The 72,089-nt window shown below is 44.1% G+C and overlaps 1 protein-coding gene across 1 annotated transcript; it reads right to left on the reverse strand.

The window, feature by feature from the left end:
- Positions 1 to 2,619: 2,619 nt before the first annotated feature.
- LOC139365181 (C-Jun-amino-terminal kinase-interacting protein 4-like) lies at positions 2,620 to 56,885 on the reverse strand. The gene is made up of 32 exons (XM_071102635.1): positions 56,429 to 56,885; positions 38,417 to 38,537; positions 33,906 to 33,976; positions 32,646 to 32,740; positions 28,156 to 28,306; positions 25,318 to 25,404; positions 23,546 to 23,684; positions 23,290 to 23,383; positions 23,073 to 23,206; positions 22,243 to 22,254; positions 19,420 to 19,477; positions 17,934 to 18,086; positions 17,626 to 17,677; positions 17,275 to 17,405; positions 15,863 to 15,919; positions 14,312 to 14,488; positions 13,657 to 13,786; positions 13,460 to 13,552; positions 12,963 to 13,085; positions 12,185 to 12,377; positions 11,737 to 11,946; positions 11,253 to 11,442; positions 10,984 to 11,100; positions 10,670 to 10,750; positions 7,128 to 7,195; positions 6,605 to 6,753; positions 5,923 to 6,094; positions 5,103 to 5,216; positions 4,478 to 4,522; positions 3,253 to 3,429; positions 2,954 to 3,097; positions 2,620 to 2,791 (listed from the first exon to the last, which is right to left on the reverse strand). The coding sequence occupies exons 1-32, from the start codon at positions 56,726 to 56,728 to the stop codon at positions 2,673 to 2,675; spliced, it is 3,957 nt and encodes a 1,318-aa protein (XP_070958736.1). The 5' UTR covers positions 56,729 to 56,885; the 3' UTR covers positions 2,620 to 2,672.
- Between the last annotated feature and the right edge of the window lie 15,204 nt (positions 56,886 to 72,089).

The following is a 72,089-nucleotide window of genomic DNA, read 5'->3' on the forward strand; positions in this document are numbered from 1 at the left end:
ACAACACAAAGCAGACTTAGTTCTGTGTGGACAATGCAAAGCAGACTTAGTTCTGTGTGGACAATGCAAAGCAGACTTAGTTCTGTGTGGACAATGCAAAGCAGACTTAGTTCTGTGTGGACAACGCAAAGCAGACTTAGTTCTGTGTGGACAATGCAAAGCAGACTTAGTTCTGTGTGGACAATGCAAAGCAGACTTAGTTCTGTGTGGACAATGCAAAGCAGACTTAGTTCTGTGTGGACAACACAAAGCAGACTTAGTTCTGTGTGGACAACACAAAGCAGACTTAGTTCTGTGTGGACAATGCTTTTTAAGGTGCAACGTAAACACTTACGCTCATTAATAAATTCCCTGTGAAATATACCATTTATCAGAGATGAAACCTTCAAAAAAATATATTCATCATCAAATCATTGCTATTATGACTTTACTTAAAACCCCCAGAGAAGATGCAAATGGATAATGTTAGATACGAATGACATGTAATATTCTTTTCATACTTCATTTTTTTTGTCCTTTGGTAACTGGGTACACCTTGACAGAAATAAATAGTCCGTCACACCCTTTTCCCCTAAAATAGTTAGCACATTGTTAGTATAAGTGAACATTACCACGGACGGGTGTTCTACTTCAAGAGGCCTACATTATGTTTAAAAGTGCCAGGGAGATCTAGCATGAGGGAAGACCCTAAATTGCAGCAGGAGCACATTTCCCCAAAATGGCGGAACAGAGAGTTTGGCCCAAAATGGCAGAGCAAGCAGACCTTTGGACGGAGATACAGTACAAGACTTCCCCATGCAGGCTGATACTAACTTCGACACCGTTACAATACTTCAAAATGGATCTTTTCTCCCCGATTACTTCAAGAAAGTGAGGAAATAAGAAAGGCTTTTTAAACTTTTGGAACAGGGCCCTACATTACATCTCACAGTCCATTCTACACACAGAGGTGCCCAAACATTGCTCACATTACCAACACCACAAAGGTAGCAAAAATAAATCTGTTTTGTTCAAAGGTTACGATCTAAAATGCTCGACACGGTAAAGGCGACAGTGAACCCACACACATACAGTCCCATATCAGAACTTTACAACATAAGATAGCAATTCAGTGCAAAACCCCTTAACCATTCACTTTTGTCTTCTGTTTCTAAACATACAATACTGATGTTCCCTTATTCAATGTCATCTTAAATCAATATAATGCAGTTCCTCATCTTTGTTGACTGTACTGTTATTTGAATTATAAAAATTTTAAAAATTAAAGTATGTAAAAAATAAATAAAAGCTGCTTTTCTATGGAATGGTGTGGACTTACCCCAACAACAGAATGGTGTGGACTTACCCCAACAACAGAATGGTGTGGACTTAACCCAACAACAGAATGGTGTGGACTTACCCCAACAACAGAATGGTGTGGACTTACCCCAACAACAGAATGGTGTGGACTTACCCCAACAACAGAATGGTGTGGACTTACCCCAACAACAGAATGGTGTGGACTTAACCCAACAACAGAATGGTGTGGACTTAACCCAACAACAGAATGGTGTGGACTTACCCCAACAACAGAATGGTGTGGACTTACCCCAACAACAGAATGGTGTGGACTTACCCCAACAACAGAATGGTGTGGACTTAACCCAACAACAGAATGGTGTGGACTTAACCCAACAACAGAATGGTGTGGACTTACCCCAACAACAGAATGGTGTGGACTTACCCCAACAACAGAATGGTGTGGACTTACTCCAACAACAGAATGGTGTGGACTTAACCCAACAACAGAATGGTGTGGACTTACCCCAACAACAGAATGGTGTAGACTTAACCCAACAACAGAATGGTGTGGACTTACCCCAACAACATAATGGTGTGGACTTACCCCAACAACAGAATGGTGTGGACTTACCCCAACAACAGAATGGTGTGGACTTACCCCAACAACAGAATGGTGTGGACTTACCCCAACAACAGAATGATGTGGACTTAACCCAACAACAGAATGGTGTGGACTTACCCCAACAACAGAATGGTGTAGACTTAACCCAACAACAGAATGGTGTGGACTTACCCCAACAACAGAATGGTGTGGACTTAACCCAACAACAGAATGGTGTGGGCATATACCGGTCATTAAAACTATTTATGTGAGTAGACCGCTGATTGGCCAGCTCATCCTCCTCAGGAGGATGACATCATCCTCAATACAAGTTTGAGGTGGAGGATTTGAAGTGTCAACAATATTATTTGAGTATGAGTTAACAGAATACAAACTTCTAAAAGTGAGATTTTCATTGGACAGTTACTTTAAAACACTGAGCTGCCTTTATACCGCAGTCGACTTCTAGAATGTGCTGCAGATATCTGGAGCAAGTGAAAACAACGGTTTGAAAAGGGCCCGGTGAAGTGCACTGCACTTAGATAAGTGCACTCATTTTATCCCATGTGCACTTATCAGGAGTTGACTTCACTGCTTCACTTTAACCTTGCCTGGCAAACATTAGGCCCCAAATTCATGGATACATTTAAAACAGACACTAAAAGAATCCTTAACAATGTAGTCATCCACAGTAGTAATACTAATATCAATAATAACAACTTAAAACCTAAGGGAGGGGCATGCGGGGGGGTTGTGCGACCGAGTAGTGATGTGGCAGTCTGTGATTGGCTCACTCCTGGCAGGAAGTGACTTGCCAGACGATGATGTGGCTGCGTTCTGGTTTGGCGGGGGTGGCCTGCTTCATGGTGGGCTCCGATAGGCTGCCATCCACCTCTCCTACATCATCACCTGTTGAGGAGAGATATGTCATATAATGTCATACCCACACACACACACACACACACACACACACACACACACACACACACACACACACACACACACACACACACACACACACACACACACACACACACACACACACACACACACACACACACACACACACACCCATTCTGAAGTCGATGTAGCCTTCTCCTCCACTCATGACCAGGAAGGTTTTGGCAGGTTCAGAGGTCGCCATGTCAGACGATTCAGAGGCGAGGTCATCCGACCCAGAATCCCCTCCGGGTCCGGGGGACGGGATCACCTGACCTGGAACAGGAAGTTAAGTATTGAGTACTTCCTCGGTCAAGTTCAGGAAGAAAACTGAATGAAACAGGTAGGAAGGGACTGCCTGCGCAGAATAATTTTTATTTTCTGTTGCAAAATGTAGCACACCCTAATGATCACTACCCCTTGCTACTTACCTGGGACGGCTGCAAAGAACTTGACTGCATCTCTGTGTCCGTGGAAACACAGCTGTGCCTGTGCCATGGAACAGTAGGGCACGAAGCTGCCTGGCAAAGTGCTCTCCGTGCCCTCCTCACTGAACACCCGCATTGCACCGCCAGGGCGATTTGGCACTGCACCCGCTGTTTTGTTGGCTACAACGTCACAACAACAACAAGACAACTATAGAGTTAAAAACAAAACCTATAGAGTAATGATGTCAGGAAAAACTCCTGGCCTTAAATTAAGAATTTCTTAACTGTAATGTTTTGCGAAGTGAATCCATTTAGCTTGTTATCCATCCATAGCAAGCGGCACACGCAAAGCCTCCATTATAAACGGGATGTTCGATCCCTGAATGCTGATGGACTGACAGCCATGGTATATCAGATCGTATACCACGAGTATGACAAAAATGTTTATTTGTACTGCTCTAATTACGTTGGTAACCAGTTTATAATAGCAAAAAGGCACCTTGGGTGTTTGTGGTATAGGTCCAATATACCACGGCTAAGGGCTGTGCCTAAGAACAGCAAGGCCATCCTGAAAACACATACAGTAGACCCAAAGGTCACACTGTAAACATGCTACACATGGAAAGGAAGGAGTCATTATGAAATGAATGAATGGAGTGAAACATTTAGAAACAACACAGACAAGTTAAAACTAAAAGACGTCAACAGAGCGACAATGACTGTGACTGCCCTGCACAGACAATGAAGCAGTCAGTTGGGTCTCTTTGTTTGTCTAGCCGCATAGAGAGAAGCAGAAAACTAACTTAAGGAGAGACCAGAGACCCACTACTAGGATCAGAAACAACAGGCAGGGAGAGACCAGAGACCCACTACTAGGATCAGAAACAACAGGCAGGGAGAGACCAGAGACCCACTACTAGGATCAGAAACAACAGGCAGGGAGAGACCAGAGACCCACTACTAGGATCAGAAACAACAGGGAGGGAGAGACCAGAACTGACCAAAGAGCACAAACCAGGCCCAAATACACGAAGAGGAGGATAGAGAGAGAGAGAAGGGTAGAGAGAAAAGAGGAGAAGATGCAGCTATATGGAACTGACTAGGAATAGAAGCACTAGAGATAGAAAGGGCAAGACAGCAGGACAGAGGAGGAGGGACAGAGGGAGAGAAACAGAATAGTAAAGAAAGGGAGAAGTCTGGTTAAGCTTGCTGTGTGATGGAGACTCACCCCTGAGGCCCCTCAGTAAGACTCCATGCTGAGGAGGACCTATAGCTTCAGTGAAAGAGGGAGGAGAGGAGGAGGGATATATGGAGCAGCGGAGGAGTAGAGAGTCTATGAATACCCACTCTCTCCTTTACAGATAGCTAATTGGAGCTGTTTCATTCACTGTATGAGTGTTAATTCAGCAGGTTGGTATTTATTGGGATGACTCATGTACTGAGGCAGCTCAGCAGGATAGCCACTAGCTGGCACAGCCACAGACATTAAACCCTAACTGTAACCACACTGCTAACCTTATGCCTAACCTTCGATTAAGACCAAAAAGCTCATTTCTGATAATGACTTTGTACAATATAGCCAAATTTGACTTTGCAGCTGGCCCATCAAGTGGAAATCGCTCAATAAACGTCAACCTGCGTGAATGAATGGGCCAAGTTAAAGTAGATAAACCTTTTCACCATCCAACAACTTTATACAGTGGCTTGAAAAATATTTGTTGATCGTTACGTTGTTATAAAACATGGTCTTATGAGGGACGTGAACATTTTCAAGGGGCAATGAACAATGATTGAGGGAAGGTGAGGAGAGGAGGCCATCTTAGATGACTGAGATGTAGCTGGTATGGACTTACCTTCTGACAGCGGGATGGAGATGATGACACCATTTCCTGTTCCGACCCACAGACGGCTACAGGATATCATGAGGGCTGTGATCCTGACGAAGGAGAAGCCCAGTTTACCCGTACCTAGAGAAGGGGAGAGAAGAGAGGACAGGGTCATAACACTGCTTAAACTCATGCTAAATTGACAGTGTTACAGGGTAACAATGTACACTGAGTGTACAAAACACTTCCCATGACAGACTGACCGGGTGAATCCAGGTGAAATCTAGGATCCATTATTCATGTTAAATCCACTTCAATCAGCGTAGACGAAGTGGAAGAGACAGTTTAAAGAAGGATTTTTAAGGCTTGAGACAATTGAGACATGGATTGTGTTTGTGTGCCATTCAGAGGGTGAATGGGCAAGACAAAATATATAAGCATGGTACTGTTTTGATGATGTGTTTGATGTGTTTTTCGATTTCATTTGCATTGATGTCAGAGTGGTTAGAGGGACAATAGAGCTCTGAGTACCGGACCATTAGCGACCTGACGGTCGTTAGCGAGTTGGGTGCTACTGTACCAACGCATGTCCAGAGTGCATAAGAGAAGATTACTGTGAATCAACGGTCATGTGGAATTTGACCGAGGTCATGACTCATGACGCCGGTGTGGTGGTAATACAGTAACCGCAACAGTCCTGAGCACAATCATTCACATATTCCCCATGCATTCTATTGAAACAAAGTCCTTTTTCATCTACCATCCTAAAACTCCTCTGCTTTGTCAATGTCAATACTTCATGCCAATAAAGTTGTATTGATTTAAACAGTGAGTCAATGTACAGTACCCAGCATCTTGGAGACGTAGGGCTCTATGTCGACGTCCTGGAGGTGCTGGTAGGTGTGGGCGTGGAACAGTCTGAGGGTGGAGTCCAGGCGGATGGATACCCAGATCCCATCTCCCACCCAGGCCAGCTGACGCACCTGACTCTCCTTCCGGGGGTGGGCGTCAAACAACTTCTACACAGGAGGAAATAGAGAAGGTAGCATTATAACCATGTTAAACCACACTATATCACTATCAGATATTGCACAGACATCATGGGCCGATATACAGTGTATATTCTATTTGATTGGGGTTGTACTGTTGAGAGAATACACAAATGTTAGATCACAAGAAACATAAGACAATGAGATCTCAAAGGACAAAGTGGGCTGGAGTTATTCTAACCTATGTGGAATAAGTCACCAAAGGGCCTTCATCAATTTCATGGATGAAAGTCTTAAAAGTAGAACTACGACAATTAGAGCAACAAAACATCTTCAAACCAAAAGGGAGATTATACAATAACTTTAGTGTCATTTTGTGAAACTTCCTTTTGGGTGTTTTGGAAAAGACTTCTAACAGCTGTGGGGAAAGTCATAAGGATTCCCATTTATCTAGCACTTTTCTGAAACACAAATCGCTTTACACTGTCCCCCCTTCTACCATCAGAAGGTTTCCAGTATAAACCACGTCAGATGATGTACCTCTATCCTCATGGCCTTGGGTTGGATGACGTAGATCTTGTTCCTGTAGCCACACCACACCTTGTCATGCACCACTGTCATACAGCGGATAGAGTGGTGCGGCCGGCCCAGGTCTAGTAGGTGGTAGTTGGTCAGATCCCACTGTCCCTCTGCATAGGGAGAAACACACACAAACTATATGCTTGTGACACAAAATGGCTGCCAAGCCGTTTTACTCCAGGGAGCATCACAATACAGGTTAACGTTTATTAGAGTCTGGTCCTGGAGGCAGAACTGAGTGATTTCCTCTAGATAGGCCAGCTGTAAAGTCACAATTGTCTATATTGTAAAAATTCATATAAACACACATTTGCGTTTGGGTCTTAATTTAAGGTTGGGGTTAGGCATTAGGGTTAGCAGTGTGGTTACGGTTATGGTTAGGTTTAAATTAATTTTGTATTACTTTGTGGCTGGGCCAGCTAGAAGATTTATTACAAAAACACTAACCTGCATCACAATATGGCTTGAATCAATGCATCCTTACCCAGGCCTCTGTGGAATATAGCCAACGTGCCATCAGCCAAGGCAACCAGGACTCTTCCTCTCACATGCCTGCAGACAGAGAGCACACATAGACATGTCTGGTGAGATATACATGGCCTGAACACTCAGTACAAGACATGTCTGGTGAGATATACATGGCCTGAATACTCACTACAAGACATGTCTGGTGAGATATACATGGCCTGAATACTCACTACAAGACATGTCTGGTGAGATATACATGGCCTGAATACTCACTACAAGACATGTCTGGTGAGATATACATGGCCTGAATACTCACTACAAGACATGTCTGGTGAGATATACATGGCCTGAATACTCACTACAAGACATGTCTGGTGAGATATACATGGCCTGAATACTCACTACAAGACATGTCTGGTGAGATATACATGGCCTGAATACTCACTACAAGACATGTCTGGTGAGATATACATGGCCTGAATACTCACTACAAGACATGTCTGGTGAGATATACATGGCCTGAATACTCACTACAAGACATGTCTGGTGAGATATACATGGCCTGAATACTCACTACAAGTAGTGTCTGGTGAGATATACATGGCCTGAATACTCACTACAAGACATGTCTGGTGAGATACACATGGCTTGAATACTCACTACAAGACATATCTGGTGAGATATACATGGCCTGAATACTCACTACAAGACATATCTGGTGAGATATACATGGCCTGAATACTCACTACAAGTACTGTCTGGTGAGATATACATGGCCTGAATACTCACTACAAGACATGTCTGGTGAGATACACATGGCCTGAATACTCACTACAAGACATGTCTGGTGAGATATACATGGCCTGAATACTCACTACAAGACATGTCTGGTGAGATATACATGGCCTGAATACTCACTACAAGTAGTGTCTGGTGAGATATACATGGCCTGAATACTCACTACAAGACATGTCTGGTGAGATACACATGGCTTGAATACTCACTACAAGACATATCTGGTGAGATATACATGGCCTGAATACTCACTACAAGACATATCTGGTGAGATATACATGGCCTGAATACTCACTACAAGTACTGTCTGGTGAGATATACATGGCCTGAATACTCACTACAAGACATGTCTGGTGAGATATACATGGCCTGAATACTCACTACAAGACATGTCTGGTGAGATATACATGGCCTGAATACTCACTACAAGACTTGTCTGGTGAGATATACATGGCCTGAATACTCACTACAAGTAGTGTCTGGTGAGATATACATGGCCTGAATACTCACTACAAGACATGTCTGGTGAGATATACATGGCCTGAATACTCACTACAAGACATGTCTGGTGAGATATACATGGCCTGAATACTCACTACAAGACATGTCTGGTGAGATATACATGGCCTGAATACTCACTACAAGTAGTGTCTGGTGAGATATACATGGCCTGAATACTCACTACAAGACATGTCTGGTGAGATACACATGGCTTGAATACTCACTACAAGACATATCTGGTGAGATATACATGGCCTGAATACTCACTACAAGACATATCTGGTGAGATATACATGGCCTGAATACTCACTACAAGTACTGTCTGGTGAGATATACATGGCCTGAATACTCACTACAAGTAGTGTCTGGTGAGATATACATGGCCTGAATACTCACTACAAGACATGTCTGGTGAGATACACATGGCTTGAATACTCACTACAAGACATATCTGGTGAGATATACATGGCCTGAATACTCACTACAAGACATATCTGGTGAGATATACATGGCCTGAATACTCACTACAAGTACTGTCTGGTGAGATATACATGGCCTGAATACTCACTACAAGACATGTCTGGTGAGATACACATGGCCTGAATACTCACTACAAGACATGTCTGGTGAGATATACATGGCCTGAATACTCACTACAAGACATGTCTGGTGAGATATACATGGCCTGAATACTCACTACAAGTAGTGTCTGGTGAGATATACATGGCCTGAATACTCACTACAAGACATGTCTGGTGAGATACACATGGCTTGAATACTCACTACAAGACATATCTGGTGAGATATACATGGCCTGAATACTCACTACAAGACATATCTGGTGAGATATACATGGCCTGAATACTCACTACAAGTACTGTCTGGTGAGATATACATGGCCTGAATACTCACTACAAGACATGTCTGGTGAGATATACATGGCCTGAATACTCACTACAAGACATGTCTGGTGAGATATACATGGCCTGAATACTCACTACAAGACATGTCTGGTGAGATATACATGGCCTGAATACTCACTACAAGTAGTGTCTGGTGAGATATACATGGCCTGAATACTCACTACAAGACATGTCTGGTGAGATATACATGGCCTGAATACTCACTACAAGACATGTCTGGTGAGATATACATGGCCTGAATACTCACTACAAGACATGTCTGGTGAGATATACATGGCCTGAATACTCACTACAAGTAGTGTCTGGTGAGATATACATGGCCTGAATACTCACTACAAGACATGTCTGGTGAGATACACATGGCTTGAATACTCACTACAAGACATATCTGGTGAGATATACATGGCCTGAATACTCACTACAAGACATATCTGGTGAGATATACATGGCCTGAATACTCACTACAAGTACTGTCTGGTGAGATATACATGGCCTGAATACTCACTACAAGACATGTCTGGTGAGATACACATGGCCTGAATACTCACTACAAGACATGTCTGGTGAGATATACATGGCCTGAATACTCACTACAAGACATGTCTGGTGAGATATACATGGCCTGAATACTCACTACAAGTAGTGTCTGGTGAGATATACATGGCCTGAATACTCACTACAAGACATGTCTGGTGAGATACACATGGCTTGAATACTCACTACAAGACATATCTGGTGAGATATACATGGCCTGAATACTCACTACAAGACATATCTGGTGAGATATACATGGCCTGAATACTCACTACAAGTACTGTCTGGTGAGATATACATGGCCTGAATACTCACTACAAGACATGTCTGGTGAGATACACATGGCCTGAATACTCACTACAAGACATGTCTGGTGAGATATACATGGCCTGAATACTCACTACAAGACATGTCTGGTGAGATATACATGGCCTGAATACTCACTACAAGACATGTCTGGTGAGATATACATGGCCTGAATACTCACTACAAGACATGTCTGGTGAGATATACATGGCCTGAATACTCACTACAAGACATGTCTGGTGAGATACACATGGCCTGAATACTCACTACAAGACATGTCTGGTGAGATATACATGGCCTGAATACTCACTACAAGACATGTCTGGTGAGATATACATGGCCTGAATACTCACTACAAGACATGTCTGGTGAGATATACATGGCCTGAATACTCACTACAAGTACTGGAGTACAAGTACAAGGAAAAGCAGCCAAAAAGTGCTCAGCATTTGTGGGAACTCCTTCAAGACTGTTGGAAAAGAGTCCTCAGAGTACTCACACTATGTTGAGGATGGAGTCCTTTAGCTTGATGGCGTGGAGACACTTCCTCCACCGAGCCACAGACGAGTGCACATACAAACTAGAGAGGGAGGAGACAAGAGAGGAGACAAAGATTAAGAAACACAATCCCCAAATAAATGGGGCTGATTTTCTAAAGATAATTATATGGATCAGGGTGCATAAAAAAAAATTTACAGAGAAATTACAAAAAATGTATAATGCGTTTTTCTTTTCTTTACCAAAGAGATTCTACTGTATATTCCATACTCATTTATTTCTGTGTGGCCCTAGTGACCACTCCCTTGTCCTCACCATCCGTTCTGGGCCCCCAGCCACATGGTGGGCAGGGCGCTGCTCATCCTCTGGACGTCCTCCCCAGCAGGGAGCATGTCGTCGGGAAGAGACGCCTCACCCACCCCATCCTGGTCCCTGGGAGACAGAGAGAAAGAACAGGGCTGGTGAGCTTTAGTGTATCAAACACACATTAATCACTCATGTATAAAACCCAGTGCCTTAAACAAGGGACCAGAGTTCTCCCTGGTCAGGTCACTACTAACTAGTACTAGGTCAGACAGTCTCACCTCTGTGTGTCTGCAGTGGAGGACTCATGGTGACCGGCTCCCAGAGGGTCTGTGAACACGTGTTCTGTGTAGATGCCTGGCTGACTGACGACCAGCCCCTGGTTCTCCTCCCCCTCCTCTGTAGCCTCTGTGGCCTCTTCCGCCGTGGGGACCCCATCCTCTGCAGGACTGGGCTCTCTGGACAGATCCACTGTTGGGTGGAGGTAGGGGGAATTTGTAGAGAGAAAATATTACAGTAAGTATGCATTAGATACAAAAGGATGATTCAGGGTGGAACCCAGGGCATACCCCAGTTTTAATGTGTGTGAAAGTGTGAAAATGCCAACATTAAAAACCCCTCATTCAACTACTCCTGGTTGAATGAAATGGTATAGTTCTGGGCAGGAACAAATGCCTTCAAACCCTGTATCTCTCCAGGACTAGTGATGGAGGTGACCACTGCTATAATGTCCTGAACCGCGGCCAGTTCCTGTGTCTGTGTTACCTGAGCTGTGCTGGGCCGGGAGGTCATTGAGCCCTGCCCCGGCCATCTGGAGGACGGCGGTGGTCCCTTCCGTTGCCAAGGCGCCGTCGCTGCCCGCGGAGCCCAGACTGGCCACGCTGCCTGTCAATGACACGCCATCAACTGGCCCGGACTCCAGGTCCTGGGGTACAGGTAGCTCCTCCCCTGCAGGGTAGTCTGTCTCCAACACACCTGAGAAACAGACATGTGAAAACACACAGAAGTGAGCACACACACACAGTACCGTTTTATTCATTCCATTCAGACGTTACAATGACCCCTTCATCTGATTGAGGGTAACACCAGCCAACACTGACATACACAGACCCATCTTGAGACATTATGAGGAATTTTAATACTATAAATTCCTCATAAACTGTACACAAACATACACACACAAACTACACACAAACATCACACACACACACACCTGGTATGCTGGCGATGCAGAGGACGTGTGAGTTGCAGGCGTAGAAGCTGTCCAGCAGGTCAGAGGGCTGGTTGGCCTCCAGCACCATGACTTTAGTAGAGGAGTGGGTACTGGTACAGATCCACACCCTGCAGGACATCTCATCCTGCAGGCGCAGCTCCTTCTCCTTCTCCTGGTCACCTTTCTCCTGCTCCTGAAGCAAGGACAGGACAGACTGATCATAAGCAAGGACAGGAAAGACTGATCATGAGCAAGGACAGGACAGACTGATCATGAGCAAGGACAGGACAGACTGATCATGAGCAAGGACAGGACAGACTGATCATGAGCAAGGACAGGACAGACTGATCATGAGCAAGGACATGACAGACTGATCATGAGCCAGGACAGGACAGACTGATGATGAGCTCCATTATACCAGGACTAGTATGTATAAGGGCTAACAATGTTGACTTGACTGAGGCCTGTCATGATGGCTTGAGGCCAGTACTCGTAAATATGAGAGCTTTAACTTGTGTCTGTATGTATTACCATCCAGTCTTCTTTCTGCAGTCATTTACAGTACAAGCTCTCAAAAACAGCATTAAACTGTTTTAAACACACTTATATTGTATAAAGTTCCAGCATACAGTACTTTTGTTGACTGATATACAAGCTCTCTAAAACAGTCAGAAGTTTCCATATACTGTCCTGTGATCCTGATGAGACACCCTCCTTACGTCAAGGTGCTTAAGGTACACCCCCCTTGGCCAACATGCTCAAAACCCCTCCCCCTTACCTTGTTCTCTGTCTCTAAATGGTCCAGGCTGCTCACAGAGCCCTTCCTGCTCTGCCCTTCCAACATGGACCCTCCCTCTCTGATCTTCCCTCCTGACAGGTTCACACCCGCAGCACACCACAGCTGCAGACATATCAATCAATCAATCAAACAACGTACAATTTATAGAAATTGCATTTAAAAAAGCTCAATACACCACAGGAGGTTAGTGGCACCTTAATTAGGGAGGACGGGAACGTGGTAATGGCTGGAGCGGAATGAGTGGAAAGGTATCAACAACATCAAACACAAAGTTTCCATGTGTTTGATGCCATTCCATTTGCTCCATTCCAGCCATTATTATGAGCCGTCCTCCCCTCAGCAGCCTCCATTGCAAAACATGTATTATACTAGTGTATCACAACTTGGTATTAAAATGTTGCATTGTGCACAATAGTAATGTATGTTTTCACAGATCAAAATGAAGTTAACTTAATCACAGTGTGTGCCGTGCTCACCTTCATAGAAGCATCTTTCTGGTCCAGGGGCCTCAGGTAGACTGGCACAGGTAGATTCTTCTCTTTGTTCTCTGTTGGGCCCCCGTTCACTACCTGAAAGGACACACAAGATGTCATATAAAAAATAAAAACTTGGATATGGTTATTATTGCGAACTCTCTCCCTCTCTCTCTCCCTCCCATCCCCTCCTCTCCTACCTTAGATTTGCTGGGTAGACTCCATCCGTGGGCCTGTACCTGTCCATCCTCTTTCTGCATGTGGGCTTTGACCTGTCTGTACTGGGCCCTCTTTTGCTCCCTACGGGACGGAGAGGCGCACGGGTCCATTCTGACAGGGAGACAGGACAAAAAGGGAATTTCATTACAAAAAATTACATTATGGGCCGATTTGCTGAATCCTGGACTAGAAAGCACTGTCAAATGAGATTCTCCAATGAAAAAGCTTTGAGGTCCAGAAATATGCCCAATATGGGAAACAAGCCCTAGGAGTATATGAACGTTTGTGTAGCATGGTTATGAAGAGTTCTAAAATAGAACAGGTTATGAAGAGTTCTAAAATATAACAGGTTATGAAGAGTTCTAAAATAGAACAGGTTATGAAGAGTTCTAAAATAGAACAGGTTATGAAGAGTTCTAAAATAGAACAGGTTATGAAGAATTCTAAAATAGAACAGGTTATGAAGAGTTCTAACCATCATAAGTAGTTGACCCACATATCCATGATTCTATTATAAGTGCTGTGTAATACATGGAGTGAATGACCATAGCTCATCATGGCAGAGGTCAAGAGAGGAATAAGAAGAGCTACAACAGTACTAACACATGACAGAATGAGTGCTGTGTCACTACTCACTCCTCATTGAGGAAGTCGAAGGCCTTGGACTTCTCGGTGGGGAACTGGGAGAAGGTGCTGCTCCTCTTCTTCATTCCCCCTCCTGCAGGGGGCATGTACTTCACCTCTCTCCCCTGGGACTCCGCCTTCTTCATCACTGCCGTGCTGGAGGAGGAGGGGCTAAAGAGGCGGCTGAAACTGCGGGGGGGAGAGAGAAACCATAGGGATGCGAAGGGGGAGGGGGGGTTGGTATAGGGAGGAGCAAGGCCGGGGGTCAACCACCAACCAACAGTAAACAGTCACCCACCACCACCACCACCACCTCAAGTATAGTGAAGTGAAGCATGCTGGGGATTTGGGTACGTTGATTAACAAAGCCAAGGCCCACCCATCACAATACCACTCGTGATGACTCGTAACTGAACGGGAGTCATACATATTAATATATAGTATTTTAAGCCTACATACAGTACACTAGTACTGTATATTAGGACACCTACACCTGTGTATTTCTGTGTTTGTAAATACGTTTTGGCATATGTTATCTGAATGTTGATAGCAGATAGTAATCTGATAGTGTGGGACAGATGGTAATCAAGCAGATAGATTTCAATAGACTGCATAACATGTGATTACAATGAGCTCCACAGGCCAGTAAGAGGAAAGAGCCCCATGTTAAGACAGTTAATCACAGTAAAACTCACAGGGATGAAGGAGGACACCTCTGTCAGTTGATCAAAAGAAGCATGCAATTATATTTGTCATTATTTTCTTCATATGTCTACACATCATACTGTAATGGACAGTAGATCTTACAAGAGTGTGCATTAATAAAGAGTTGGACATATTTAAATCTTCGCACTAAAACAGGTTATAGGCCTATTGCAGAACGAAGCACTTGTCCATACATTTTCCTGTAAACAAATACAACTTCTGAGAGGACATGAAGGAGGTACAATCAGCTGACATAGACCTCTCCCTCTCAGCAGTCTTTAAGCAGACTAGCAGGACAACATAAGGCAACAGGGGCAGGCGGGGGGGGGGGGGGGCAAGAGAATCACATTGGACTGATTTGTTTGTGGATTGGATGGAAAACATGAAGAGTAGTACACATCCAGGACATGTCTATTGTTCAGGGGACTGTAGCAGACCTGGGTTCAAGCACTATTCAAAATCCTTCAAAGACTTTGAACGTTTGCTTTAGGCTGCATGGACTGCCAGGTGGGTGAGATATACGCAGTTGGGAATTGTCTATTGGTTCCGGTGCAATAGGCAAGCTCAATCAAGCAAAGCTAAAGTATTTGAAAGGATTTGAAATAGTATTTAAACCCATGGCTAGACTGTAGTTACTGTACCAAGGGGAAAGAGAGGGATGGCTATGATGTTTAAAACATTTACCTAAGACTGAACATTTAATAAATAACACATCCAAAAAGAAAGAAAACAGGGATGGAATTTCCAGAATGTTAGCATATGATATCATGTTGATAGTGTTGAATACATCATATCAGAAATGTATAGAATTCCTATCAGTTATTTCGTACAGGTAGTCATTGAAGGAGAACTGCTTACAATTGCCAGATGCTGGATTTCTTCTTCTCAGTAAGGGAAGGGTTTTCTCTGGAGGCTCTGGTAAGACAACACAGCATGGCATCATGTTAAAGGGACTGTTCAGCACAATTACTTACGACATTGGTTAGTTTAACCAAACCAAAGTGTTGATTGCAGTCACTCCTTGTCCATAAAAAGCCTTCTAAGTAAAGAGATATTTAGATAACTATGTCACTTCTCTGAACTATCCCTTCAACTCATTCATTTAAATTGGTAGAGCAAGGATAGAGCAGACGGATGATTTCAGAGTGGAGTCTCAGAGTGGAGCTTAAAGAGTGTATATGAAAGGGGTTGTGGAGAAGGAAACCCTTCACTAGGCAACATAGTATTATGTTTCATTCTATTTATTAACATTTGATCTCCAAAAATGTTTATTTACTTTTGAACATTATGGAAGTTTGGTGTTCTGAAACAATGAACTTTGACGTCACTCTGGGAACTAGTTATAAAGCAACTGCAGCATATTACTATAGCAGAGGCCATGGAAACAACTGGGGAAAGCATTCATATGTTGTATCCATAGTCCTTTGCCTATTCCTTCATGTAGGTATCTGATTCTAGAAAGATATATATATATTGAGCCTCTCTCTCTCGTTAGCTAGCTGGCTATGGCTATCCAACATCGGAACTCTTCCTTGTCAAGGTAAGCTTTTGGTTTAATAAATGTATTGCCACGGGGCTCACCAGTATAACTGCTAAACTACTTACTGACTGTACACCGTAATGCATGATTGTAGCAGGTTTACTAACACATTAGTTCTGGTAGGTATGTGGACTATGACATTAGCTAACATGGTGACAACAATGTAGGCTTGGTGTAGTGGTTAGCGATCATTTGCGCCTGGGCACAGACAGCTGTTGTGTTGTGCAATGAAGTCCACAAGCGAAGGGAAAAGGTGAGACGAGGAGAGAACGTGGATGTGAGAAGGAATCATACAACAAGCAAAGTGATTATGCTGTTTGTATGTGGCTTCTATGAAAGCAAACTGTGTTTGCGGGTGATCAGGGGTGTATTCATTCTGCCTATTCTGTTGAAAAACAAATCTTAAACGGAAGCAAGCGGGAAAAAATGGGGAATGTGAATGACATTTATCCAATATGCTGTAATAGAAATAAGGCCATGCTCATTAAAAATTGTCCTCCCTGATCTTAAATGGCACCGACCGCCACTGACTCAAGTGTATGGCAGTGGCCTAGTTTCAAGTCTAGCATTCAGATTAAGAGGAAAGTCCTCTTAAAATGTGGAGATATAATTGACCAAATTGTTTAATTGGCCATATTGTTTAAAAATACATGGTTAGCTGAGGGATTGCATTGTATACTGGCTCTATTCGATTCCCTTCAATCCTACTCTTTCCTCTCCTCCTCCTCACCTGATCATCTCTGTCCACCTAACAGCCTCCTGTAATTCCATCAGTCTCTCCTTGTACTGGTTCCTCTCCATGAGGACTCTAGCCATCTCTACCCTGGTGAACCTCTTCCTCTGGGCTGTAGGAACGTCACTCTGGAACACCAGAGAGAGAGGGTGTTTTTAATTGGTCGGACATACAACGCACCAATCACAGTAACAAGCTGAATTTTAAGGAAGGTACATTTTGCAGCAATATCATAAAAATATACATTTAACAGTGATTACAATATAGAAAAGGGCACCACTATAGGACATGAAGAGGTACAGTCACATTATACAGGACAATGTTATACATATGGTAAGAGGCACTCACATCCTCTTCCTCGTTTGGCTTCCCTTTCACCTCCTCCATCTCCACACGCACTCTGGAAAAACAGAAGAATTGGTTCAATCAGGTTCATCAACAATATGCTATGCCATGTGTTCATGTTGACAGTTTACTCTTGGTGATTTCCCTAAAAACAGTCTTATAATTGGGGTGGCCATATTAATATGGTGTGTTGCTGTTGTCAAATCAAATCCAATCTGATTTGTCACATGCCCTGAATACAACAGGTGTAGAACTTACATGATCAGTTGTGTGTAGTGTGTTATCGTGTGTTGTTGTTGTTATTCACCCACTTCTTGAGCTCCTCCTCCAGCTCTCTGTTCTTCTCCTCCAGGTTTTTCCTGGTCTGTGTCACAGCGTCTAGTTCCCCCTGCAACACTTCCTTCTCACACGACAGCTCATCCACCCGCGCTATCAGGTCATTCTTCACCACATTCAGAGCGTTCCTACAGGAAACAAGGGGGGAAAGGAATGAATGTGACACCTTACAACACTGCATGCAAGATGTTTGTGTTATGTTGTGCTTCCAGTATATAGTCCGGTATAGTGGGATCTACAAAGCTAAATACATCTAAATATGGAATAGACTTTAGACCAGTTTAAAAGACTAATAACATTTTAATAACTTTGGGGGGTATACATTGAACAAAAATATAAATGCAACATGTAAAGTGTTAGTCCCATGTTTCATGAGCTGAAATAAAAGATCCCAGAAACAAAAATCTTCTTTCTCTAAATTGTTTGTGCTGAAATTTGTTTACATCCCTGTTAGTGAGCATTTCTCCTTTGCCAAGATTGTCCATCCACCTGACAGGTGTGGCATTTCAATAAGCTGATTTCACAGAATGATCATTACACAGGTGCACCTTGTGGTGGGGACAATAAAAGGCCACTCTAAAATGTAATTTCTTGTCACACAACACAATGCCACAGATGTCTCAAATTGAGGGAGTGTGCAATTGCCACGCTGACTGCAGGAATGTCCACCAGAGCTGTTGCCAGAGAATTTCATGTTAATTTCTCTACCATAAGCCACCTCCAAAGTTGTTTTAGAGAATTTTGCAGTACAGCCAACTGGCCTCACAGCCGCAGACCATGTGTATGGCATCGCGTGGGCGAGCGGTTTGCTGATGTCGACGTTGTGAACAGAGTGTTCCACGGTGGCGGTGGGGTTATGGTATGGGCAGATAACATGATGAGATATTGAGGCCCAATGTCGTGCCATTCATCTGCCGCCATCACCTCACGTTCCAGCATGATAATGCACAGCCCCATGTCGCAAGGCTCTGTACACAATTCCTGGAAGCTGAAAACGTCCCAGTTCTTCTATGGCCTGCATACTCACCAGACATGTCACCCCTTGAGCATGTTTGGGATGCTCTGGATCGATGTGTAGGACAGCGTGTTCCAGTTCCCGCCAATATCCAGAAACTTCGCACAGCCACTGAAGAGGAGTGGGACAACATTCCACAGGCCACAATCAACAGCCTGATCAACTTTATGTGAAGGAGATGTGTCACGCTGCATGAGGCAAATGGTGGTCACACCAGATACTGACTGGTATACTGATCCACGCCCCTACATTTTCTTTAAGGTATCTGTGACCAACGGATGCATTTCTGTATTCCCAGTCGTGTGAAATCCATAGATTAGGACCTAATGAATTTATGGAACTGTAAATCAAATCCTTGAAATTGTTGCATGTTGCGTTTATATTTTTGTTGAGTATAATTGTCAAATAAATCTAAAAGTACACCGATCTCAGTGTGTTTTTCTTACTTTGTCTCCATTAGTTGTGTGTTCTCCGTGATCAGGTTCTCAACCTCACGACCCATACCTGTAAACAAGGAACAACACCAGCCAGGGGAGAAATTACCTCGTTTTCTGCTTTGTGTTCATACAACTGGAGTTTACAGAACAGCATGTGTAGAAGGCCTGGATAGATTCTATTATGTATCAAATAGTTCTTAATCAACTATGTTTTTAAAATCTTCATCCAAAATAAATCAATATTTATGGAGGTGCATTTACTTCAATGGATGAACACATCGTCACATTGACTGACTTTAATATTCATATAGATATAATAAAGAATCAGTCCATTCAGGGTGTTAAATATCTCATAGTGAGATATTTCTAAGAAGAACAAAACAGGGACAACCCCAACAGCCACCACACAGAACATGTTACATGTTGCAACAGAGTAGGATGGAGCGAGCGGGTGAGGTCTTACCGAGCAAGCTAAGGTCTGAGAAAACCATGCAATCCAAGTCAGGCAAGAGAACGAGAGAGAGGTGGAGAGACTGAGACATGAGGTGTGTATGAGAAACACAACGGAGGAATGAGAGCTAGGGTACTCCTAACATGCTAGTGGAGAAAGGAATGAGAACTAGGGTACTCCTAACAGGCTAGTGGGGAAAGGAATGAGAGCTAGGGTACTCCTAACAGGCTAGTGGGAAAGGAATGAGAGCTAGGGTACTCCTAACAGGCTAGTGGGGAAAGGAATGAGAGCTAGGGTACTCCTAACAGGCTAGTGGGAAAGGAATGAGAGCTAGGGTACTCCTAACAGGCTAGTGGGGAAAGGAATGAGAACTAGGGTACTCCTAACAGGCTAGTGGGGAAAGGAATGAGTTACAGTTCTAGGGTAGAGAGACAGTGGGGAAAGGAATGAGAACTAGGGTACTCCTAACATGCTAGTGGGGAAAGGAATGAGAACTAGGGTACTCCTAACAGGCTAGTGGGGAAAGGAATGAGAACTAGGGTACTCCTAACAGGCTAGTGGGGAAAGGAATGAGTTACAGTTCTAGGGTAGAGAGACAGTTGGGAAAGGAATGAGAGCTAGGGTACTCCTAACATGCTAGTGGGGAAAGGAATGAGAACTAGGGTACTCCTAACAGGCTAGTGGGGAAAGGAATGAGAACTAGGGTACTCCTAACAGGCTAGTGGGGAAAGGAATGAGAACTAGGGTACTCCTAACAAGCTAGTGGGGAAAGGAATGAGAACTAGGGTACTCCTAACAGGCTAGTGGGGAAAGGAATGAGAACTAGGGTACTCCTAACAGGCTAGTGGGAAAGGAATGAGAGCTAGGGTACTCCTAACAGGCTAGTGGGGAAAGGAATGAGAGCTAGGGTACTCCTAACATGCTAGTGGGGAAAGGAATGAGTTACAGTTCTAGGGTAGAGAGACAGTGGGGAAAGGAATGAGAACTATGGTACTCCTAACAGGCTAGTGGGGAAAGGAATGAGAACTAGGGTACTCCTAACAGGCTAGTGGGGAAAGGAATGAGAGCTAGGGTACTCCTAACAGGCTAGTGGGAAAGGAATGAGAACTAGGGTACTCCTAACAGGCTAGTGGGGAAAGGAATGAGAACTAGGGTACTCCTAACAGGCTAGTGGGAAAGGAATGAGAGCTAGGATACTCCTAACAGGCTAGTGGGGAAAGGAATGAGAGCTAGGGTACTCCTAACAGGCTAGTGGGGAAAGGAATGAGAACTAGGGTACTCCTAACAGGCTAGTGTGGAAAGGAATGAGAACTAGGGTACTCCTAACATGCTAGTGGGGAAAGGAATGAGAACTAGGGTACTCCTAACAGGCTAGTGGGAAAGGAATGAGAGCTAGGGTACTCCTAACAGGCTAGTGGGGAAAGGAATGAGAACTAGGGTACTCCTAACAGGCTAGTGTGGAAAGGAATGAGAACTAGGGTACTCCTAACAGGCTAGTGGGGAAAGGAATGAGAGCTAGGGTACTCCTAACAGGCTAGTGGGAAAGGAATGAGAGCTAGGGTACTCCTAACAGGCTAGTGGGGAAAGGAATGAGAACTAGGGTACTCCTAACAGGCTAGTGGGGAAAGGAATGAGAGCTAGGGTACTCCTAACATGCTAGTGGGGAAAGGAATGAGAACTAGGGTACTCCTAACATGCTAGTGGGGAAAGGAATGAGTTACAGTTCTAGGGTAGAGAGACAGTTGGGAAAGCTAGAGAAGCTATAAAAACAAACACACAGACTAAAACTATTTCAGATGTATAGTAAAAAATGTGTTATTAAAGCTGTACGATGAGTTATTCTTCATGCTTATGGTGCATGTTAGACAGAAATCAGTATAACCAAAGCAGTTATATGAAGAACAAACATTTTCCAAATGCATTTAGCCCGTCTAACAGTTTTCATATGTCTGGTTTCATCTTGTGATCAACCTTTGTTTCCACTGTAATGCTAGCGAGGAGCGGGGGTCAAATGCAGGTCAAGGCAGTAGTAGTAGAGCAATGAGCTGAAGATATGAGGTGGTGAGAGGCCAAATGTAGAGCAGGCCAAATGTAGAGCAGGGATGGGCAACTGGTCCTGAAGGGCCACAGTGTATACAGGCAGGCTTTTGTTCCAGCCCAGCATTGAAACACACCAGATTCACAAAGCCTGATAAACTAGCCATGGTTTTCCAATATAGACCATGTTTGCTTTAATTAAGTCAGGTGTGTTAGGGTGGAGCAAAATCCTGCACCCACAACTGCAGATACCCATCCCTGGAATAGAGTTTTTCTCTGAGGGCATAGAGAGAGGTATCGGAGGAGAAATAACAAAGGAGAGGTTTTGAGGTCATAATACACACCAGAGTACTCCACTGGGGTTAGGGACAAGAGCCAGAGGAGAGGACATGACGAGGACAGAGAGAGGCGGGTTAGACACTGATGGAGCTAACAGCAGAGAATGACTTTCAACTTATACAAGCAGAATTTCTAAATCCAGTTTAGCTTTGTTTTAACCTAACAGCAACGGTTATTTCACTTCAGTGCAACAGCCAGTGTGTATTAGTGAGCTGAATGTAGTACAATAGTGTCCGTTTATTGTCTAACTCAGTGGCCTGCTACTATAGTAATTCATGAGTTAGCATGCATTGAACACAGAAGCAGGAACCACGTAGGGAGGTCACCTGGGTAAACAACACACTCAGACACTCACAAGGGGTTAACACAAGTCATCCCAAAACTAGTTCAACTCCATCTGTCAAAAGACATTCCAAAACTAGTTTAACTTCATCTGTCAAGAGACATATTCTAAAGATACACTTTTAAATGAATCCAATTGTTGAACTTTGTAGTTGACAGTGTCACACAGTTTGTTCGTCCATTTTTTAAAATAGATAAATCTTCCCAAAAGTTGCTGTAATGTTGGGGGAAAATGAATACTGTTTCTTGAAGGTGTCAGGCTTAATTTAGTTCTTACAGAATAGCTTATTTAGAAACGGATCCTTGTGTTGTAATTCATTATCACAACGTTACTACAATGTTACTACAACATTACTAAAATAGCCACAGATTGTTAAAGGTGTTATATTTCATTAGAGTCACTAGTGTTATAACAATGTTACTACAATCCTAAACACTACACATCCTTGGAGGGGTTTTGCTGCTATAGGAAAGAGGTCCTTCCCTCGCTTACCCAGCAGGTCGGCCCCCTCGTCCACGTCTCCGATGACGTCCCCTATGCCTGCAGACGACAGCTCCGCAAACAGAGAGTCTGTGTTGCGGTCAAACGCCATGTTCTCAATGCCAATGCCTCCTTTGGTCGGGGTGCTGCATAGTGAAGGGATTAGCAGTTAGCATTTAGCACATTGTACAGGAGTAATACCCAATGGTGATGGTTTTGTAGAGGTTACCTGGATGTTTTGTATCCACTGAGGTCCATGTCCAGTTCAGGGGTGGACTCAATGATGTCATGCACCTCTGAGCTATCCTCGTTCTCTGGCAAACCTACAGGACACATATCATACGGAATAGAATCAAATCAAAGAGACCTTCATTATGTGCTATTAGATCATCAAGAATGGATACAAAGATAAATCTCTCTGTCATCTACCATTATAATACTTGTCGTGAGAACTTAGTTGCAGTATCGTGAGTAACATTTCATACCCACTGATATTGACCTGTTCCCCAGTGCCGCCAGCAACTCCATGCTCTTACTGTTTGGCCCCTCCCCCTCCATGGCGACGTCTGATGCCGTGGTGGACATGGGAGTGACCGACTTTGAGCCAAGGTCCGACAGCTCGTCCTGCAACCACAACCGATAGGGTCATCATAGAGGTCATAGAGAGGTCAAGAGTCAAAGGTTAACCCTAACCTTGACCTTGACCCATTTTCCTGAACTAGGGCCCAGAGTTTTTCATGGTACGGTCATGTGCGGAGGAAAAACTCCTGCCTCTAGTGCTAGGTACAGTAGAGACAGAACAGGAACTAAGGAACACAGGGACGTCACCATGGTAACAGGTCCGACAGGGGAGACACCACAACACCACAGCTCAGCCTGGCTTAAAGCAATCACACTGGAGCTGGGGACAAAACTAAACAAGCACTAGTTACAGACATTGAGGATACAAGTAGTACAGACAGAAACCCATCGCCTGTGATCCATCAACTTCCATTAAAAATGTATTCTATTATGAGTCAGTTAAGAACAAATTCTTATTTACAATGACGGCCTACACCAGCCAAACCTGGACAATGCTGGGCCAATTGTGTGCCGCCCATTGGGACTCCCAATCACAGCTGGATGTAATTCATTGTAGTGACGCCTCTTGCACTGAGATGCAGTGCCTTAGACCACTGCGCCACTCGGGAGTAAAGATGTTTCATTTTAATATATAACATTTCTTAAAGGTATTTATTTGAAGTGATGGCTTTTTCATTGGGAGAAGCTCTAAAAAACTGAAATTGGTATCCATTATTCTGTACAATAATCAAATATGAATTTGATGGTAGATGATCTATTTTGTGTAGTTTGAGCTCAGGACCAGGAACATGTTGACTGGGACAAGGAAGGGTAGAACACAGTCAACAGCTAATACACACTAATTCACACTTCACATCAGATCACAGGGTTCACATGGACTTCACAAGAGGTCAGAGGTCAACACAGAACATAAACCAATCATGGGCCCAGTGGGGAGTGCCATTCCTCCACTGAGAGACAACAACACAGAACACACACACAACTCAAAGGTCAGCTCATAACAGAAACAAACACAAGGTTCACTATGAATGACAACACAATAATAAGTGAACTAATCTCCAATGTTAAGTCTACATAGAGTACAATAAGATAGAAAACTACAGAGTGGAGTTCTACTGTGTAAAACTACAAAGAGTGTTATAACTACGAAGACTGTTATTTAACTACGGAGAGTGGTATGCATGCTAAAACTGTGAGATAACAACATACTGTGAGACAATTTGCTTCCAAGTTCACGTGAAAACAATGAAACGGAGCTAGGAAAGCAACAGCGTGTGTAAGAAGTACAGCTAGTACCATGCAGTTTGGCAAAATGAAACATAGAAGCTGAATGGAACCACGCCTTCCCCACTCTACAGACCACTGACTGATCAAAACAGCTCATTTTAGGGGGGAAACTAAATGGAGGTGATCATTGACTGTTCCTTTAGCTCACTGAGGAGGATCTATCTAGGATTTGAAGGGAAACCTGACATGGTTGCATTGGGCTCAGGTGGTCTGTGAAGTGAGGGACTTTGAATAATGCGCAAAGAGATGCTGCTTGCTCTGAAAAAATGAAACAGCACACTGAAGACAACTACTAAAGCCCACACACACACACAACATGGGGTCTCCATGGCATGTACAAGCGGGTTGCAGTGACACTTTTCTTCTCCACCACCACAGAGACAACTACCTTGCAGTCGTCTGGGAGAGAATTCCCCCAAGAGATCTGCAGCGTACTGTAACCATCCCTTTTCTCTGGGGGGTCGTCTGTATCCAACTGCTTGGGAAGAGAGATACAATGAAGAGGCGCATTTCTGCAGAAGCACTGAGGCAACACACACTGCCAAGCGTGCGTGTGTGTGTGAGTGTGAGTGTCGGTCTACATTGCTCACAGCTGGTGATGGCTGGCTGAAAGTCAAGGTTATTAGATTCAACATGTGGGAGGTTTTGAGGCGACCCACTAGCCCAGTGACTACCATCTCACCACAGCTGACTGAAGCCTATGAAGTCCAGTCACTGAACCATACAGAAGAACCCTACTTACATAGTCAGAGTATTATTGTGTCAATGAAGTTTAGGGTTTGAGTTACTCACATACTGACTCTTTGGGTTGAACGCTTATGAGGTCGCCCTTATTTATGGGAGAACCCAAAAACCCTGAACACACTCGAATTACAAACGAAATCTGAAAATCCATATGTTCACATCCTTCATTGGTGGCTACTCTCTTTTCTATGTTCTTCTGTATGGGTAAGAGACGGGTTATTGCAATGAATGATTCCGATGCCATTGTAAAAGTCCAGGCATCAGAAGCAGTGGTAATCTGGTTGAAATGGCACACAGCATTTGGTTCATGGCTGCGAGACATATGTTTGCAGTTTGAATTGACAGCTGGACGAGAGCAGTGCTTAATCAATGGTAGTGAGTGACCTCAGAGCAGTGCTTAATCAATGGTAGTGAGTGACCTCAGAGCAGTGCTTAATCAATGGTAGTGAGTGACCTCAGAGCAGTGCTTAATCAATGGTAGTGAGTGACCTCAGAGCAGTGCTTAATCAATGGTAGTGAGTGACCTCAGAGCAGTGCTTAATCAATGGTAGTGAGTGACCTCAGAGCAGTGCTTAATCAATGGTAGTGAGTGACCTCAGAGCAGTGCTTAATCAATGGTAGTGAGTGACCTCAGAGCAGTGCTTAATCAATGGTAGTGAGTGACCTCAGAGCAGTGCTTAATCAATGGTAGTGAGTGACCTCAGAGCAGTGCTTAATCAATGGTAGTGAGTGACCTCAGAGCAGTGCTTAATCAATGGTAGTGAGTGAACTCAGAGCAGTGCTTAATCAATGGTAGTGAGTGACCTCAGAGCAGTGCTTAATCAATGGTAGTGAGTGACCTCAGAGCAGTGCTTAATCAATGGTAGTGACTGACCTCAGAGCAGTGCTTAATCAATGGTAGTGAGTGAACTCAGAGCAGTGCTTAATCAATGGTAGTGAGTGACCTCAGAGCAGTGCTTAATCAATGGTAGTGAGTGACCTCAGAGCAGTGCTTAATCAATGGTAGTGAGTGACCTCAGAGCAGTGCTTAATCAATGGTAGTGAGTGACCTCAGAGCAGTGCTTAATCAATGGTAGTGAGTGAACTCAGAGCAGTGCTTAATCAATGGTAGTGAGTGACCTCAGAGCAGTGCTTAATCAATGGTAGTGAGTGAACTCAGAGCAGTGCTTAATCAATGGTAGTGAGTGACCGATGGCATTTGTTAATGAACTCAGAGCAGTTCATCTGAGGAGAATACATGTCAGAAAACTATGGTCATGTCAACATGGGGTTTGCACATAACCCCCAACTTGTTCTTATGACATCATTTCAACCAGCTTTGAACGCTGGGACTGAGTATTTCTAGCCTATTTAAAGAAAACCAATACAGTCTAAGAGATACCACCGTCACTACACTTACAGATCAACAATAGACGATTCCAAAAAGAAAAATCGATTTCTAGGTAGGCCACGCCATAAAATGTTATGTAGTAGAACATTTTGACAATCAATACAACTCCTCATTTACAAAGAGTCAAAACATCCAATCACGTGCCGGCCTGCGCTCTCTCTCCCCCAGTGATTGGGTGCCTGCCAGCAGCCTCTATCCCAGAATGTACCACGGCACAGACCATCTACCCCTCGTCACGAAGACCATGCCCCACTTCTGAACGAAGCGGAGCAGCAGCCGAAATAACACAGGCACCTTTAGGGTATCATCATCACTGAAGAGAAAAACAGATATGTATACAGACTCCATGCAGTAATATTCAAAGTGGTGATGCTTATTCCTACCGCTTATGTAAAGGAACTGCAAAGCCCCGTTCAGGACGGTACAATAACACACTGTAAGTCTTTGTGACTGTGGGTCTGTGGGGGAGAGTGACGGCATTTGGTATACTACTGAGAATCTCATCCAACGCCAGAGAGCGATGATGTCATTATGTTACCATCTGACAGACATCTAACAGCATGAGGACAAATGACTAAATAAGGAGCATTCTATCCTGCTAAGTTATGCATATTCATGAAGTTGGCCCTCTCTGAAACATGCAGGGGGGGAGGGCGGTTGTATGAATACACAGAAGCCCCTGTCAGATCCTTCTAGAAGACATCACAGAGGGGTGCCGACTCTCTCCCCTCTCAGAGCCCTTTCCAAAGGCCTCTGCATTAGGCATGCTAAGCGTGCCTAGTCCAAAGCCCTGTACTCTAAGCACATGAGGGGGAGGAAACAATAGGAGGCAGCCACTTTAGACTATTGAGGTGCACCCTTGCTCTCTCACACTGTGCATGATTAGTCCAAAGCCCCCTTTCTTGCAGAAAGAGGCATTTCAAATGTATTTCAACAGGGCCCTATAGCCTCACCCAGGCAGAAATAAACAGACTCATGTTTATTCAAATGTATCGGATCATTAAAATAGACAGTTTCATTTGCCCACTTTTTTTCTAGGCTGTGTCAATCACATCTCTGTGTATCTGTTATCGAGCCGTCCCCATTTCCCACCTTGAGGCTGGCATTGGAGCGCGGATGTTCCAGGTCGTTGAACCTCCAGGCCTCTGCGCCCGGCGTCTCAGACTTGGCCTGGAGGTCAGGGGTCAGAACTGCCCCCCCCCCTGACATGGGGAAGACACCCAGAGACATGGGACGCTCTTTCCTAGAGAGACAGAAGAGGAAGAGGGTCAGTCAGATTATACAGAGGAACATGTTGAGCATGACTGGCTACACTAACTACACTATAAATATATCTGGCCATTCGTGTTGACAACGTTTAAAAAACATTCTGATGAGCTAGTTAAAAAGATAAGACTCAAAGTGGGCTTCTTTTTTAGAAACAGATCTTGCCTCTCCCTAAACAGTAGGAAGCAGGTTGTACAGTCAACTTTACTGCCAGTTATTGACTATGGTGACACCATTTACCAGAATGCAGCAGCCACTACTCTTAAACCTTTGGATGCCGTCTACCACAGCGCTGTTCGCTTTATCACAGGTGACAGTTTTAATACTCCTCACTGCATCCTGTATCAAAAGGTTGGCTGGTCCTCATTAAAGTCCCATAGATCACTTCCCTATTCCCTTTTTGTTTACAAAGCTCTACTAAACAAATTAGGTGAATCCGCCTTCAGTTTCAATGCCCACGATTTTTGGAATAACCTGCAGAACTCCCAGTGTCCTGATTCCCTGGTTCCGCTAGGGCAGTTTAGGAGTCTAATGTTGAATTTGTTAAATAGGAATTGCATTTGTCTTGATTAAATGTCAACATTTACTCAGATGTTGAAGTTGTAGTTTTTTAAATTGTAATCTGTAGTTTTTATAAATGTTTTATTGGACTGTTAATGTTTGGTCTCAATGAGCTCCCCTGGTTAAATAAAACATTTAAAAATAAATACTTTTAGAATGTTCCAAGTCATTAAATTCCACCTGCTATAAATAACAGTTGTTACAATCATCTACAGGTAACTGCCAAAATAAAGGAAACACCAACATAAAGTGTCTTAATAGGGTGTTGGGCCACCATGAGAACAGCTTCACTGTGCCGTGACATAGATTCTACAAGTGTTTGGAACTCTATTGGAAGGATGTGACACCATTCTACCACAAGAAATTCCATAATTTGTTGTCTTGTTGATGGTGGAGGAAATACAGTCTCAGGCTCCGCTTCAGAATCTCCCATAAGCCGTGGTGAAAAAAGTACTCAATTCTCATACTTGAGGAAAAGTACAGATACTTTAATAGAAAACCACTCAAGTGAAACTCACCCAGTAAAATATTACTTGAGATATAATATACTTAGTATCAAAAGTAAATGTAGTTGCTAAAATATACTTAAGTGTCAAAAGTAAATGTACAAATCATTTAAAAATCCTTATATTAAGCAAATCAAACAGCACAGTTTTCTTGTTTTTTTTATTCACAGATAGCCAGGGTCATACTCAAACACTCTGACATCATTACAAACAAAGCATGTGTGTTTAGTGAGTCCGCCAGATCAGAGGCAGTAAGGATGACCAGGGATGTTCTCTTGATAAGTGTGCGAATTGGACCAGTTTCTGTCCTACTAAGCATTCAAAATGTAAGGAGTACTTTTGAGTGTCAGGGAAAATGTTTGGAGTAAAAAGAACATCATATTCTTTAGGAATGTAGTGAAGTAAAAGTACATCACCGGGGACAAGCTTCCTGCCATCCAGGACCTCTATACCAGGCAGTGTCAGAGGAAGGCCCTAAAAATTGTCAAAGACTCAAGTCACCCTAGTCATAGACCATTCTCTCTGCTACCACACAAGCGGTACCGGACCGCCAAGTCTAGGTCCAAGAGGCTTCTAAACAGCTTCTACCCCCAAGCCATAAGACTCCTGAACAACTAATCAAATGGCTACCCAGACTATTTGCATTGCCCCCCCCCCCCCTTCTACTCTGCTGCTACTCTGTTATTATATATGCATAGTCACTTTAATAACTCTACCTACATGTACATATTACCTCAATTACCTCGACACTGGTGCCCCCGCACATTGACTCTGTACCGGTACCCCCTGTATATAGCCTCCACATTGACTCTGTACCGGTACCCCTGTATATAGCCTCCACATTGACTCTGTACTGGTACCCCCTGTATATAGCCTCCACATTGACTCTGTACCGGTACCCCCTGTATATAGCCTCCACATTGACTCTGTACTGGTACCCCCTGTATATAGCCTCCACATTGACTCTGTACCGGTACCCCCTGTATATAGCCTCCACATTGACTCTGTACCGGTACCCCCTGTATATAGCCTCCACATTGACTCTGTACTGGTACTGTATATAGCCCTGCTATTGTTATTTACTGCTGCTCTTAGCTCTTACTTTTGGGGGGGGGGGGTATTTTCTTAAAACTTCATTGTTGATTAAGGGCTTGTAAGAAAGCATTTCACTGTAAGGTCTACTACACCTGTTGTATTCAGCATTTCACTGTAAGGTCTACTACACCTGTTGTATTCAGCATTTCACTGTAAGGTTTACTACACCTGTTGTATTCAGTATTTCACTGTAAGGTCTACTACACCTGTTGTATTCAGCATTTCACTGTAAGGTCTACTACACCTGTTGTATTCAGCATTTCACTGTAAGGTCTACTACACCTGTTGTATTCAGCATTTCACTGTAAGGTCTACTACACCTGTTGTATTCAGCATTTCACTGTAAGGTCTACTACACCTGTTGTATTCAGTATTTCACTGTAAGGTCTACTACACCTGTTGTATTCAGCATTTCACTGTAAGGTCTACTACACCTGATGTATTCAGCATTTCACTGTAAGGTCTACCACACCTGTTGTATTCAGCATTTCACTGTAAGGTCTACTACACCTGTTGTATTCAGCATTTCACTGTAAGGTCTACTACACCTGTTGTATTCTGCATTTCACTGTAAGGTCTACTACACCTGTTGTATTCAGCATTTCACTGTAAGGTTTACTACACCTGTTGTATTCAGTATTTCACTGTAAGGTCTACTACACCTGTTGTATTCAGCATTTCACTGTAAGGTCTACTACACCTGTTGTATTCAGCATTTCACTGTAAGGTCTACTACACCTGTTGTATTCAGCATTTCACTGTAAGGTCTACTACACCTGTTGTATTCAGCATTTCACTGTAAGGTCTACTACACCTGTTGTATTCAGCATTTCACTGTAAGGTCTACTACACCTGTTGTATTCTGCATTTCACTGTAAGGTCTACTACACCTGTTGTATTCAGTATTTCACTGTAAGGTCTACTACACCTGTTGTATTCAGCATTTCACTGTAAGGTCTACTACACCTGTTGTATTCAGTATTTCACTGTAAGGTCTACTACACCTGTTGTATTCAGCATTTCACTGTAAGGTCTACTACACCTGTTGTATTCAGCATTTCACTGTAAGGTCTACTACACCTGTTGTATTCAGCATTTCACTGTAAGGTCTACTACACCTGTTGTATTCAGCATTTCACTGTAAGGTCTACTACACCTGTTGTATTCAGCATTTCACTGTAAGGTCTACTACACCTGTTGTATTCAGCATTTCACTGTAAGGTCTACTACACCTGTTGTATTCTGCATTTCACTGTAAGGTCTACTACACCTGTTGTATTCAGTATTTCACTGTAAGGTCTACTACACCTATTGTATTCAGCATTTCACTGTAAGGTCTACTACACCTGTTGTATTCAGCATTTCACTGTAAGGTCTACTACACCTGTTGTATTCTGCATTTCACTGTAAGGTCTACTACACCTGTTGTATTCAGTATTTCACTGTAAGGTCTACTACACCTGTTGTATTCAGCATTTCACTGTAAGGTCTACTACACCTGTTGTATTCTGCATTTCACTGTAAGGTCTACTACACCTGTTGTATTCTGCGCATGTGACTAATACAATTTTATTTTATTTGAAAAGTTGTCAAAAATATTAATAGTAAAGCACAGATACCAAAAAATGACTTTAAGTAGCACTTTATTGTTTTTACTTAAGTACTTTATCATGCTCATCAACTCTGTCTCTCGAGTTGCGCAGCAGTCTAAGGAACTGCATCTCAGTGTAATAGGTATCACTACAGTCCCTGGTTTGAATCCAGGCTGTATCACATCAGGCCGTGATTGGGTGTCCCATACGGCAGTTCACAATTGGCCCAGTGTTGCCCGGGGTAGGCCGTCATTATAAATAAATAACAATTTGATCTTAACTGACTTGCCTAGTTAAATAAAGGTTACATTTTTTTTAAAGTCAAATAATCAAACCACTCATCCCCTGTGGATGGGGACATTGTCATCCTATGGTGGCATAGCCATGGTAGCCAAAATAAAGGCCTGCCCAGAATATTTATGCATGGGATGGGATGTTAATTCCTTAATTATCTCAGGAAACAGACCAGTGTGGAAGTACCTGTTTTCAATAGACTTTGTACCCTCATTTAATCAAGTGTTTCAATTATTTTGGCAGTTACCTGTATAACACCAAGCCTTACCTGACTCTGCCCACAGTTCCAGAGTCTGAAGTCTCTACTACACTCATATGGTGGAGCTTGATCCTCTCTACATGCTCCATGTAGTTATGTATCATCTGTAATGGACAGAACAGACAGGTTAGTTCTACATGCTCCATGTAGTTATGTATCATCTGTAATGGACAGAACAGACAGGTTAGTTCTACATGCTCCATGTAGTTATGTATCATCTGTAATGGACAGAACAGACAGGTTAGTTCTACATGCTCCATGTAGTTATGTATCATCTGTAATGGACAGAACAGACAGGTTAGTTCTACATGCTCCATGTAGTTATGGATAATCTGTAATGGACAGAACAGAGAGATTAGTTCTACATGCTCTGTGTTGTTATGGACAATCTGTAATGGACAGAACAGACAGGTTAGTTCTACATGCTCCATGTAGTTATGGACAATCTGTAATGGACAGAACAGACAGGTTAGTTCTACATGCTCCATGTAGTTATGGATCATCTGTAATGGACAGAACAGACAGGTTAGTTCTACATGCTCCATGTAGTTATGTATCATCTGTAATGGACAGAACAGACAGGTTAGTTCTACATGCTCCATGTAGTTATGGATCATCTGTAATGGACAGAACAGAGAGGTTAGTTCTACATGCTCTGTGTTGTTATGGATCATCTGTAATGGACAGAACAGATAGGTTAGTTCTACATGCTCTGTGTTGTTATGGATCATCTGTAATGGACAGAACAGATAGGTTAGTTCTACATGCTCCATGTAGTTATGGATCATCTGTAATGGACAGAACAGAGAGGTTAGTTCTACATGCTCCATGTAGTTATGGATCATCTGTAATGGACAGAACAGACAGGTTAGTTCTACATGCTCTGTGTTGTTATGGATCATCTGTAATGGACAGAACAGATAGGTTAGTTCTACATGCTCCATGTAGTTATGGATCATCTGTAATGGACAGAACAGAGAGGTTAGTTCTACATGCTCCATGTAGTTATGGATAATCTGTAATGGACAGAACAGAGAGGTTAGTTCTACATGCTCCATGTAGTTATGGATCATCTGTAATGGACAGAACAGACAGGTTAGTTCTACATGCTCTGTGTTGTTATGGATCATCTGTAATGGACAGAACAGAGAGGTTCGTTTTACTTTTGGTACTTGAAATCTTATTCTTAGGAAAACAATACAGATAGGAAGAGTTCCCTATTTTCGCCCTTTTCTCTCTCTCTCTCTCTCTCTCTCACTCTCTCTTTACCTCTGTGTGTCTTTGATGGAGTGAGTTGAACTCCTTCTTCAGCTCAGACTCTCGCTCTTCCATCCTGCCGACTGAAGGAGAAGAGAAGAACGAACATCAGTCAGACAGTCAGTCAGTCAGATTATCAGTTTGTCAGACAGTCAGTCAGATTATCAATTTGTCAGACAGTCAGTCAGTCAGATTATTAATTTGTCAGACACAGTCAGTCAGATTATCAGTTTGTCAGACAGACAAGACAGTCAGTCAGTCAGATTATCAGTTTGTCAGACAGTCAGTCAGTCGATTAGTTTGTCAGACAGTCAGTCAGTCAGATTATCAGTTTGTCAGACAGACAAAACAGTCAGTCAGTCAGATTATCAGTTTGTCAGACAGTCAGTCAGTCAGATGATCAATTTGTCAGACAGACAGTCAGTCAGATGATCCGTTTTTCAGACAGACAGTCAATCAGATTATCCGTTTGTCAGACAGACAAGACAGTCAGTCAGTTAGTCTTTTCCAACGCCAGTCTAGTCAGCTGTTAAATGAGTAGCTGTTCTTATAAGGAAACACACAGACACAGAGGCTAACCAATGAGTCATTAGTAACACCATATTGTGCCAAATGACCACACAAATAGAACTGCTTTGAACTGAGATAAAATACTTTCATATTCTTGTGTTTCCAGAGAGACGACTGTGTCTGTTATCAACGCTGTTATAGCCACTACAGCCAGCCCACATTATCAACATCGATTGAAAGCAGCCCAACAAGGAAAGATGTGGGACAAGCTATACTCTACTCCCTGTAATGACAATGATCTGCCACTAGGTGTCGTCGGTTCAACGGTAATAAGCCATCAGACACTAGACTGATGTGTGACGCCAATGGGGCGGGGAACTCACAGCACAGAGGAAGTAATCTCTCTCAAATGATTTTAAATAGGCCCGATTTAAGAGGTGACAAAAAACCCTAATCCTCCCATTAGTCTGTCTGGTTTAGCCTAAACCTGGCGTGGAGCAGCACAACAGCCGGAGAACAGCACAGGGATACTATCAATTACACTGACATTAACACTCTTCAAACGCTGCTGGGACACTGGGATAATGTTTGAATTGAAAATACTGCTGTGAGGTTATGGTAAAGTTTGAATTGAAAATGCCATGACTATTCTAGAGGGAATCTGTGTCTGTTTCTGATGTGAAAGGAAAATAAGGGCGGGGTAACTTCATGTGATGAATTGATACGTGCTGTTGATGTATACTGATCAAACAGAGCATCTCCACTCTGTGTCTAGATGAAACAGAGCATCTCCACTCTGTGTCTAGATGAAACAGAGCATCTCCACTCTGTGTCTAGATGAAACAGAGCATCTCCACTCTGTGTCTAGATGAAACAGAGCATCTCCACTCTGTGTCTAGATGAAACAGAGCATCTCCACTCTGTGTCTAGATGAAACAGAGCATCTCCACTCTGTGTCTAGATGAAACAGAGCATCTCCACTCTGTGTCTAGATGAAACAGAGCATCTCCACTCTGTGTCTAGATGAAACAGAGCATCTCCACTCTGTGTCTAGATGAAACAGAGCATCTCCACTCTGTGTCTAGATGAAACAGAGTATCTCAACTATGTGTCTAGATGAAACAGAGCATCTCCACTCTGTGTCTAGATGAAACAGAGTTGAAGAGGCTAGAGGTTTTCATGGTGATGTTCTGGTACAGGGATAACCCTAGAATAATCTGGAAAGTCAGATAATTGCGTACTGGGAGAATGATATAACATGGGAACATGGCACCACTACAAGGTCAACGGTACCATTTCCATGATGTAGCCGACTGGCACTAGGAACGCATGTCACACAAGGCTGTGGTGGTGGGCCATTTATGATGATGTCATCGGACTGGCAGTGCAGTCCAGTAGTGGGTGCAGCGTGTCGTTATTCATGGGTCTTCATTACAGTATGATCAGTTCCTCTTTGGTGGATGAATTCCCGTTGATCAGCATAGCAGGGACCAATGAATTCATTCTATCTGACTGTAGATTACAGGATAAGGGCCCCATCCCCATCTCCATAATTAACATCATCTCACTGTGGTGTTACTGATATTGTATCAAGCCATTACACATCTCCTGAATGAGGGACCACTACTCCACATCACATAGAGGAGGACAGATTGTTCTGACTCCAGATTAGTTAGTTAGGTAGGTAGGTAGGTCTCCCTGTCTCAGGGCTAATTAGCCAGAGCCATATACTGCATGTGCTATACAACTGCACCCATATACCATGTATACTGTACATGTCTAGCCTGGTGTCTAACTGTTCCCACATATGGATGGATTGATTCATCACGGTTTTTAAGCATCAGTGCAGTGTATTACATTAACATGCACATTGTGGTGGAAATACTTCCCAGCCATTCATACGAACCACAGTGACTGTGGCCAGCTATGGTAGGGGCCTTTCTCTCTGCCTGCCCAACAGGCATCCATCCGCAGGACAGCTATGTGGTCCTTCTCTTGAGGAGTGGCGAGAGTGGGTAGGATGTAGACCGAGTTAGTGTGTTTAGAACGTTGGCTCACTCTGTTGGGTGGACTGGGTGAGAGGAAGAACTGCATCTACGCAATATTCTGTTTCTTTTTGACAAAAGACAATGAACGCCATTGTCAAAGAAACCAAGAGTTGTGTCTACAGATCAGGGTTGGGGTCAATTCCATTTTAATTCCAGGCAATTCAGAAAGTAAACCAAATTCCAATTTTCCTAACTGAAAAGCATTGAAGATAATTGGAATTTCAGTGTACTTCCAGAATTGACTGGAATTGAAATGGAATTGACCACAACCCTGCAGCAGATACACACCATGTCTAAACAGCATTCTAGTGTATCACTGTCCTGCAAAGTAACCACGGATCTGGAAGTCCACTCATCTTCTCCTCCATACAAGCTTCCCAATTGAAGTAAGAGGGCAAGTAAGAGATGATGCCTGCAGTCTAAGACTATCCACACAGACAGAGTAGCTTGTGGGCAACTCTACACATAGAGTAGCTGTGGACTCTGCCCTGGTTGGAGAACGCATGAATTGACCCATGAATTATTCACCACAGACTGGGAGTGGCAGCAGCCAGGACAGAGTGCTCTACAGATGGTTAACTATATGAATAGGAGTCGTAACTGTTTATACACACAGGGCGTGTGCCGTTACGATCTGCATTTCCCAGGCCTGGGTTGCCAGTCTGTTTCTGCTTTAGCAATTGTTTAGCATGACAACAATAAAGCAAATGGCTGAAGCAGGAACTGGCAGTCAGATTGTCATTTTCCTAAGACTGAAGAACAACAGCAGTATGTCAGTTTATGAAGCTATGGTTCTCTCCTCCTCAATAAGTCATTGCTAACAGAGGTTTGAGCTAACACATCACACTGTGGATGCATGTGTTCCCTAAAGGCACCGCATCAGACTCCCCTCCTAAATCCACCAATGGGATGTGGTGCCTGGCTGCCACTTAAAGAGGATGGGAGTAACAGTAATCCTGTAATCCCATTACTGTCACCCAAAAAGAGTGTGAATGAATGCGTGTGTGTGTGCGTGCGTGTGTGCGTGCGTCTAATTAATTGTCCGAGGGATTAATGGGAGACGAGAAAGGCAGAGGCAGAGAATATCATGGAAATACATTTGCACTGGGCTCCATGGAGATGCTATATATGGACTGCTGTGTGCAAAATGGTAGGCATACCAATGATGTGAAATGCATGTATGTGGCTGTGTGGGTGGGTGGGTAATGTATGTGTGGATTCAGTGTGAGAGGGAGAGAGGAGAAACAGGAGTGAGATGGTGAATCTAAAACCACCTCCTCGCCCCTACCAAATCACTCTGTTGTCACGTGTTGCTCACGAAACTCTGAGGGTGACTTCCAGAGAGCGGCGAGGGGATCAATAAGCCCATCAACGTCAGGACACACTCCTGACTTGAATGATGCAGTTCATGTTACCCTTTTAAATAATAAAACAAGCATAAAATTCAAATGAACAAATCCACCCTGTCGTTTTACAAAATCTAAACCTCAGCAACAGTTAAACATTTAATTTGAGAGGTATTTCTTCTTTTACATGTATCAAGTCTCGATATTAGACAAACAAATGCATTAGGCACGTCTCTCCATTCTTTTGTGGGAAATTGCGAGAACTCTAAAATAACGCAGTGCTTTATGGGATTGCACATTGCTATGGAGCAGGCAATGTTGCAGGCTCAGTGGAAGTGCCTACCGGAGGGGCTAATAAGCCCCTACACACCCTCAATAGCTTTCACTCACTCAGCTTTGGGACACTAGTGCAAATGGCGGATGGTGCATGTGAACGCGAAATGGAGGGTAAGGGGTCGATTTGGGGTTCAGCCTGTGTGTGTGTGTGTGTGTGTGTGTGTGTGTGTGTGTGTGTGTGTGTGTGTGTGTGTGTGTGTGTGTGTGTGTGTGTGTGTGTGTGTGTGTGTGTGTGTGTGTGTGTGAGTGAGTGAGTGAGTGAGTGAGTGATGTGTAAACTTACTTTGGTCTGCATAGTTCTTGATCTTGAGCTCAAGCTGGCGGGAGTGGGACTCCATTCTGCCCACATGGTTCTGAAGGTCCTTCTTCTCCTGCTCCTGACTGTCCTCAAACTCCATGAACTTCTGCTCAGAGACACACAGAGAGGACTCTCAGTAACTCTTTCTCATCAGTAACATATACAGTCGTGGCCAAAAGTTTTGAGAATGACACAAATACATAGTCTGCTGCCTCAGTTTGTATGATGGCAATTTGCATATACTCCAGAATGTTATGAAGAGTGATCAGATTAATTGCAATTGATTGCAAAGTCCCTCTTTGCCATGCAAATGAACTGAATCCCAAAAAAAATGTCCACTGCATTTCAGCCCTACCACAAAATTACCAGCTGACATCATGTCAGTGATTCTCTCATTAATACAGGTGTGAGTGTTGACGAGGACAAGGCTGGAGATCACTCTGTCATGCTGATTGAGTTCGAATAACAGACTTGAAGCTTCAAAAGGAGGGTGGTGCTTGGAATCATTGTTCTTCCTCTGTCAACCATGGTTACCTGCAAGGAAACACGTGGCGTCATCATTGCTTTGCACAAAAAAGGCTTCACAGGCAAGGGTATTGCTGCCAGTAAGATTGCAACTAAATCAACCATTTATCGGCTCATCAAGAACTTCAAGGAGAGCGGTTCAATTGTTGTGAAGAAGGCTTCAGGGCGCCCAAGAAAGTCCAGCAAGCGCCAGGACCGTCTCCTAAAGTTGATTCAGCTGTGGGATCGGGGCACCACTGTCAGGACTCCGACCGAAGGTGGCTCCCCTTCCCGTTCGGGTGGCGCTCGGCGGTCGTCGTCGCCGGCCTACTAGCTGCCACTGATGATTTCCTCCCCCTCCTTATGTGTTCATTGAGTGCACCTGTTTTGAATTATGTATAATTAGTGAGGCTTTATTTAGTCAGCCGGCCCGCCTGGTTCCTTGTGCGGGATTAATTATTGTGACCTTCTGTGTTGTGTAAACTTGTGTGCACGTCTGTGAGTTACGTGCTTTCCCATTTCGTGGGTCTTTTCTGGACAGTTTAAGTCCCCCTGTTTGGGGCGTTTGTTTTGTATTATGCCCTGTGTTTTCGTGGGGTTGGCTTATGTTCGCCGTTGTTGTGCATTAAAATAGCACTCCCCTGAACTCTCTGCTTCCTGCGCCTGACTTCTCACCCACTACACTCAGAGCGTTACAACCACCAGTACAGAACTTGCTCAGGAATGGCAGCAGGCAGGTGTGAGTGCATCTGCACGCAGGCAAAGACTTTTAAAGGATGGCCTGGTGTCAAGAAGGGCAGCAGAGAAGCAACTTCTCTACAGGAAAAACATCGGGGAAAGACAGATATTCTGCAAAAGGTACAGGGATTGGACTACTGAGGACTGGGGTAAAGTCATTTTCTCTGATGAACCCACTTTCCGATTGTTTGGGGCATCCGAAAAAAAGCTTGTCCGGAGAAGACAAGGTGAGCGCTACCATCAGTCCTGTGTCATGCCAACACTAAAGTATCCTGAGACCATTCATGTGTGGGGTTGCTTCTCAGCCAAGGGAGTGGGCTCACTCACAATTCTGCCTAAGAACACAGACATGAATAAAGAATGGTACCAACACATCCTCCGAGAGCAACTTCTCCCAACCATCCAGGAACAGTTTGGTGACGAACAATGCCTTTTCCAGCATGATGGAGCACATTGCCATAAGGCAAAAGTGATAACTAAGTGGCTCGGGGAACAAAACATCAATATTTTGGATCCATGGCCAGGAAACTCCCCAGACCTTAATCCCATTGACAACTTGTGGTCAATCCTCAAGAGGCGGGTGGACAAACAAAAAATAAAAAATCTCACAAACTCCAAGCATTGATTACGCAAGAATGGGCTGCCATCAGTCAGAATGTGGCCCAGAAGTTAATTGACAGCATGCCAGGGCGGATTGCAGAGGTCTTTAAAAAGAAGGGTCAACACTGCAAATATTGACTCCTTGAATCAACTTCATGTAATTGTCAATAAAAGCCTCCGACACTTGCTTGTAATTATACTTCAGTATTCGATAGTAACATCTGACAAAAATATCTAGACACTGAAGCAGCAAATTAATGGAAATTAATATTTGTGTCATTCTAAAAAAAATTGGCCACGACTGTACACACACACACCACTCTCTCACACCACACACACACACACACACACATTACATAATACAGTTTAAAAGAGACACTGCGAATATAGAGAGCAGAATTATTATTTGACCAAATACAGGACCACCCTGTACGTTATACAGAGGGGTACATGTGTAGCTACTGCCACAACATAGTCTAGACTACACTCTAAGAAGCAGGGATGTCTGCTACTATGTTACATAGACAGACCAGGATCTGGAAGTCTTCTGTTCACCCGGAAATGCAGGTCCCCTCCACTCCCACATCCTCCTGGTGTGTCAGAGAAGTGTGTCCTGGACAGAAATCCAGTGTGTGTGTGTGTGTGTGCTTTCACATCCTGCCAGCTGTAATACTTTACTCTAGCCTGCTCTTCAGTCCTCTCCTTTCTTCTTTTCTGTTTTCACATTTATAGATGCATTGAAATTAGAGCTGCCTTCAGTACATCAGATAATGATATTTTTTCATCATTAAACAAAGCCATAACATTCTATAGAATACATTTCTACCTGTAACGTTCAACACAGCTAGAAAGGCTGCAGCTAATCATCTGGCCACCATACTGTATTACCCAGGCCTTCTGTGCTCCTCTCCCCTAGAAGAACAAACCAGGGAGCACAGCGCCGCTGGAAAACGTGTGGCAAGACGGCATTTGCCCCAGTACTTCAATCTGGTGTGAATGCAGCGGCACTGAACACGTTTATCAGACAAATTTAATAGTTCACGTCATAGAAAAACATTTTGCAACAGAAAAGAAAGCAGGCATTTCTTATTGGGCAAGTTGACATAGTACCTTCCCCAATTTCAGCCCGTTTGCATGTTTAGTGAATAAAACCCTGTCCCTGGGATTTCATGTGGTAACCCCCACGCTCGCTGTGACAGGTGGATTCACTTGTCAGTCACAGTGGTCTTCTAGCTACAGCCTACAGAGCCTAATTAACTACACCTCTCAACAACTATGTTTGGTTGCACCAGCACATTGTTTTTTGACTCTGCACTTGGTTTATTTCTTCGCTCACACTCCTCTCCAGTGTGGAATCCTGGAGCAATCTGACTTTGTGGTCTAGTGGAAACTAGAGCTCGACCGATTAATCGGAATGGCCGATTAATTGGGGCCAATTTCAAGTTTTCATAACAATCGGTAATCCGCATTTTTGGACACCGATCATGGCCGATTACATTGCACGAGGAGACTGCGTGGCAGGCTGACTACCTGTTATGCGAGTGCAGCAAGGAGACAAAGTAAGGTGCTAGTTAGCATTAAACGTATCTTATAAAAAACAATCACTAGTTAACTACACATGGTTGATAATATTACTAGTTTATCTAGCTTGTCCTGCATTGCATATAATCAATGCGGTGCCTGTTAATTTCTCATTGAATCGCAGCCTACTTCGCCAAACGGGTGGTGATTTAACAAGCGCATTTGCGAAAAAAAGCACTGTCGTTGCACCAATGTGTACCTAACCATAAACATCAACACCTTTCTTAAAATCAATACACAAGTATATATTTTTAAACCTGCAAATGAACACACATTTTCATGGAAAACAAGGCATGTGTGAATAAAAGCAGTTAATAAAAGCAGTTTAGTCATCTAAAACTATCTAGAATGATCCAATCTATAGCTAGCTAGCTAACAAAACTACTAATGTTAGCTTTAGAGTAGCCTTGCTAGATAGCTAGCTAGCTAACATTAGCTAGCTAGGTTGATGCAATCATGTAGCCAGCAGCTAACATTGGCACAGGATAAAGAAGATGAAACAATCTGCTGCTGCTACCCAAGGACAATGGATACGGAAGATCCTGGAAAGTTTGTTAGTCCAGTAATGTTCATTGGTATATTATTTTATTTGCACTGCTGGTGATTATTCACAAAGGTTTGTGTTGCAAATTTCACTGTCTTAAAAGTAAAAAACCTACAAATTCCACCACAGAGCAGTCTACAGACAATATGAACACAACCATAAAGAGTGAATTTATGGATTCTAGCACCACCAAATACAGAGACAGGCAGCCATCTTTGTCGACGAGCTAGTGCATAGTGACACCTAGTGATATGAACTGGTAATGCAGGTTTGGTTAGAATAGAGTGCAACAGAATGAGTAACATTCAATAAAATCTACTTCATGAAAATTATTATTTTCATGAAATATACATTATTTTCAATTAAAATGTTGAAATAAGTTGATTCAATAATTGAATATATGGATTTGACTGGCAATCAGTTCCTACCGTGAGTACTAGGGAACCAAAATATGCTGCGAAGGATGGACACAATAAAGAGGAAAGGAGAGAGGAGAGGATACATATGAGGAATCACAGCATTGAACATTCCATACCCCCATGATTCCTAACACCCCTCATCGGGACTCTGGTTAATGCGGTTCAACAGTTAGGTTGGGCCCTTAGGGCTCTGGTCAAAACTTGTGTACTATATATGGAATAGGGTGCCATTTGGGACACGGACTGCCCTGTCATCATCTCCACTCTCCACTGCAGCACTTTAGTTATCTAATGTTGTTCTTCTGAACGAGGCCCCTTGGCCTACCCAGAGATACTTCTTGAACCAATGGTTAAAATTGCAAAATATGTTTTGGAGTACTACCAGTGTCAGTTTGTGTCATCTGAAACGTTGGTGTTTCATCGACCGTCTCATGTCCCAACAATGTGTTGTTGGAAGCAGTGCAGTGAGTCTAAGCAAGCAGAGTCTTTAAGGGTGAAATATGTTTTCACTGTCCATGGTCAAGAACATCTCAAAAGAAACATCTTCTCACTGTCAACTGTGTTTATTTTCAACAAACTTAACATGTGTAAATATTTGTATGAACATAACAAGACTCAACAACTGAGACATGAACTGAACAAGTTCCACAGACATGTGACTAACAGAAATTGAATAACATGCCCCTGAACAAAGGGGGGGTCAAAATCAAAAGTAACAGTCAGTATCTGGTGTGACCACCAGATGCATTAAGTACTGCAGTGCATCTCCTCCTCATGGACTGCACCAGATTTGCCAGTTCTTGCTGTGATATGTTACCCCACTCTTCCACCAAGGCACCTGCAAGTTCCCGGACATTTCTGGGGAGAATGGCCCTAGCCCTCACCCTCCGATCCAACAGGTCCCAGACGTGCTCAATGGGATTGAGATCTGGGCTCTTCACTGGCCATGGCAGAACACTGACATTCCTGTCTTGCAGGAAATCACGCACAGTGGACGAGCAGTATGGCTGGTGGCATTGTCATGCTGAAGGGTCATGTCAGGATGAGCCTGCAGGAAGGGTACCACATGAGGGAGGAGGATGTCTTTCCTGTAACGCACAGCGTACAGATTGCCTGCAATGACAACAAGCTCAGTCCGATGATGCTGTGACACACCGCCCCAGACCATGACGGACCCTCCGCCTCCAAATCGATCCCGCTCCAGAGTACAGGCCTCGGTGTAACGCTCATTCCTTCAACGATAAATGCGAATCCAACCATCACCCCTGGTGAGACAAAACCGTGACTCGTCAGTGAAGAGCACTTTTTGCCAATCCTGTCTGGTCCAGCGATGGTGGGTTTGTGCCCATAGTCGACACTGTTGCCGGTGATGTCTGGTGAGGACCTGCGTTACAACAGGACTACAAGACCTGTCCAGCCTCTCTCAGCCTATTGCGGACAATCTGAGCACTGGTGGAGGGATTGTGCGTTCCTGGTGTAACTCGGGCAGTTGTTGTTGCCATCCTGTACCTGTACTGCAGGTGTGATGTTCGGATGTACCGATCCTGTGCAGGTGTTGTTACACGTGGTCTGCCACTGCGAGGACGGTCAGCTGTCCGTCCTGTCTCAGGCGTCTCACAGTACGGACATTGCAATTTATTGCCCTGGCCACATCTGCAGTCCTCATGCCTCCTTGCAGCATGCCTAAGGCACGTTCACTCAGATGAGCAGGGACCCTGGGCATCTTTCTTTTGGTGTTTTTCAGAGTCAGTAGAAAGGCTTCTGTAGTGTCCTAAGTTTTCATAACTGTGACCTTAATTGCCTACCGTCCGTAATCTGTTAGTGTCTTAAAGACCGTTCCACAGGTGCATGTTCATTGAACAAGTATGGGAAACAGTGTTAAACCCTTAAAAATTAAGATCTATGAAGTTATTTAGATTTGTATGAATTACCTTTGAAAGACAGGGTCCTGAAAAAGGGAAGATTTTTTTTTTTGCTGGGTTTATATGTGATGCATTGTGGGTAAATGGTGACTGACTAATTTACAAATAATAATGAGTAGGCCTAGTTACATACACTGCTCAAAAAAATTAAGGGAACACTTAAACAACACAATGTAACTCCAAGTCAATCACACTTCTGTGAAATCAAACTGTCCAATTAGGAAGCAACACTGATTGACAATACATTTCACATGCTGTTGTGCAAATGGAATAGACAACAGGTGGAAATTATAGGCATTTAGCAAGACACCCCCAATAAAGGAGTGGTTCTGTAGGTGGAGACCACAGACCACTTCTCAGTTCCTATGCTACCGAGATGAGATCCTCAGACCCCTTGTGAGACCATATGCTGGTGCGGTTGGCCCTGGGTTCCTCCTAATGCAAGACAATGCTAGACCTCGTGTGGCTGGAGTGTGTCAGCAAGAGGAAGGCATTGATGCTATGGACTGGCCCGCCCGTTCCCCAGACCTGAATCCAACTGAGCACATCTGGGACATCATGTCTCGCTCCATCCACCAACGCCACGTTGCACCACAGACTGTCCAGGAGTTGGCGGATGCTTTAGTCTAGGTCTGGGAGGAGATCCCTCAGGAGACCATCCGCCACCTCATCAGGAGCATGCCCAGGCGTTGTAGGGAGGTCATACAGGCACGTGGAGGCCACACACACTACTGAGCCCCATTTTGAGTTGTTTTAAGGACATTACATCAAAGTTGGATCAGCCTGTAGTGTGGTTTTCCACTTTAATTTTGAGTGTGACTCCAAATCCAGACCTCCATGGGTTGATAAATTTGATTTCCATTGATAATTTTTGTGTGATTTTGTTGTCAGCACATTCAACTATGTAAAGAAAAAAGTATTTAATAAGAATATTTCATTCATTCAGATCTAGGATGTGTTATTTTAGTGTTCCCTTTATTTTCTTGAGCGGTGTATGTTGATTTGTAGATGAGTCAGCCTTGGCTGTGTCTTTGCTTCACTAGGCTGGCCAACCATGATAATAACAACATTGTCAGACAACAACAGAAGGTTAGTGGTTTTATAACTTACACATAAAAAACTGTTACAAAGTATAATGTGTATAATGTTAAATGTAACCCTGCCTTACATAAAGCTTACAGAATTAATAGCAGAAGAGCATCATTAATCAGATGACATAAAATGTATACTTTCTACATTGAAACCTTTCTGTATTTATTTTTCAAAGTCCACTGCTTAACATTGTGTGTGTATGTGTGTGTGTAGAGTGTAATTCATATTTAAAGTCCTTGTAACCATTCTTTGCATAACGCTCAGCCCTGCTATAGTAGTTCACTAAACTACAGAGTATATTGTCCATTGAAGTTGTTGTCTCTGGCTCTTTTGATATTCTATTCACAATGAATAACAACAAGGTTTGTGATAGTGTGAGTCACCTCAGGTCAAGATGGTTTTCAATTCACATGAGCAGACAATTAAAAGCACAGGCCTATAGACATAACACAGAGGAAAAGGGAAGCTATGTATAATAAGGCCTATAGTCATAACACAGATGAAAAGGGAAGCTATGTATAATAAGAATATTTTGTCATAGCCTACGAATAGGACCCAGAGTTTTACCTGACCAGGTCATGATCAGGAAAAACTCCATGCCCCAGAAAAGACACAGACACATTTTGCCACACCACTTTTGAAGCAATGGTGCCACCTCTGAGGGAGCGGCCATTGTTTGCATGCATGTAGATTCATTGTGATTCAAAACATTGGTTAAGGATGAAGTGTTATGAGGAGTGAATGAGGACCCAAAAGCGAACTAACTTAAACAGAGCTTCTTTAATAACCAAACATAGGTAGGCTCAGATAAACCGGCAGATTCCGACAGGACAGGACAAGGTTACAGCAAACATGACGATAGTCTGGCTCAGGCATGAAACACAACAAACAAGAATCCGACAAGGACAGGAACAGAAACAGAGAGAGATATAGGGACCTAATCAGAGGGAAAAAGGGAACAGGTGGGAAACGGGGTGAATGGGTAGTTAGAGGAGACAAGGAACAGCTGGGGGAAAGCGGGGGAGAAAAGGTAACCTAATAACGACCAGCAGAGGGAGACAGGGTGAAGGGAAAGGACAGAGACAAGACACAACATGACAGTACATGACAGTACCCCCCCACTCACCGAGCGCCTCCTGGCGCACTCGAGGAGGAAACCTGGCGGCAACGGAGGAAATCCTCGATCAGCGCACGGTCCAGCACGTCCCGAGAGGGAACCCAACTCCTCTCCTCAGGACCGTACCCCTCCCAATCTACGAGGTACTGGTGACCACGGCCCCGAGGACGCATGTCCAAAATTCTACGGACCCTGTAGATGGGTGCGCCCTCGACAAGGATGGGGGGGGGGGGGGGGGGAAGACGAGCGGGGGCGCGAAGGACGGGCTTGATGCAGGAGACATGGAAGACCGGGTGGACGCGACGAAGGTATCGCGGAAGAAGAAGTCGAACTGCGACAGGATTAATGACCCGAGAAATACGGAACGGACCAATGAACCGCGGGGTCAACTTGCGAGAAGCCGTCTTAAGGGGAAGGTTCTGAGTGGAGAGCCAAACTCTCTGACCGCGACAATATCTAGGACTCTTAGTTCTACGCTTATTAGCAGCCCTCACAGTCTGCGTCCTATAACGGCAAAGTGCAGACCTGACCCTCTTCCAGGTGCGCTCGCAACGTTGGACAAAAGCCTGAGCGGAGGGGACGCTGGACTCGGCGAACTGAGATGAGAACAGCGGAGGCTGGTACCCGAGGCTACTCTGAAAAGGAGATAGCCCGGTCGCAGACGAAGGAAGCGAGTTGTGGGCGTATTCTGCCCAGGGGAGCTGTTCTGACCAAGACGCAGGGTTGCGAAAAGAAAGACTGCGTAAGATGCGACCAATAGTCTGATTGGCCCGTTCTGCTTGACCGTTAGACTGGGGGTGAAAGCCGGAAGAGAGACTGACGGAAGCCCCAATCAAACGGCAAAACTCCCTCCAAAATTGAGACGTGAATTGCGGACCTCTGTCCGAAACGACGTCTGACGGAAGGCCATGAATTCTGAAAACATTCTCGATGATGATTTGTGCCGTCTCTTTAGCAGAAGGAAGCTTAGCAAGGGGAATGAAATGAGCCGCCTTAGAGAACCTATCGACAACCGTAAGAATAACAGTCTTCCCCGCTGACGAAGGCAGTCCGGTGACAAAATCTAAGGCGATGTGAGACCACGGTCGAGAGGGAATAGGAAGCGGCCTGAGACGGCCGGCAGGAGGAGAGTTACCGGACTTAGTCTGCGCGCAGACCGAACAAGCAGCCACGAAACGACGCGTGTCATGCTCCCGGGTGGGCCACCAAAAACGCTGGCGAATGGAAGCAAGCGTACCCCGAACGCCAGGGTGGCCGGCTAACTTGGCAGAGTGAGCCCACTGAAGAACGGCCAGACGAGTAGGAACGGGAACGAAAAGAAGGTTCCTAGGACAAGCGCGCGGCGACGGAGTGTGAGTGAGCGCTTGTTTTACCTGCCTCTCAATTCCCCAGACAGTCAACCCGACAACACGCCCCTCAGGGAGAATCCCCTCGGGGTCAGTGGAGGCTACTGAAGAACTGAAGAGACGAGACAAAGCATCAGGCGTGGTGTTCTTAGAGCCCGGACGATAAGAAATCACGAACTCGAAACGAGCGAAAAACAGCGCCCAACGCGCCTGACGCGCATTAAGTCGTTTGGCAGAACGGATGTACTCAAGGTTCCTATGGTCAGTCCAAACGACAAAAGGAACGGTCGCCCCCTCCAACCACTGTCGCCATTCGCCTAGGGCTAACCGGATGGCGAGCAGTTCGCGGTTTCCCACATCATAGTTACGTTCCGACGGCGACAGGCGATGAGAAAAATACGCGCATGGGTGGACCTTGTCGTCAGAGAGGGAGCGCTGAGAAAGGATGGCTCCCACGCCCACCTCTGACGCGTCAACCTCGACAACGAACTGTCTAGAGACGTCAGGTGTAACAAGGATAGGAGCGGATGTAAAACGATTCTTGAGGAGATCAAAAGCTCCCTGGGCGGAAACGGACCACTTAAAGCACGTCTTGACAGAAGTAAGGGCTGTGAGAGGAGCTGCCACCTGACCGAAATTACGGATGAAACGACGATAGAAGTTCGCGAAGCCGAGAAAGCGCTGCAGCTCGACGCGTGACTTAGGGACGGGCCAATCAATGACAGCTTGGACCTTAGCGGGATCCATCTTAATGCCTTCAGCGGAAATAACAGAACCGAGAAATGTGACGGAGGAGGCATGAAAAGTGCACTTCTCAGCCTTCACAAAAAGACAATTCTCTAAAAGGCGCTGGAGGACACGTCGAACGTGCTGAACATGAATCTGGAGTGACGGTGAAAAAATCAGGATATCGTCAAGGTAAACGAAAACAAAGATGTTCAGCATGTCTCTCAGGACATCATTGACTAATGCCTGAAAGACAGCTGGAGCGTTAGCGAGGCCGAAAGGAAGAACCCGGTATTCAAAGTGCCCTAACGGAGTGTTAAACGCCGTCTTCCACTCGTCCCCCTCCCTGATGCGCACGAGATGGTAAGCGTTACGAAGGTCCAACTTAGTGAAAAACCTGGCTCCCTGCAGGATCTCGAAGGCTGAAGACATAAGAGGAAGCGGATAACGATTCTTCACTGTTATGTCATTCAGCCCTCGATAATCTATGCAGGGGCGCAGAGACCCGTCCTTCTTCTTGACAAAAAAAAACCCCGCTCCGGCGGGAGAGGAGGAGGGGACTATGGTACCGGCGTCAAGAGCTACAGACAAATAATCTTCGAGAGCCTTACGTTCGGGAGCCGACAGAGAGTATAGTCTACCCCGGGGGGGGGTGGTTCCCGGAAGGAGATCAATACTACAATCATACGACCGGTGTGGAGGAAGAGAGGTGGCCCTGGACCGACTGAACACCGTGCGCAGATCGTGATATTCCTCCGGCACCCCTGTCAAATCACCAGGCTCCTCCTGTGAAGAAGAGACAGAGGAAACAGGAGGGATAGCAGACATTAAACATTTCACATGACAAGAGACGTTCCAGGAGAGGATAGAATTACTAGACCAATTAATGGAAGGATTATGACAAACTAGCCAGGGATGGCCCAAAACAACAGGTGTAAAAGGTGAACGAAAAATTAAAAAAGAAATGGTTTCACTATGATTACCAGAAACAGTGAGGGTTAAAGGTAGCGTCTCACGCTGAATCCTGGGGAGAGGACTACCATCCAGGGCGAACAAGGCCGTGGGCTCCTTTAACTGTCTGAGAGGAATGTCATGTTCCCGAGCCCAGGTCTCGTCCATAAAACAGCCCTCCGCCCCAGAGTCTATTAAGGCACTGCAGGAAGCTGACGAACCGGTCCAGCGTAGATGGACCGACAAGGTAGTGCAGGATCTTGAAGGAGAGACAGGAGTAGTAGCGCTCACCAGTAGCCCTCCGCTTACTGACGAGCTCTGGCCTTTTACTGGACATGAAGTGACAAAATGACCAGCGGAACCGCAATAGAGACAGAGGCGGTTGGTGATTCTCCGTTCCCTCTCCTTAGTCGAGATGCGGATACCTCCCAGCTGCATGGGCTCAGCACCCGAGCCGGCAGAGGAAGATGGTAGTGATGCGGAGAGGGAGGCGACGGAGAGCGCGAGCTCCTTTCCACGAGCTCGGTGACGAAGATCAACCCGTCGCTCAATGCGAATAGCGAGTTCAATCAAGGAATCCACGCTGGAAGGAACCTCCCGGGAGAGAATCTCATCCTTTACCTCTGCGCGGAAACCCTCCAGAAGACGAGCGAGCAAGGCCGGCTCGTTCCAGCCACTGGAGACAGCAAGAGTGCGAAACTCAATAGAGTAGTCTGTTATGGATCGATTGCCTTGACATAGGGAAGACAGGGCCCTGGAAGCCTCCTCCCCAAAAACAGATCGATCAAAAACCCGTATCATCTCCTCCTTAAAGTCTTGATACTGGTTAGTACACTCAGCCCTTGCCTCCCAGATTGCCGTGCCCCACTCACGAGCCCGTCCAATAAGGAGAGATATGACGTAGGCGACACGAGCAGTGCTCCTGGAGTAAGTGTTGGGCTGGAGAGAAAACACAATATCACACTGGGTGAGGAACGAGCGGCATTCAGTGGGCTCCCCAGAGTAACACGGCGGGTTATTGATTCTGGGCTCCGGAGATTCGAAAGCCCTGGAAGTGGCCGGTGGATCGAGGCGGAGATGGTGAACCTGTTCTGTGAGGTTGGAGACTTGGGTGGCCAGGGTCTCAACGGCATGTCGAGCAGCAGACACTTCCTGCTCGTGTCTGCCTAGCATCGCTCCCTGGATCCCGACGGCTGAGTGGAGAGGATCCGAAGTCGCTGGGTCCATTCTTGGTCGGATTCTTCTGTTATGAGGAGTGAATGAGGACCCAAAAGCGAACTAACTTAAACAGAGCTTCTTTAATAACCAAACATAGGTAGGCTCAGATAAACCGGCAGATTCCGACAGGACAGGACAAGGTTACAGCAAACATGACGATAGTCTGGCTCAGGCATGAAACACAACAAACAAGAATCCGACAAGGACAGGAACAGAAACAGAGAGAGATATAGGGACCTAATCAGAGGGAAAAAGGGAACAGGTGGGAAACGGGGTGAATGGGTAGTTAGAGGAGACAAGGAACAGCTGGGGGAAAGCGGGGGAGAAAAGGTAACCTAACAACGACCAGCAGAGGGAGACAGGGTGAAGGGAAAGGACAGAGACAAGACACAACATGACAGTACATGACAGAAGTATTACTTGCCACATGTCTGTAAAGTGGCAGTTTATAACCACACCTTAGGGATGAATGTCGAACTGGAGTGAAATCTACTTACGCTCACTCACATTTCTATAAACAGTCAAACAGTGTATCATTTGTACAAAGGGAACTGTGTGATGAACTACTATATCATGGAGACTTTACTCCTCATAGTGGTGAGAAGATGCACACAGCTGAACACCCTTCTTTATTTTTCCAGGTTTGTGTTTTCGATTTGAGCGATCTGTTAATAAATAACAACAACAGATTCAATGCGTGGCAGAGGGGCCTATAAAAGCTGAAGAACACACGCACATCCAGGTACTTTTGCCTGATGAAGACCTAAAGGTGGAAACGTTGTTACAATAACATCACTTAGGAACATGAGCAGCAATGTGGCGTTTTCCTTTTTATATTTCACAGTGGTCTAGAAGACATTAGGGGACAGATGTTGCTCTTTAAAATCCAACAGGGTTTGACAAACCATTCCCTTGGAAACAGATTAGGTCAATATTGAGTAAAATGGGGAAGGTTTATGGTGCAACACCAGGCCTAAGAGTACGTAATAGAAGCCAAGGGACAGGGAAGTCTCTCCCTCTCAGTGAGCCCTGGCCATCACAAAGGATCACGTGACCTGGAAATCATAACCCACACAGCCAACAATACGAAAACCTCGCCCCCCTCCTCCTCATCTGCATCTTTTCTGGGGAACACAAGGCTTCCTGGGATGAAGAAACCCAAGGCGGGCTGGAGGAGTGTGTCTCACTGTTTCTGTGTCACAGCCTGGACAGAGCGGAGAAGCCTAAAACAGCACTACACGCTGAGTTTGCTCCAATGGGACTACAGAGAGACAAACGGTCCGAGTCACATCCAACTCTCCCTCACTAAGACTCAGGGCCAGGCAGCAAGAGGTCCAACAAACACACACATGGACACAAACCAAAACACACACAGAAATAGGTCAAACCAGACTGGGCAGTGCTGCAAGTGAAGCCCCACAGTCTTGAAGTTGTCTGTAACCACTGATCAAAGCTCAGTATAGTCATTTTGACCCTAAATGGCTGTGGTAAAAATTGTGGTAGGCTGAGCTGATCCTAGGTCTGCTGTAGGGGCAAGGCAACCTTTAGTTCTATGGTGATCGTTCTCCCCACTGAGGTAGGGTCATGACTCTGTGTATGGGCCTGGACAGATGCTAAGTTCCTCTTCTATTCCTGATGCCTATTTCTTTACCTTTACTAGAGGGATGAGCTTAATATGTTACCTTTACTAGAGGAGCTTAAGATGCATATCCAAAGCAGTCGAAACGATGCAGGTCAGTCTGCTTTGGATGGAACTTCAACTGCTTTGGATGAACTTTATTCTCACAGTATTATACACTCCAAATTAATATTATTATTTTTTTTACATATTTGAGTAGTAATGTCATGATTACTCAAGTAACAACTCATTCAGGATGATACAGTGAGAAACGGTGTAACTACAGAAATAGCATGAAAGCCCTTCATACTGCAAGTGCCAGTAAAACCCAGTTCTGTTTTATCTCCCCTCTTCTCCACTCGCTTGTCCTGTCCTCTTAATTCTGTTCTGTCCTTTCTCACCTCATCCTCTCCTCCTCTCTCCATTCGATGAGCAGTCTTGATAAATTGCAGAGTCACTAAACCTGCTGCTTCTGAGGCAGAATACAGCATCTTCTCTATGTGTGTGTGTGTGTGTGTGTGTGTGTGTGTGTGTGTGTGTGTGTGTGTGTGTGTGTGTCCAATGTACCTTGCCCGATTAGGAATGTTTGTCTCTATAACAAGAGGCCTAATTCACTTCTCATAAATGTAAATGTGTAACTACTCATTCATAAACAGTTTCAAGGGCTTTTCCTAAACTACAATAGGTAATTGCGGCCCACTTAGGGACGCTTAGGGCCTGACTGTATTTGTCTATACTCGTCTGATTACTGATGCTTTAGTTTAGAGCAGTGGTCACCAACTGATTCAAAATCACTTTGAGTCAAAATGCAATCCGAGATCTACCGCTCAGAATTTTTTTTTAACCTAAACCTATGCAATGTTAAGCAATTAAAAACAGTTCCGTAACAATGAGGTTTGTGAGGTGGCCTATAGACCCAATACATCATCACTGCATGTTGACTATGCTTGACTATGCAAAATTGTCCTACACAAGAGGGATCATCAGTTATAAGCAAACAATGTGAAAGAAATGACAGGAAGAAGTAGCCTTCACTATTCAGTGGGGTTTTATGTGGCTGTATGACAGACCCACTTGTATTATGATTCAGTGTAGGCTAGTATAGGCTAGTGACTCTGGATAATGTATGCATCCCTCAGTTATCTTCAGTGTTGTAATAGCCTACTCAAGACCGGCCTAGGAGTGTCTCGGTCTTGTCTTGGTGTCAGATACATTTTTACTCGTAATTTCTTGCCGACACCAACCAATACCAGGAGAGTGAAAAACTCATAATTATCAGATCCCATAAAACCGCTTTGCCAGCGCAAATAGCCACACTCCTTTCATGACTCATTAATATCTTAGCATTACTTTTGTTAAATCATTAGTATACATTTTAAATAGCTTTTACAAATTTGATGTTTTACAAGAAAAGGTCATTTTATTCATGGTTGTTTCTATTGTTTTTAACAACATTTAGTTTTTAACAAATGTAAATGTAATATTCAAATGCTGTTTTTATGTGTACAAATGTTGTACAAATATAAATGATCTGTTTTTAAAGGAAATGTAATAATAAACAATTATAATAATATATTATGGACTATTTTCTGGTCTTCCTACTTTACTCTTAACATTACTGTGCTTTACTTTCATTTAAAAATATCCTAAACTTTGTAGTGCTCCTCATCATTTCCTTGATTTGCTGATAGGGAAAAGTGGGGATCATTGTTTGAAAGTTGCTCGCTCACTATTAGTAAGGTGTGACTGGGGGAAGTTGGAACATATTTGATATTTTTATCTGTTATAGACCTGTTTGAGTTAGTGATCATTTGTAGGGTGGCTCTCTATTTACCCTCAGCATGCATGTGTTACCATTCTGAATGTCTAAAGAATTCATATGTTCTCCTGAAATACTGTATGAACACAGTGGGCATTTTGAACTCTTATTATGGTGACAACGTGGGGTGTGCCGACGTAATCGGATTTACTCTTCATTACCCTTGTTTTTCTCAGACCATTTTCAAATTATGTTAAAACATTTTACGTACATGATCACACAGGGAATATAACATTTTAGGTCCATGATCACACAGGTAATATAACATTTTAGGCCCATGATCACACAGGTAATAGAACATTTTAGGTCCATGATCACACGGGTAATAGAACATTTTAGGTCCATGATCACACGGGTAATAGAACATTTTAGGTCCATGATCACACGGGTAATAGAACATTTTAGGTCCATGATCACACGGGTAATGGAACATTTGTTGTATTACTTGCGGGGCACTGCTGAGTGAGCATAATATACAGCCTTTATTTACTGGGACTGATGGTCTGCATCTGATGATCACTGAGAGGAGGGAAGGAGCAGCCATGAAGCTGCCTCTCACCTGACTTACCGTCCCTCCTCTCTCCCTCCCTTCACTGAAAAAAAGAGGACAGTCTTCCAGCTGATGGCGAAACTTAAGTTGCACTGCATTATTTCTGCACCAATTCATGTTGTTACTCCTATGACCAGAGAAAGTGAAATATCCCTTCATATTAAAAAAGACACAAGCCTCTAATAATAACGGAATAATAATATGTCAATCATTATTATTATGTTGGTAACCCATTGTATAAAAGTGATTCAAAGCCTTCGAAGACAGTGTTTTGAGGATATATTGGCACGGTAACAACACCCGTTCCAATATATCCTCCAAACACCGGCTTCTCGAGCATTATCACTTAATTGAGAGGCTTTGAAGCCATACTGGCACTCCCTAGTAGGAGCAGTCCTCCATAGGAATTAATGGAATTCTACAGTATTTCCATTAAATGTTTCGAGAACAGAATTACATGGAATTAAGTAGGGGTCAGTAACATGTGTAGTCTCTTTTACAAGTGACAAGTACCAAGATGGTTTAAATACACCACCCCCTGTCAGTCATCCAGGATATATACACATCACCGGTCTAGACAGGAGCTAATGGTGTGTGAGAGCAGAACACAGGTGGGATGTTTCTGATGACATGATTGGATTTACCTTGAGAGGAAGACAGTTCTCCCAGTGGCTCTGTTTATCTTTGGACAAAAAACAATATACTAAAGATATTTTCATGCAAAGTGATAAGCGGCTGACAGCTGTTTTTGCAGGCTACAGTAGCCAAGCAGGCAAACAGTCTGACAAAAAAAGAATGGATGGTTGACTGTAACTGGGGGCTACGTCCTCTCATGGCAACATCAAACGCGCACCTATATACTTAGAGGAGAAAAACATATCTGTCGCAGGCATGCTGTGTGTTAGTGCGTGATGAAATTGAGGCTACTGTGAATCAATCCACCATGGATGGGTAGGCTACTGTTAGCATGATGCTAAACTAATCACACAGTTACTCCTCTAACTGGGAAGCAGATAGACATTACGAACGTGGCTCTCTTTCCACAATATAAGATTATTAGCCTCGTGGGTATCCCTTGTTGACAACGTTGCACCACGTGCATGTTCTACACTACACATAGACATCGGTAGGGATGCTTTGGTGATGAAAAACACTGGCTTGGGTGGCCTTGCAGCTAGAGGCTGCGTTTAAAATCCGCTGTCAATGTCCTCCATCTCACTCCCTCTCTCCGTCGTTCGCTGCCCGGACTCACCTCCTCTGCGTGTTTCCTCAGCGCTTTCTCCCGTTCATACTGCGTGATGAGCTGTTCGTTGTCCTCCTTTAACAGTTCTAGCTCCACTTCATGCTCCTGGTTTTCCGCGAACACCGAATCCAGGTTCTCCAGCACAGCCACGACGAGCGGCATCAGTTCTTTCACCACATCTTCGTCGTATTTTCCTATCAGTTTCTCGAACTCGCGGTAGATGGAGTTGGCCAGGCCCGATACCCGCTCCGACATCATAGCCGATGTCCCCGGGTCGTCCTGGTACACTACTCCGTCCTCCAACTCCATTTTCTTCCCTTCCTTGAACAAATAGGTCCTGTAAATAGGATTTACACTTACCCCGCCACTATGAATTCCGTTATTTTCTTTAAGAAAATCGAATGTGTATTCCCTTTAAAAGCTTCAATTGAAATGGCAATATCCGTGTAATTTTCCCTCACTGGAAGCGTTCGATAGACGTGGAAGAAATTTCCCTCCGGTTCCCTCCTCTCACAACATAGGTGCGTTCAGTTCACTTGAACGTTTGCTACGTTGCAGAACTGTTTGTACTGAACGACACGTTTTCGTACGTTCTTGAACAGACTGAGGTACGTTTGCTCCCGTTTGGTAGGTGTGGTGTGTCTTGAAGCAACGAGTGACGTATTTAAAGGGCAGTGGCCATGCTGACAGCGTTCCCGCAACCGTTATTATTATACATCAGTTTCCCCAACCCACAACCTCCACGTTATTCAACTGGTCGTTCAGTACCATTTCCGTTCAATTGAACGTTCCAGAACGTAAAAACTTACTGAATGCAGCCCAGCTGAGTATGACGTGGTGACGTCACATTTTTAACGTGGACAATGTAGTTTTACCGAATATTTGTAGCCTACAATGTTAAGCCTAGGGCTAGTCATATGATATAGTCAAACACATTATAGTAATAACATAGTAATACGAAAGTATACTGTTAATAAAGGCATCTTTATTTAAATTCCATTGTCCTCAAAATACTTTAAGATCCTGCTCTAATAACGATTACATTTTAGTTATTTAGCAGATGCTCTTATCCAGAGCGATTTACAGTTAATGCATTGATCTTAATAAGATAGCTATCAGTCATGGTAAGTAAAGTTTTCCTCAATAAAGTAGCTAAATAATAAATAATTAAAATATACAAATAATATATGCAATAAATAACATATTTCTTCAATAAATTATACATTGTATTTGTAACCCACTATCTCACAAACTCAAAGACCTAAACAACAGACAAAAACAAACCAACAGAAAAAACAAGTGGCAAAATTGTCCTACTCAAGAGGGATCATCAGTTATAAGCAAACAATGTGAAAGAAATGACAGGAAGAAGTAGCCTTCACTATTCAGTGGGGTTTTATGTGGCTGTATGACAGACCCACTTGTATTATGATTAGGCTAGTATAGGCTAGTGACTCTGGATAATGTATGCATCCCTCAGTTATCTTCAGTGTTGTAATAGCCTACTCAAGACCGGCCTAGGAGTGTCTCGGTCTTGTCTTGGTGTCAGATGCATTTTTACTAGTAATTTCTTGCCGACACCAACCAATACCAGGGGAGTGAAAAACTCATAATTATCAGATCCCATAAAACCGCTTTGCCAGCGCAAATAGCCACACTCCTTTCATGACACATTCATATCTAATGGACTATTTTCTGGTCTTCCTACTTTACTCTTAACATTACTGTCCTTTACTTTCATTGAAAAATATCCTAAAACTTTGTAGTGCTCCTCATCATTTCCTTGATTTGCTGGTAGGGAAAAGTGGGGACCATTGTTTGAAAGTTGCTCGCTCACTATTAGTAAGGGGAGAACATATTTTATATTTGTATCTGTTATAGACCTGTTTGAGTTAGTGATCATTTGTAGAGTGGCTCTCTATTTGCCCTCAGCATGCATTTGTCACCATTCTGAGTTTCTCTAGAATCCATATGTTCTTGTGAAATACTGTATGAACACAGTGGCCATTTTGAACTCTTATTATGGTGGCAACTAGGGGTGTGCCGACATAATGGGATTTACTCTTGATTACTCTTGATCAGAAACCCTGGAGTGCGCTTTAAATGCCGGTAAAGCCTATACCTCAAGTGTGAATTACTGCGCTGTCACTCAAAGCGCTTCTCAGAGAGCATCATTATGTTCATTCACTCATTCACACACATTGTTCAAAGGTAAATGACTCTGACAGATCAAAATGCACATGATTTACTTACTTAATCCTATTCAATTATCAACGGAAAAGGCTAATAAATAGCCTAATGCATGGCTGGCTACTACTGCCTGCATTTAATCCAGACAGATTTAGATGAAGGCAGGCTAATTCACTTGCCCCATATACTGTTCCAATTAAGACGGAAGAACTAGCCCATAGTTGTTTCGAGAACACAGAGCTTCACACTTTGAGTGAAAGAGAGATGTGTGCTGGCAGCAAAAATTACAGATAATCAGATTACAGATAATAATAAAAAAGACTTGTGTCATAGTCATATTCTGAAAATTCTCCATATCCATTACGATGCTCGTTTTGTCTGAGTACTTGGTACAGCCCTAGTGGCAACCATGGTCTTTTGAATTGGACTCGCATTTTCCTAGATTCCAGCTTGTCTCGGTCTCTTCCACCCTCCAGTCTTGGTCTCGACTCTGACTGGATTTGCTCCGGTCTCGATCTTGAATCAGTCTCCCTTTAGGTGGTCTTGAGCACAACACTTGATATCTTGTGGGGGCTTTCTGATGAAGTAATCTGCCAAATTGAGCCAAACCCTCAATAGCAGCACATTCATGTCTTCATCCAAGTTTATTTCCTCATGGTAGTTCTTCACAGGCTGGATGCAGTTTACTGGTACTCCCAGTTTAGTACTACGCTGCTCCATCTGCAATGAAATAATAACGTTGGAATTCATTTGAATGAGCTGTAGCTGTGTATGTAACTACCATGGAATATGTATTAGGGACACTGGCTAGCCACCCATTGATGGTTAACAAATCGAACAGTCTTTCATAATACAATCGGATGGTTTTTGTACTCACCTTCTCCTTTATGTACTTGCTCAGATAGATGTTTTTCAGGTCTTTCTTCACCAATGGACAGGCGTCATTCACTCTGATGAGAATAACCATTTGGGGAATCCCTGCCAGAGCAAACTGATTTAATCCAGCAGTCCCTTTTCTCTCCAGGCAATGCGATGACGCTCCTACTCAAAGACATAGTACACCTACAATACTATTAGTTTGTGTAGCCATCAAAATAATAGCAATGTACAGTCATTTTCAGACCTGGGTTGAAATATATGTGTATTTGATCATTTTCTATTTAAATACATATTTTCTGTGTATTTGAGTATTTTTAAATAATGTGGCCCAAATCAACTACTTCTATTGGAAGTATTTCAACGTTTTTTCAAATGATTGCGTAACACTTCATTTTCAAGTTCATTATTACAGTGTGATTGCTGTAATAAGGACTTATTACAGTGTAATTCATTACAAGTATTGTAATGAATTGTGATAATTCATAGTTACACTGTAATAACAACATGTAACTGGTGGTAATTACAGAGGTGTAACAACTGACGCTTGTTCCCATGTTTGTTTCAAATGTAAAAGTTTTCGATAGCATCCCAACGCACCATTTTAGTCAGTGCTATCCAGGATTCCTTGGGACATCCTTACCCTAACCCTGACCTTTACCCATACACTTACCCATACCTTATAATTTGAAAGTATTTTCAAATACTTATTTCCAAATGGATTATTTCAAATACCAACCGGACCTGGTTCCAATGCATGGGAGTATAGAAGTATATTTGTATTTTTTTCAAATACATGCCAATACTTTCCAAGTGTGTTTCCAAATATATTCCAATATTCAACTACTTGTACTTTCAAATAAAATATATCAAAATACTGACTTCCAAATGACTTTTGAGATATCCTAAATAGTATTTGAACACAGGTCTGACACTAAAATTAGCACTCTCACCCATATCAGCGGCTCCTTCTCCGATGTTCCTCATCTTCTGGATGACACCAATCAAGACAGCCATTTTATCAGCTGGTATGTCACTGACCAGACAATGAACTCTGTCCTCCGAACTGTGGGTATTTATGTAGCCAGGATCCTCTTCTGATAATGGTGATATGGGATTAAACTAGCCAAGAGTGAAAATTAAAAAATGTGTTTTAATCAATACTGACTAACTGACTGTATCAGAGATTCCTTGTTGGTGATATAGTTTTTCGCATTGTTTACTTTACCTTGTGGCCCTCTTTTATATGGCTCTTTAGGGCCTTGATGATGTCAGCCTTACGCACACCTTTGACACTTTTCTCCAGACCCATGACAACATTGAACACCAATGGGAAATAGATTCCATGTTTTTCTTTTTTAGATGTTGTGGGTTTCGTACTGTAAAATAGGATGTGCATTTCTAATGAATTATACAATTTGATGAGTATGCACTGATAATTAAAATAAAATGGTTGACATTCACATCCATTTGCTTTAATATGTTATGGTTTCACTCAATGGGTTTCATATAACACTTGCTTATAACTTACTTAACTAACTTACTTTTCTGGCAATGCTTTCACCTGCAGCAGCGAAGTTGGCCAAGGTGATACTCGTAATGTGACCCTGAAACACACAATTGATGGAGTTGATGAAGCTGGATTTTCCCGCTCCAGCTGGTCCATGGAGGAGGAATCTGATAGTCTTCACTTAAGATTTCCAGGCACATAGTCTTTCAGTTCCTTAAACATTTCCACTTCCTGACTATCAGAGGGCAGTAGAGGACAGATTTAGAGAGGTAGACTCAGCGATACAATATCATGTCACAGCAGGCTTACAGAAAACAAAAACAAAATTCTAATCTTCCAAGACTGCCACATCATTTGGGTGATTTGTAATCTGTTGTTTTGACTTGTTTGTCGCCACTTTGCATGATGCTGTCACATCACGGAGTGTACCTTTAAGTTAATAAAAAAGCAATGGACTTGGAATGATGCCATTTACTTTATTGCATAATTTTCACGGGAGGTGGTCCTTGTACACAGCATTTTCAACTGAAAATGATTTTAAAATATATTTTTCTCCCATTCATTTTCAAACGAACCCCCAAGGTGTGATCCTCCATTCCTTGTCAAAAACTATTAAACAAACATGCAATACTGGTCATAAGTTTTAGAACACCTACTCATTCAAGGGTTTTTCTTTATTTTTAAGACATCAAAACTATGAAATAACACATATCATGTAGGAATCATGTAGTAACCAAAAAAGTGTTAAACAAATCAAAACATATTTTATATTTGAGATTCTTCAAATAGCCACCCTTTGCCTTGATGACATCTTTGCACACTCTTGGCATTCTCTCAACCAGCTTAACCTGGAATGCCTTTCCAACAATCTTGAAGAAGTTCCCACATATGCTGAGCACTTGTTGGCTGCTTTTCCTTCCGACTCATCCCAAACCATCTTAATTTGGTTGAGGTCAGGGGATTGTGGAGGCCAGGTCATCTGATGCAGCACTCCATCCCTCTCCTTCTTGGTAAAATTGCACTTACACAGCCTAGAGGTGTGTTGAAAAAACAAATTATAGTCCCACTAAGCCCAAACCAGATGGGATGGCTTTTCGCTGCAGAATGCTGTGGTAGCCATGCAGGTTAAGTGTGCCTTGAATTCTAAATAAATCACAAGACAGTATCACCAGAAAAGCACCCCTTCACAATAACACCTCCTCCTCCATGCTTTACGGTGGGAAATACACATGCGGAGATCATCCATTCACCCACAAAGACACAGGGGTTGGAACCAAAAATCTCAAATTTGGACTCCAATGGACAAAGATACACCGGTCTAATGTCCATTGCTCGTGTTTCTTGGCCCAAGCAAGTCTCTTCTTCTTATCGGTGTCCTTGAGTAGTGTTTTTTTTGCAGCAATTCGACCATGAAGGCCTGATTCACACAGTCTCTTCTGAACAGTTTGAGATTGAGATGTGTCTGTTACTTGAAACTCTGTGAAGCATTTATTTGGGCTGCAATTTCTGAGGCTGGTAACTCTAATGGACTTTCCATCTGCAGCAGAGGTACCCCCCCCCCCCCCTTATCACCACACAACTGATTGGCTCAAAAGCATTCAGGGAAGAAATTCCACAAATTAACTTAAGAATACACACCTGTTAATTGAGGTGCATTCCAGGTGACTACTTCATGAGGCTGGTTGAGAGAATGCCAAGAGTGTGCAAAGCTGTCATCAAGGCAAAGGGTGGCTATTTGAAGAATATCAAATATCAAATATATTTTGATTTGTTTAACACTTTTTGGGTTACTTCATGATTCCAAGTGTTGTTTCATAGTAAAAATAAAGAGAAACCCTTGAATGAGTAGGTGGTCTAAAACCTTTGACCGGTCGAGTATGTTGAAATAAATGCAATCAACATTAAGTACTATGATCTTAGATCATATAGCTCTTCCTTATGAGTCATTAAACAATTTCTGTTTATTTGTTAGTTTCTTATTTTTATACTGCTCCAAATAAGTATTGTGTGTGGGCTAATAAGGGGGGCATAAAATCCTGTGCCGAGCTGCTATGATGCACACGACACATAAGACTGAGTTTAACCGAAACAGTAGAGACTCCAGAGTGATTAGGTATCTATCAAAAACAAGTCCATCACATACTGTAGGTACAAACACACTACAACTTGTAATGAATAGTCAGGGAGAAAAAGGTATAGATTCATACACAGAGCGTGGCAGGTGTTTATTCCGGGAATTGTGGTCACAGGTAGGCAATGGTCATACACAAGTAGGCAGGTGAATCAAAACTAGGACTGACTGCTAGAACTGGTTCTCACAAACGAGCCAGGAAAAGGCTTAGTAGAGTCAAAATGCACAATGCCTCACAAAGGTACAAACAGAATGAACTGAACTAAATAAGGAGCTGATGAGACCAGGTGAGTAACTAACACAGGTGAAATCACTGAACAAAAATTAAAGACAGGGCTACGTTCGTTCGGGAACACAAAGAAACAGGGATACATTCAAGAACACAACAAAACAGAATACAAGGTTCACTAAGAAAATAAGTACAGAACCTTACACAACTAACCTATACAAGGCAAAGGTTGTGCAGGTGATATAAACAGCAACTGTTATGCACGTGAGTGAGGACCCAAAAGCGGTTTAACAAAAACAGAGTTCTTTAATGTCGAAACACAGGTAAGACATAGATCCTCTTCAAATGTATATGATGGCAAAAATAAACAACCCGCAGAGAGGGCGACAAATTAAACATAAAGTCCTTCTGAATATCCCAGAAGAGTTCCCCTTCTAGCAGCAGAGGAGAATAGCTGGGTTAGAGTCCCCTTCTAGCAGCAGAGGCGATTAGCTGGGTTGTAGAGGACAGAGGTACCTGATCACACGTAGCCTCAGATGAACAGGCAGATTCCGACAGGACAGGACAAGGTTGAAGCAAACAAGACGATAGTTTGGTTCTGGCATGAGAAACTCAAACGAGAATCTGACAAAGACAGAAGCAGGAACAGAGAGAGAAATAGAGACCTAATCAGAGGGAAAAAAGGGAACAGGTGGGAAAAGGGTGAACGAGGTAGTTAGAGAAGATAAGGAACAGCTGGGGGAAGGAGGGGAAGAGAAGGTAACCTAATACGACCAGCAGAGGGAGACAGGGTGAAGAGAAAGAACAGGAACAAGACATAATATGACAATACATGACAGTACCCCCCCACTCACCGAGCGCCTCCTGGCGCACTCGAGGAGGAAACCTGGCGGCAACGGAGGAAATCATCGATCAGCGAACGGTCCAGCACGTCCCGAGAGGGAACCCAACTCCTTTCCTCAGGACCGTACCCCTCCCAATCCACTAGGTACTGATGACCACGGCCCCGAGGACGCATGTCCAAAATCTTACGGACCCTGTAGATAGGTGCGCCCTCGACAAGGATGGGGGGGGGGGGGGAAGACGAGCGGGGGCGCGAAGAACGGGCTTAACACAGGAGACATGGAAGACCGGGTGGACGCGACGAAGATATCGCGGAAGAAGAAGTCGCACTGCGACAGGATTAATGATCTGAGAAATACGGAACGGACCAATGAACCGCGGGGTCAACTTGCGAGAAGCTGTCTTAAGGGGAAGGTTCTGAGTGGAAAGCCAAACTCTCTGACCGCGACAATATCTAGGACTCTTAGTTCTACGCTTATTAGCGGCTCTCACAGTCTGCGCCCTATAACGGCAAAGTGCAGACCTGACCCTCTTCCAGGTGCGCTCGCAACGTTGGACAAAAGCCTGAGCGGAGGGGACGCTGGACTCGGCGAACTGAGACGAGAACAGCGGAGGCTGGTACCCGAGGCTACTCTGAAAAGGAGATAGCCCGGTCGCAGACGAAGGAAGCGAGTTGTGGGCGTATTCTGCCCAGGGGAGCTGTTCTGACCAAGACGCAGGGTTACGAAAAGAAAGACTGCGTAAGATGCGACCAATAGTCTGATTGGCCCGTTCTGCTTGACCGTTAGACTGGGGGTGAAAGCCGGAAGAGAGACTGACGGAAGCCCCAATCAAACGGCAAAACTCCCTCCAAAATTGAGACGTGAATTGCGGACCCCTGTCCGAAACGACGTCTGACGGAAGGCCATGAATTCTGAAAACATTCTCGATGATGATTTGTGCCGTTTCTTTAGCAGAAGGGAGCTTAGCAAGGGGAATAAAATTAGCCGCCTTAGAGAACCTATCAACAACCGTAAGAATAACAGTCTTCCCCGCTGACGAAGGCAGTCCGGTGATAAAATCTAAGGCGATGTGAGACCACGGTCGAGAGGGAATGGGAAGCGGCCTGAGACGGCCGGCAGGAGGGGAGTTACCGGACTTAGTCTGCGCGCAGACCGAACAAGCAGCCACGAAACGACGCGTGTCATGCTCCCGGGTGGGCCACCAAAAACGCTGGCGAATGGAAGCAAGCGTACCCCAAACGCCAGGGTGGCCGGCTAACTTGGCAGAGTGAGCCCACTGAAGAACGGCCAGACGAGTAGGAACGGGAACGAAAAGAAGGTTCCTAGGACAAGCGCGCGGCGACGGAGTGTGAGTGAGTGCTTGCTTTACCTGCCTCTCAATTCCCCAGACAGTCAACCCGACAACACGCCCCTCAGGGAGAATCCCCTCGGGGTCAGTGGAGGCTACTGAAGAACTGAAGAGACGAGATAAAGCATCAGGCTTGGTGTTCTTAGAGCCCGGACGATAAGAAATCACGAACTCGAAACGAGCGAAAAACAGCGCCCAACGAGCCTGACGCGCATTAAGTCGTTTGGCAGAACGGATGTACTCAAGGTTCCTATGGTCAGTCCAAACGACAAAAGGAACGGTCGCCCCCTCCAACCACTGTCGCCATTCGCCTAGGGCTAAGCGGATGGCGAGCAGTTCGCGGTTTCCCACATCATAGTTACGTTCCGACGGCGACAGGCGATGAGAAAAATACACGCAAGGGTGGACCTTGTCGTCAGAAAGGGAGCGCTGAGAAAGAATGGCTCCCACGCCCACCTCTGACGCGTCAACCTCGACAACGAACTGTCTAGAGACGTCAGGTGTAACAAGGATAGGTGCGGATGTAAAACGATTCTTGAGGAGATCAAAAGCTCCCTGGGCGGAAACGGACCACTTAAAGCACGTCTTGACAGAAGTAAGGGCTGTGAGAGGAGCTGCCACCTGACCGAAATTACGGATGAAACGACGATAGAAGTTCGCGAAGCCGAGAAAGCGCTGCAGCTCGACGCGTGACTTAGGGACGGGCCAATCAATGACAGCTTGGACCTTAGCGGGATCCATCTTAATGCCTTCAGCGGAAATAACAGAACCGAGAAATGTGACGGAGGAGGCATGAAAAGTGCACTTCTCAGCCTTCACAAAAAGACAATTCTCTAAAAGGCGCTGGAGGACACGTCGAACGTGCTGAACATGAATCTGGAGTGACGGTGAAAAAAATCAGGATATCGTCAAGGTAAACGAAAACAAAGATGTTCAGCATGTCTCTCAGGACGTCATTGACTAATGCCTGAAAGACAGCTGGAGCGTTAGCGAGGCCGAAAGGAAGAACCCGGTATTCAAAGTGCCCTAACGGAGTGTTAAACGCCGTCTTCCACTCGTCCCCCTCCCTGATGCGCACGAGATGGTAAGCGTTACGAAGGTCCAACTTAGTGAAAAACCTGGCTCCCTGCAGGATCTCGAAGGCTGAAGACATAAGAGGAAGCGGATAACGATTCTTCACTGTTATGTCATTCAGCCCTCGATAATCTATGCAGGGGCGCAGAGACCCGTCCTTCTTCTTGACAAAAAAAAACCCCGCTCCGGCGGGAGAGGAGGAGGGGACTATGGTACCGGCGTCAAGAGCTACAGACAAATAATCTTCGAGAGCCTTACGTTCGGGAGCCGACAGAGAGTATAGTCTACCCCGGGGGGGAGTGGTTCCCGGAAGGAGATCAATACTACAATCATACGACCGGTGTGGAGGAAGAGAGGTGGCCCTGGACCGACTGAACACCGTGCGCAGATCGTGATATTCCTCCGGCACCCCTGTCAAATCACCAGGCTCCTCCTGTGAAGAAGAGACAGAGGAAACAGGAGGGATAGCAGACATTAAACATTTCACATGACAAGAGACGTTCCAGGAGAGGATAGAATTACTAGACCAATTAATAGAAGGATTATGACAAACTAGCCAGGGATTGCCCAAAACAACAGGTGTAAAAGGTGAACGAAAAATTAAAAAAGAAAGGGTTTCGCTATGATTACCAGAGACAGTGAGGGTTAAAGGTAGCGTCTCACGTTGAATCCTGGGGAGAGGACTACCATCCAAAGCGAACAAGGCCGTGGGCTCCCTTAACTGTCTGAGAGGAATGTCATGTTCCCGAGCCCAGGTCTCGTCCATAAAACAGCCCTCCGCCCCAGAGTCTATCAAGGCACAGCAGGAAGCTGACGAACCGGTCCAGCGTAGATGGACCGACAAGGTAGTGCAGGATCTTGAAGGAGAGACAGGAGTAGTAGCGCTCACCAGTAGCCCTCCGCTTACTGATGAGCTCTGGCTTTTACTGGACATGAAGTGACAAAATGACCAGCGGAACCGCAATAGAGACAGAGGCGGTTGGTGATTCTCCGTTCCCTCTCCTTAGTCGAGATGCGGATACCTCCCAGCTGCATAGGCTCAGCACCCGAGCCGGCAGAGGAAGATGGTAGTGATGCGGAGAGGGGGGCAACGGAGAACGCGAGCTCCTTTCCACGAGCTCGGTGACGAAGATCAACCCGTCGCTCTATGCGAATAGCGAGTTCAATCAAGGAATCCACGCTGGAAGGAACCTCCCGGGAGAGAATCTCATCCTTTACCTCCGCGCGGAGACCCTCCAGAAAACGAGCGAGCAAAGCCGGCTCGTTCCAGTCACTGGAGGCAGCAAGAGTGCGAAACTCAATAGAGTAGTCTGTTATGGATCGATTACCTTGACATAGGGAAGACAGGACCCTGGAAGCTTCCTCCCCAAAAACAGAACGATCAAAAACCCGTATCATCTCCTCCTTAAAGTCCTGATACTGGTTAGTACACTCAGCCCTTGCCTCCCAGATTGCCGTGCCCCACTCACGAGCCCGTCCAGTAAGGAGAGATATGACGTAGGCGATACGAGCTGTGCTCCTGGAGTAAGTGTTGGGCTGGAGAGAAAACACAATATCACACTGGGTGAGGAACGAGCGGCATTCAGTGGGCTCCCCAGAGTAACACGGCGGGTTATTGATTCTGGGCTCCAGAGATTCGAAAGCCCTGGAAGTGGCCGGTGGATCGAGGCGGAGATGGTGAATCTGTTCTGTGAGGTTGGAGACTTGGGCGGCCAGGGTCTCAACGGCATGTCGAGCAGCAGACAATTCCTGCTCGTGTCTGCCTAGCATCGCTCCCTGGATCTCGACGGCTGAGTGGAGAGGATCCGAAGTCGCTGGGTCCATTCTTGGTCAGATTCTTCTGTTATGCACGTGAGTGAGGACCCAAAAGCGGTTTAACAAAAACAGAGTTCTTTAATGTCGAAACACAGGTAAGACATAGATCCTCTTCAAATGTATATGATGGCAAAAATAAACAACCCGCAGAGAGGGCGACAAATGAAACATAAAGTCCTTCTGAATATCCCAGAAGAGTTCCCCTTCTAGCAGCAGAGGAGAATAGCTGGGTTAGAGTCCCCTTCTAGCAGCAGAGGCGATTAGCTGGGTTGTAGAGGACAGAGGTACCTGATCACACGTAGCCTCAGATGAACAGGCAGATTCCGACAGGACAGGACAAGGTTGAAGCAAACAAGACGATAGTTTGGTTCTGGCATGAGAAACTCAAACGAGAATCTGACAAAGACAGAAGCAGGAACAGAGAGAGAAATAGAGACCTAATCAGAGGGAAAAAAGGGAACAGGTGGGAAAAGGGTGAACGAGGTAGTTAGAGAAGATAAGGAACAGCTGGGGGAAGGAGGGGAAGAGAAGGTAACCTAATACGACCAGCAGAGGGAGACAGGGTGAAGAGAAAGAACAGGAACAAGACATAATATGACAATACATGACAGCAACATCTCTTCAAAGACAAAGTCCAATGTAATTACTGTACATAACACAGACTACCCACCCACACACTGACAAGTCTCTTACTTATACTTTCACTTATGATATTGGTGCATTTTATTTAGCTGAGATTTTTTACCCAGGTCTTCTCAGACTATGTGAGTGTAGTGTACAAAATGCTTCAAATGATGCAAAACATATTATAATCACACTTTTAGATTTTTACTATAAGTGCTCTATCTTGAAAACTACTGCTGATGCACAATTTGTTGGCTGCATATCAACAGTAGACTAATAAAAACAACACTAAAATGACCCTTAAAAATATGTGGTTAAACACCCAACTCTATAAAAAATAAATAACTAAATTATATTATGTTTGCCTAACGTCTGAATGTAACATAAAAAATAAAAAATTAAGGAAATAAATTGTCTGTAGCCTACCTCAAGAATCCCACTGATAAAATGCCCAAAGAATTAAATGTTTTTAACCTTCATTTAACTAGGCAAGGATAAGAACAAATGATTTTTTACAATGACAGCCTACCCCGGACAACACTGGGCCAATTGGGCACCGCCCTATGGGACTTCCAATCACAGCTGGATGTGATGCAGCCTGAATATGAACTAGGTGCTGCAGTGATACCTCTTGCAAAGAGATGCAGTGTCTTAGATCACTGCGCCACTCTGGATGAGGTCCTAAATAAGTGTCACTTTAAGACTGACATTCCTTTTTATACCTCTCTGACCAATGATGTACACTGACAAAAATATAAAAACAACATGCAAAAAGTTCAAATATTTTACTGAGTTACAGTTCATATAATTAAATTCATCAACATATACAAATTAATTAGGCCCTAATCTATGGATTTCACATGACTGGGAATACAGATATTCATATGTTGGTCACACATACCTTAAAAAAAAGGTAGGATCTTGGATCAGAAAACCAGTCAGGTGTGGTGTGACCACTATTTGCCTTACGCAGCGCAACATATCTCCTTCGCATAGAGTTGATCAGGCTGTTTATTGTGGCCTGTGGAATGTTGTTCCACTCTTCTTCAATGGCTGTGCAAACTTGCTGGATATTGGCGGGAACTGAAACATGCTGTCATGCACGTTGATCCAGAGCATCCCAAACATGCTCAATGGGTGACATGTCTGGTGATTATGACCATGGAAGAACTGGGACATTTTCCGTATTGTGTACAGATCCTTGCGACATGGGGCCTGAAACATGAGGCGATGATGGCGGATGAACGTCATGACAATGGGCCTAAGGATCTCATCACGGTATCTCTGTGCTTTCAAATTGCCATCGATAAAATGCAATTGTGTTTGTTATGCCTGCCCATACCATAACCCCATTGCCACCATGGGGCACTCTGTTCACAACGTTGACATCAGCAAACCGCTCTCCCAAACGAAGCCATGCTCGTGTAGCGGGTTTCCTATGTACCACAGGATAACCAAGAAATGAAGAGCGACACCAAGGCTGTCTTTTAGGCTTTTATGTTGATCTGCAATAGTATTGTGAAAAGACAGGACAGGAACACATCAGTCTCCAATGCACCATCTGACAGGTTGTTCTTTCTCTCTCAGTGTTTTCTCGGACTCACACAATCACACTCATACATAAAGCCATAATGTATACTATAAAATAATAACCAGTCCTTAATACAGAGAATGTATAATCTTAATTCCTAGACAATATAACATTACCTGCAATAGTATTGTGAAAAGACAGGACAGGAACACATCAGTCTCCAATGCACCATCTGACAAGTTGTTCAACACAGGAACATGAAGAAAGGTAAAACACATATCCTGTCTCACATCCCCAATACATTGCTAGGTGCTTTCAGTGTTGACAGTAGCAAAATACAACAACTCATGTACAAAAACACTGCAACATAAACAAGTTACAACGTGAAATCGCCTCTATTCCATTCGGACCGTAGAGGACCAAACTACATCTCCCATAATGCAACGCCAGCACCAGTTGGCAGCTCAGCTAACCGTCTGCATCACAGAAAGGCATGCTAGCTAGCAACAGCAGCACTTTTAGTACTCTGTAAACTATATTAATAACAACAATAAACTCTGAAAGTTACATGTTTCAATAGTCTCACACTACCATATAACAATATCTACAGCATTAACCTTGGGATGTGTTATATAAATATTCATACACATAGCTCATATAAACAAAGACATTCCGTCGTAAGAACACATACACCCAGCCATAAGACTGACCCCCTCTTCCTTATATAAACACACATCTCATCTCCCTCTAACTGGCCGGTCCCAAGAGCAAAGAACTTTTGCTGTGCACCAATGGGGCCCGCTCTGGCTAGAGCAAGGCCCGCCTCCAACCCTCCGACCAGTCAAGAAGACCGAAACGACAAGACTCCACCTACTTTATTCTATGTATAAAAATGTATGTAACCATTGTATAGGCCTCTTTTTCACCTGGCTCCTTGCCGAGTTATGTGAACTAGGTCCGTGCACGTAAAACTGCGGGACAAGATATCTCTGACTCATTAAAACTGTCTTTCGTTACAACTGAAATCCACTCTGTCCAGCGTCCGTGATTTGGTCTCAACTCTCCAGTATTTGAACACTAACAGATGTTTTATTTATTTAACGTTATGGACTTCTACAAAGGAGTAATCTGCAACACATACCTTTCTCTGTGTTTTCTCCGGTTTATTCACCAGCAGGTTCCTCTGAGACCAGCCACCAGCTGATGAAACTGTGGATTTGCACAACCAAGGAATTTATGCACAAACTGACAGAAACCGTCTTCAGGGTCTTGAAGTTCGGCATTGTAACCAACTTCAGTGTGAAAATGCACACCTTCGATGGCATGCTGGAGAAGTGTGCTCTTCACTGATGAATCCCGGTTTAAACTGTACCGGGCAGATGGCAGACAGCGAGTGTAGTAGAGTTAAAATTGTTATTCCATCAAACTTCAAATTAATAGTACACAACGCAGAACAGAACAACCAGGTTGAGGGTCAGTGGCAAAAGCCCGTGAACA

Source organism: Oncorhynchus clarkii, chromosome 13 (assembly GCF_045791955.1).
Source record: "Oncorhynchus clarkii lewisi isolate Uvic-CL-2024 chromosome 13, UVic_Ocla_1.0, whole genome shotgun sequence".
Classification (NCBI taxonomy): Eukaryota; Metazoa; Chordata; class Actinopteri; order Salmoniformes; family Salmonidae; genus Oncorhynchus; species Oncorhynchus clarkii.

Excerpts from the sequence above, each read along its gene's own strand:
- LOC139365181 (XM_071102635.1), bottom strand. The coding sequence starts at position 56,728 with ATGGAGTTGGAGGACGGAGTAGTGTACCAGGACGACCCGGGGACATCG. Across the intron at positions 32,741-33,905 it reads TCCATCAAAGACACACAGAG|ATGATACATAACTACATGGA; the intron begins GTAAAGAGAGAG and ends TGTCCATTACAG. Across the intron at positions 2,792-2,953 it reads CTACATCGACTTCAGAATGG|GTGATGATGTAGGAGAGGTG; the intron begins GTGTGTGTGTGT and ends TCTCCTCAACAG.